Source organism: Saccoglossus kowalevskii, chromosome 20, assembly GCF_978046115.1.
Source record: "Saccoglossus kowalevskii chromosome 20, keSacKowa6.1, whole genome shotgun sequence".
Lineage (NCBI taxonomy): Eukaryota > Metazoa > Hemichordata > Enteropneusta > Harrimaniidae > Saccoglossus > Saccoglossus kowalevskii.
Genome location: NC_140660.1, coordinates 16,933,826 through 17,005,914, shown reverse-complemented (window position 1 = coordinate 17,005,914; position 72,089 = coordinate 16,933,826).

Below are 72,089 nucleotides of genomic sequence, written 5' to 3'. Positions count from 1 at the left end.
TAGTTGACAGACATAGTTATGAATGCTTGGCAACAGTCTAGCAATCAGAGTCTACTGCAGTGAAATGTTGTAACACTCAATGGAAATGCTGTGGATCCAGGGCTAGTTGACATACACAGTTATGAATGCTTGGCAACAGTCTAGCAATCAGAGTCTAGTGTAGTGAAATGTGGTAACACTCAATGGAAATGCTGTGGATCCAGGGCTAGTTGACAGACACAGTTATGAATGCTTGGCAACAGTCTAGCAATCAGAGTCTAGTGTAGTGAAATGTGGTAACACTCAATGGAAATGCTGTGGATCCAGGGCTAGTTGACAGACACAGTTATGAATGCTTGGCAACAGTCTAGCAATCAGAGTCTAGTGTAGTGAAATGTGGTAACACTCAATGGAAATGCTGTGGATCCAGGGCTAGTTGACAGACATAGTTATGAATGCTTGGCGACAGTCTAGCAATCAGAGTCTACTGCAGTAAAATGTTGTAACACTCAATGGAAATGCTGTGGATCCAGGGCTAGTTGACAGACACAGTTATGAATGCTTGGCAACAGTCTAGCAATCAGAGTCTACTGTAGTGAAATGTTGTAACACTCAATGGAAATGCTGTGGATCCAGGGCTAGTTGACAGACACAGTTATGAATGCTTGGCAACAGTCTAGCAATCAGAGTCTAGTGTAGTGAAATGTGGTAACACTCAATGGAAATGCTGTGGATCCAGGGCTTGTTGACAGACACAGTTATGAATGCTTGGCAACAGTCTAGCAATCAGAGTCTAGTGTAGTGAAATGTGGTGACACTCAATGGAAATGCTGTGGATCCAGGGCTAGTTAACAGACACAGTTATGAATGCTTGGCAACAGTCTAGCAATCAGAGTCTAGTGTAGTGAAATGTGGTAACACTCAGTGGAGATGCTGTGGATCCAGGGCTAGTTGACAGACACAGTTATGAATGCTTGGCAACAGTCTAGCAATCAGAGTCTAGTGTAGTGAAATGTGGTAACACTCAATGGAAATGCTGTGGATCCAGGGCTTGTTGACAGACACAGTTATGAATGCTTGGCAACAGTCTAGCAATCAGAGTCTAGTGTAGTGAAATGTGGTGACACTCAATGGAAATGCTGTGGATCCAGGGCTAGTTAACAGACACAGTTATGAATGCTTGGCAACAGTCTAGCAATCAGAGTCTAGTGTAGTGAAATGTGGTAACACTCAGTGGAGATGCTGTGGATCCAGGGCTAGTTGACAGACACAGTTATGAATGCTTGGCAACAGTCTAGCAATCAGAGTCTACTGTAGTGAAATGAGGTAACACTCAATGGAAATGCTGTGGATCCAGGGCTAGTTGACAGACACAGTTATGAATGCTTGGCAACAGTCTAGCAATCAGAGTCTAGTGTAATGAAATGTGGTAACACTCAATGGAGATGCTGTGGATCCAGGGCTAGTTGACAGACACAGTTATGAATGCTTGGCAACAGTCTAGCAATCAGAGTCTAGTGTAGTGAAATGTGGTAACACTCAATGGAAATGCTGTGGATCCAGGGCTTGTTGACAGACACAGTTATGAATGCTTGGCAACAGTCTAGCAATCAGAGTCTAGTGTAGTGAAATGTGGTGACACTCAATGGAAATGCTGTGGATCCAGGGCTAGTTAACAGACACAGTTATGAATGCTTGGCAACAGTCTAGCAATCAGAGTCTAGTGTAGTGAAATGTGGTAACACTCAGTGGAGATGCTGTGGATCCAGGGCTAGTTGACAGACACAGTTATGAATGCTTGGCAACAGTCTAGCAATCAGAGTCTAGTGTAGTGAAATGTGGTAACACTCAATGGAAATGCTGTGGATCCAGGGCTTGTTGACAGACACAGTTATGAATGCTTGGCAACAGTCTAGCAATCAGAGTCTAGTGTAGTGAAATGTGGTGACACTCAATGGAAATGCTGTGGATCCAGGGCTAGTTAACAGACACAGTTATGAATGCTTGGCAACAGTCTAGCAATCAGAGTCTAGTGTAGTGAAATGTGGTAACACTCAGTGGAGATGCTGTGGATCCAGGGCTAGTTGACAGACACAGTTATGAATGCTTGGCAACAGTCTAGCAATCAGAGTCTACTGTAGTGAAATGAGGTAACACTCAATGGAAATGCTGTGGATCCAGGGCTAGTTGACAGACACAGTTATGAATGCTTGGCAACAGTCTAGCAATCAGAGTCTAGTGTAGTGAAATGTGGTAACACTCAATGGAAATGCTGTGGATCCAGGGCTTGTTGACAGACACAGTTATGAATGCTTGGCAACAGTCTAGCAATCAGAGTCTAGTGTAGTGAAATGTGGTGACACTCAATGGAAATGCTGTGGATCCAGGGCTAGTTAACAGATAAAGTTATGAATGCTTGGCAACAGTCTAGCAATCAGAGTCTATTGTAGTGAAATGTGGTAACACTCAATGGAAATGCTGTGGATCCAGGGCTAGTTGACAGACACAGTTATGAATGCTAGGCAACAGTCTAGCAATCAGAGTCTAGTGTAGTGAAATGTGGTAACACTCAATGGAGATGCTGTGGATCCAGGGCTAGTTGACAGACACAGTTATGAATGCTTGGCAACAGTCTAGCAATCAGAGTCTACTGTAGTGAAATGTTGTAACACTCAATGGAAATGCTGTGGATCCAGGGCTAGTTGACAGACACAGTTATGAATGCTTGGCAACAGTCTAGCAATCAGAGTCTAGTGTAGTGAAATGTGGTAACACTCAATGGAAATGCTGTGGATCCAGGGCTAGTTGACAGACACAGTTATGAATGCTTGGCTACAGTCTAGCAATCAGAGTCTAGTGTAGTGAAATGTGGTAACACTCAATGGAAATGCTGTGGATCCAGGGCTAGTTGACAGACATAGTTATGAATGCTTGGCAACAGTCTAGCAATCAGAGTCTACTGCAGTGAAATGTTGTAACACTCAATGGAAATGCTGTGGATCCAGGGCTAGTTGACATACACAGTTATGAATGCTTGGCAACAGTCTAGCAATCAGAGTCTAGTGTAGTGAAATGTGGTAACACTCAATGGAAATGCTGTGGATCCAGGGCTAGTTGACAGACACAGTTATGAATGCTTGGCAACAGTCTAGCAATCAGAGTCTAGTGTAGTGAAATGTGGTAACACTCAATGGAAATGCTGTGGATCCAGGGCTAGTTGACAGACACAGTTATGAATGCTTGGCAACAGTCTAGCAATCAGAGTCTAGTGTAGTGAAATGTGGTAACACTCAATGGAAATGCTGTGGATCCAGGGCTAGTTGACAGACATAGTTATGAATGCTTGGCGACAGTCTAGCAATCAGAGTCTACTGCAGTAAAATGTTGTAACACTCAATGGAAATGCTGTGGATCCAGGGCTAGTTGACAGACACAGTTATGAATGCTTGGCAACAGTCTAGCAATCAGAGTCTAGTGTAGTGAAATGTGGTAACACTCAATGGAAATGCTGTGGATCCAGGGCTAGTTGACAGACACAGTTATGAATGCTTGGCAACAGTCTAGCAATCAGAGTCTAGTGTAGTGAAATGTGGTAACACTCAATGGAAATGCTGTGGATCCAGGGCTAGTTGACAGACATAGTTATGAATGCTTGGCAACAGTCTAGCAATCAGAGTCTTGTGTAGTGAAATGTGGTAACACTCAATGGAAATGCTGTGGATCCAGGGCTAGTTGACAGACACAGTTATGAATGCTTGGCTACAGTCTAGCAATCAGAGTCTAGTGTAGTGAAATGTGGTAACACTCAATGGAAATGCTGTGGATCCAGGGCTAGTTGACAGACATAGTTATGAATGCTTGGCAACAGTCTAGCAATCAGAGTCTACTGCAGTGAAATGTTGTAACACTCAATGGAAATGCTGTGGATCCAGGGCTAGTTGACATACACAGTTATGAATGCTTGGCAACAGTCTAGCAATCAGAGTCTAGTGTAGTGAAATGTGGTAACACTCAATGGAAATGCTGTGGATCCAGGGCTAGTTGACAGACACAGTTATGAATGCTTGGCAACAGTCTAGCAATCAGAGTCTAGTGTAGTGAAATGTGGTAACACTCAATGGAAATGCTGTGGATCCAGGGCTAGTTGACAGACACAGTTATGAATGCTTGGCAACAGTCTAGCAATCAGAGTCTAGTGTAGTGAAATGTGGTAACACTCAATGGAAATGCTGTGGATCCAGGGCTAGTTGACAGACATAGTTATGAATGCTTGGCGACAGTCTAGCAATCAGAGTCTACTGCAGTAAAATGTTGTAACACTCAATGGAAATGCTGTGGATCCAGGGCTAGTTGACAGACACAGTTATGAATGCTTGGCAACAGTCTAGCAATCAGAGTCTAGTGTAGTGAAATGTGGTAACACTCAATGGAAATGCTGTGGATCCAGGGCTAGTTGACAGACACAGTTATGAATGCTTGGCAACAGTCTAGCAATCAGAGTCTAGTGTAGTGAAATGTGGTAACACTCAATGGAAATGCTGTGGATCCAGGGCTAGTTGACAGACATAGTTATGAATGCTTGGCAACAGTCTAGCAATCAGAGTCTTGTGTAGTGAAATGTGGTAACACTCAATGGAAATGCTGTGGATCCAGGGCTAGTTGACAGACACAGTTATGAATGCTTGGCAACAGTCTAGCAATCAGAGTCTAGTGTAGTGAAATGTGGTAACACTCAATGGAAATGCTGTGGATCCAGGGCTAGTTGACAGACATAGTTATGAATGCTTTTCAACAGTCTAGCAATCAGAGTCTAGTGTAGTGAAATGTGGTAACACTCAATGGAAATGCTGTGGATCCAGGGCTAGTTGACAGATGCAGTTATGAATGCTTGGCAACAGTCTAGCAATCAGAGTCTACTGTAGTGAAATGAGGTAACACTCAATGGAAATGCTGTGGATCCAGGGCTAGTTGACAGACACAGTTATGAATGCTTGGCAACAGTCTAGCAATCAGAGTCTAGTGTAGTGAAATGTGGTAACACTCAGTGGAGATGCTGTGGATCCAGGGCTAGTTGACAGACACAGTTATGAATGCTTGGCAACAGTCTAGCAATCAGAGTCTACTGTAGTGAAATGAGGTAACACTCAATGGAAATGCTGTGGATCCAGGGCTAGTTGACAGACACAGTTATGAATGCTTGGCAACAGTCTAGCAATCAGAGTCTAGTGTAGTGAAATGTGGTAACACTCAGTGGAGATGCTGTGGATCCAGGGCTAGTTGACAGACACAGTTATGAATGCTTGGCAACAGTCTAGCAATCAGAGTCTAGTGTAGTGAAATGTGGTAACACTCAGTGGAGATGCTGTGGATCCAGGGCTAGTTGACAGACACAGTTATGAATGCTTGGCAACAGTCTAGCAATCAGAGTCTACTGTAGTGAAATGAGGTAACACTCAATGGAAATGCTGTGGATCCAGGGCTAGTTGACAGACACAGTTATGAATGCTTGGCAACAGTCTAGCAATCAGAGTCTAGTGTAGTGAAATGTGGTAACACTCAATGGAAATGCTGTGGATCCAGGGCTTGTTGACAGACACAGTTATGAATGCTTGGCAACAGTCTAGCAATCAGAGTCTAGTGTAGTGAAATGTGGTGACACTCAATGGAAATGCTGTGGATCCAGGGCTAGTTAACAGACACAGTTATGAATGCTTGGCAACAGTCTAGCAATCAGAGTATAGTGTAGTGAAATGTGGTAACACTCAGGGGAGATGCTGTGGATCCAGGGCTAGTTGACAGACACAGTTATGAATGCTTGGCAACAGTCTAGCAATCAGAGTCTACTGTAGTGAAATGAGGTAACACTCAATGGAAATGCTGTGGATCCAGGGCTAGTTGACAGACACAGTTATGAATGCTTGGCAACAGTCTAGCAATCAGAGTCTAGTGTAGTGAAATGTGGTAACACTCAATGGAAATGCTGTGGATCCAGGGCTTGTTGACAGACACAGTTATGAATGCTTGGCAACAGTCTAGCAATCAGAGTCTAGTGTAGTGAAATGTGGTGACACTCAATGGAAATGCTGTGGATCCAGGGCTAGTTAACAAATAAAGTTATGAATGCTTGGCAACAGTCTAGCAATCAGAGTCTAGTGTAGTGAAATGTGGTAACACTCAATGGAAATGCTGTGGATCCAGGGCTAGTTGACAGACACAGTTATGAATGCTAGGCAACAGTCTAGCAATCAGAGTCTAGTGTAGTGAAATGTGGTAACACTCAATGGAGATGCTGTGGATCCAGGGCTAGTTGACAGACACAGTTATGAATGCTTGGCAACAGTCTAGCAATCAGAGTCTACTGTAGTGAAATGTTGTAACACTCAATGGAAATGCTGTGGATCCAGGGCTAGTTGACAGACACAGTTATGAATGCTTGGCAACAGTCTAGCAATCAGAGTCTAGTGTAGTGAAATGTGGTAACACTCAATGGAAATGCTGTGGATCCAGGGCTAGTTGACAGACACAGTTATGAATGCTTGGCAACAGTCTAGCAATCAGAGTCTAGTGTAGTGAAATGTGGTAACACTCAATGGAAATGCTGTGGATCCAGGGCTAGTTGACAGACACAGTTATGAATGCTTGGCAACAGTCTAGCAATCAGAGTCTAGTGTAGTGAAATGTGGTAACACTCAATGGAAATGCTGTGGATCCAGGGCTAGTTGACAGACATAGTTATGAATGCTTGGCGACAGTCTAGCAATCAGAGTCTACTGCAGTAAAATGTTGTAACACTCAATGGAAATGCTGTGGATCCAGGGCTAGTTGACAGACACAGTTATGAATGCTTGGCAACAGTCTAGCAATCAGAGTCTAGTGTAGTGAAATGTGGTAACACTCAATGGAAATGCTGTGGATCCAGGGCTAGTTGACAGACACAGTTATGAATGCTTGGCAACAGTCTAGCAATCAGAGTCTAGTGTAGTGAAATGTGGTAACACTCAATGGAAATGCTGTGGATCCAGGGCTAGTTGACAGACATAGTTATGAATGCTTGGCAACAGTCTAGCAATCAGAGTCTTGTGTAGTGAAATGTGGTAACACTCAATGGAAATGCTGTGGATCCAGGGCTAGTTGACAGACACAGTTATGAATGCTTGGCAACAGTCTAGCAATCAGAGTCTAGTGTAGTGAAATGTGGTAACACTCAATGGAAATGCTGTGGATCCAGGGCTAGTTGACAGACATAGTTATGAATGCTTTTCAACAGTCTAGCAATCAGAGTCTAGTGTAGTGAAATGTGGTAACACTCAATGGAAATGCTGTGGATCCAGGGCTAGTTGACAGATGCAGTTATGAATGCTTGGCAACAGTCTAGCAATCAGAGTCTACTGTAGTGAAATGAGGTAACACTCAATGGAAATGCTGTGGATCCAGGGCTAGTTGACAGACACAGTTATGAATGCTTGGCAACAGTCTAGCAATCAGAGTCTAGTGTAGTGAAATGTGGTAACACTCAGTGGAGATGCTGTGGATCCAGGGCTAGTTGACAGACACAGTTATGAATGCTTGGCAACAGTCTAGCAATCAGAGTCTACTGTAGTGAAATGAGGTAACACTCAATGGAAATGCTGTGGATCCAGGGCTAGTTGACAGACACAGTTATGAATGCTTGGCAACAGTCTAGCAATCAGAGTCTAGTGTAGTGAAATGTGGTAACACTCAGTGGAGATGCTGTGGATCCAGGGCTAGTTGACAGACACAGTTATGAATGCTTGGCAACAGTCTAGCAATCAGAGTCTAGTGTAGTGAAATGTGGTAACACTCAGTGGAGATGCTGTGGATCCAGGGCTAGTTGACAGACACAGTTATGAATGCTTGGCAACAGTCTAGCAATCAGAGTCTACTGTAGTGAAATGAGGTAACACTCAATGGAAATGCTGTGGATCCAGGGCTAGTTGACAGACACAGTTATGAATGCTTGGCAACAGTCTAGCAATCAGAGTCTAGTGTAGTGAAATGTGGTAACACTCAATGGAAATGCTGTGGATCCAGGGCTTGTTGACAGACACAGTTATGAATGCTTGGCAACAGTCTAGCAATCAGAGTCTAGTGTAGTGAAATGTGGTGACACTCAATGGAAATGCTGTGGATCCAGGGCTAGTTAACAGACACAGTTATGAATGCTTGGCAACAGTCTAGCAATCAGAGTATAGTGTAGTGAAATGTGGTAACACTCAGGGGAGATGCTGTGGATCCAGGGCTAGTTGACAGACACAGTTATGAATGCTTGGCAACAGTCTAGCAATCAGAGTCTACTGTAGTGAAATGAGGTAACACTCAATGGAAATGCTGTGGATCCAGGGCTAGTTGACAGACACAGTTATGAATGCTTGGCAACAGTCTAGCAATCAGAGTCTAGTGTAGTGAAATGTGGTAACACTCAATGGAAATGCTGTGGATCCAGGGCTTGTTGACAGACACAGTTATGAATGCTTGGCAACAGTCTAGCAATCAGAGTCTAGTGTAGTGAAATGTGGTGACACTCAATGGAAATGCTGTGGATCCAGGGCTAGTTAACAAATAAAGTTATGAATGCTTGGCAACAGTCTAGCAATCAGAGTCTAGTGTAGTGAAATGTGGTAACACTCAATGGAAATGCTGTGGATCCAGGGCTAGTTGACAGACACAGTTATGAATGCTAGGCAACAGTCTAGCAATCAGAGTCTAGTGTAGTGAAATGTGGTAACACTCAATGGAGATGCTGTGGATCCAGGGCTAGTTGACAGACACAGTTATGAATGCTTGGCAACAGTCTAGCAATCAGAGTCTACTGTAGTGAAATGTTGTAACACTCAATGGAAATGCTGTGGATCCAGGGCTAGTTGACAGACACAGTTATGAATGCTTGGCAACAGTCTAGCAATCAGAGTCTAGTGTAGTGAAATGTGGTAACACTCAATGGAAATGCTGTGGATCCAGGGCTAGTTGACAGACACAGTTATGAATGCTTGGCTACAGTCTAGCAATCAGAGTCTAGTGTAGTGAAATGTGGTAACACTCAATGGAAATGCTGTGGATCCAGGGCTAGTTGACAGACATAGTTATGAATGCTTGGCAACAGTCTAGCAATCAGAGTCTACTGCAGTGAAATGTTGTAACACTCAATGGAAATGCTGTGGATCCAGGGCTAGTTGACAGACACAGTTATGAATGCTTGGCAACAGTCTAGCAATCAGAGTCTAGTGTAGTGAAATGTGGTAACACTCAATGGAAATGCTGTGGATCCAGGGCTAGTTGACAGACACAGTTATGAATGCTTGGCAACAGTCTAGCAATCAGTCTAGTGTAGTGAAATGTGGTAACACTCAATGGAAATGCTGTGGATCCAGGGCTAGTTGACAGACACAGTTATGAATGCTTGGCAACAGTCTAGCAATCAGAGTCTAGTGTAGTGAAATGTGGTAACACTCAATGGAAATGCTGTGGATCCAGGGCTAGTTGACAGACATAGTTATGAATGCTTGGCGACAGTCTAGCAATCAGAGTCTACTGCAGTAAAATGTTGTAACACTCAATGGAAATGCTGTGGATCCAGGGCTAGTTGACAGACACAGTTATGAATGCTTGGCAACAGTCTAGCAATCAGAGTCTAGTGTAGTGAAATGTGGTAACACTCAATGGAAATGCTGTGGATCCAGGGCTAGTTGACAGACACAGTTATGAATGCTTGGCAACAGTCTATCAGAGTCTAGTGTAGTGAAATGTGGTAACACTCAATGGAAATGCTGTGGATCCAGGGCTAGTTGACAGACATAGTTATGAATGCTTGGCAACAGTCTAGCAATCAGAGTCTTGTGTAGTGAAATGTGGTAACACTCAATGGAAATGCTGTGGATCCAGGGCTAGTTGACAGACACAGTTATGAATGCTTGGCAACAGTCTAGCAATCAGAGTCTAGTGTAGTGAAATGTGGTAACACTCAATGGAAATGCTGTGGATCCAGGGCTAGTTGACAGACATAGTTATGAATGCTTTTCAACAGTCTAGCAATCAGAGTCTAGTCTAGTGTAGTGAAATGTGGTAATACTCAATGGAAATGCTGTGGATCCAGGGCTAGTTGACAGATGCAGTTATGAATGCTTGGCAACAGTCTAGCAATCAGAGTCTAGTGTAGTGAAATGTGGTAACACTCAATGGAAATGCTGTGGATCCAGGGCTAGTTGACAGACACAGTTATGAATGCTTGGCAACAGTCTAGCAATCAGAGTCTACTGCAGTGAAATGTTGTAACACTCAATGGAAATGCTGTGGATCCAGGGCTAGTTGACAGACACAGTTATGAATGCTTGGCAACAGTCTAGCAATCAGAGTCTACTGCAGTGAAATGTTGTAACACTCAATGGAAATGCTGTGGATCCAGGGCTAGTTGACAGACACAGTTATGAATGCTTGGCAACAGTCTAGCAATCAGAGTCTAGTGTAGTGAAATGTGGTAACACTCAATGGAAATGCTGTGGATCCAGGGCTAGTTGACAGACATAGTTATGAATGCTTGGCAACAGTCTAGCAATCAGAGTCTGCTGCAGTGAAATGTTGTAACACTCAATGGAAATGCTGTGGATCCAGGGCTAGTTGACAGACACAGTTATGAATGCTTGGCAACAGTCTAGCAATCAGAGTCTAGTGTAGTGAAATGTGGTAACACTCAATGGAAATGCTGTGGATCCAGGGCTAGTTGACAGACACAGTTATGAATGCTTGGCAACAGTCTAGCAATCAGAGTCTAGTGTAGTGAAATGTGGTAACACTCAATGGAAATGCTGTGGATCCAGGGCTAGTTGACAGACACAGTTATGAATGCTTGGCAACAGTCTAGCAATCAGAGTCTAGTGTAGTGAAATGTGGTAACACTCAATGGAAATGCTGTGGATCCAGGGCTAGTTGACAGACATAGTTATGAATGCTTGGCAACAGTCTAGCAATCAGAGTCTACTGCAGTAAAATGTTGTAACACTCAATGGAAATGCTGTGGATCCAGGGCTAGTTGACAGACACAGTTATGAATGCTTGGCAACAGTCTAGCAATCAGAGTCTAGTGTAGTGAAATGTGGTAACACTCAGTGGAGATGCTGTGGATCCAGGGCTAGTTGACAGACACAGTTATGAATGCTTGGCAACAGTCTAGCAATCAGAGTCTAGTGTAGTGAAATGTGGTAACACTCAGTGGAGATGCTGTGGATCCAGGGCTAGTTGACAGACACAGTTATGAATGCTTGGCAACAGTCTAGCAATCAGAGTCTAGTGTAGTGAAATGTGGTAACACTCAGTGGAGATGCTGCGGATCCAGGGCTAGTTGACAGACACAGTTATGAATGCTTGGCAACAGTCTAGCAATCAGAGTCTACTGTAGTGAAATGAGGTAACACTCAATGGAAATGCTGTGGATCCAGGGCTAGTTGACAGACACAGTTATGAATGCTTGGCAACAGTCTAGCAATCAGAGTCTAGTGTAGTGAAATGTGGTAACACTCAATGGAAATGCTGTGGATCCAGGGCTTGTTGACAGACACAGTTATGAATGCTTGGCAACAGTCTAGCAATCAGAGTCTAGTGTAGTGAAATGTGGTGACACTCAATGGAAATGCTGTGGATCCAGGGCTAGTTGACAGACACAGTTATGAATGCTTGGCAACAGTCTAGCAATCAGAGTCTAGTGTAGTGAAATGTGGTAACACTCAGTGGAGATGCTGTGGATCCAGGGCTAGTTGACAGACACAGTTATGAATGCTTGGCAACAGTCTAGCAATCAGAGTCTACTGTAGTGAAATGAGGTAACACTCAATGGAAATGCTGTGGATCCAGGGCTAGTTGACAGACACAGTTATGAATGCTTGGCAACAGTCTAGCAATCAGAGTCTAGTGTAGTGAAATGTGGTAACACTCAATGGAAATGCTGTGGATCCAGGGCTTGTTGACAGACACAGTTATGAATGCTTGGCAACAGTCTAGCAATCAGAGTCTAGTGTAGTGAAATGTGGTGACACTCAATGGAAATGCTGTGGATCCAGGGCTAGTTAACAGATAAAGTTATGAATGCTTGGCAACAGTCTAGCAATCAGAGTCTAGTGTAGTGAAATGTGGTAACACTCAATGGAAATGCTGTGGATCCAGGGCTAGTTGACAGACACAGTTATGAATGCTAGGCAACAGTCTAGCAATCAGAGTCTAGTGTAGTGAAATGTGGTAACACTCAATGGAGATGCTGTGGATCCAGGGCTAGTTGACAGACACAGTTATGAATGCTTGGCAACAGTCTAGCAATCAGAGTCTACTGTAGTGAAATGTTGTAACACTCAATGGAAATGCTGTGGATCCAGGGCTAGTTGACAGACACAGTTATGAATGCTTGGCAACAGTCTAGCAATCAGAGTCTAGTGTAGTGAAATGTGGTAACACTCAATGGAAATGCTGTGGATCCAGGGCTAGTTGACAGACACAGTTATGAATGCTTGGCAACAGTCTAGCAATCAGAGTCTAGTGTAGTGAAATGTGGTAACACTCAATGGAAATGCTGTGGATCCAGGGCTAGTTGACAGACATAGTTATGAATGCTTGGCAACAGTCTAGCAATCAGAGTCTACTGCAGTGAAATGTTGTAACACTCAATGGAAATGCTGTGGATCCAGGGCTAGTTGACAGACACAGTTATGAATGCTTGGCAACAGTCTAGCAATCAGAGTCTAGTGTAGTGAAATGTGGTAACACTCAATGGAAATGCTGTGGATCCAGGGCTAGTTGACAGACACAGTTATGAATGCTTGGCAACAGTCTAGCAATCAGAGTCTAGTGTAGTGAAATGTGGTAACACTCAATGGAAATGCTGTGGATCCAGGGCTAGTTGACAGACACAGTTATGAATGCTTGGCAACAGTCTAGCAATCAGAGTCTAGTGTAGTGAAATGTGGTAACACTCAATGGAAATGCTGTGGATCCAGGGCTAGTTGACAGATGCAGTTATGAATGCTTGGCAACAGTCTAGCAATCAGAGTCTAGTGTAGTGAAATGTGGTAACACTCAATGGAAATGCTGTGGATCCAGGGCTATTTTGACAGATGCAGTTATGAATGCTTGGCAACAGTCTAGCAATCAGAGTCTAGTGTAGTGAAATGTGGTAACACTCAATGGAAATGCTGTGGATCCAGGGCTAGTTGACAGACACAGTTATGAATGCTTGGCAACAGTCTAGCAATCAGAGTCTAGTGTAGTGAAATGTGGTAACACTCAATGGAAATGCTGTGGATCCAGGGCTAGTTGACAGACACAGTTATGAATGCTTGGCAACAGTCTAGCAATCAGAGTCTACTGCAGTGAAATGTTGTAACACTCAATGGAAATGCTGTGGATCCAGGGCTAGTTGACAGACACAGTTATGAATGCTTGGCAACAGTCTAGCAATCAGAGTCTAGTGTAGTGAAATGTGGTAACACTCAATGGAAATGCTGTGGATCCAGGGCTAGTTGACAGACACAGTTATGAATGCTTGGCAACAGTCTAGCAATCAGAGTCTAGTGTAGTGAAATGTGGTAACACTCAATGGAAATGCTGTGGATCCAGGGCTAGTTGACAGACACAGTTATAAATGCTTGGCAACAGTCTAGCAATCAGAGTCTAGTGTAGTGAAATGTGGTAACACTCAATGGAAATGCTGTGGATCCAGGGCTAGTTGACAGACACAGTTATGAATGCATGGCAACAGTCTAGCAATCAGAGTCTAGTGTAGTGAAATGTGGTAACACTCAATCGAAATGCTGTGGATCCAGGGCTAGTTGACAGACACAGTTATGACTGCTTGGCAACAGTCTAGCAATCAGAGTCTAGTGTAGTGAAATGTGGTAACACTCAGTGGAGATGCTGTGGATCCAGGGCTAGTTGACAGACACAGTTATGAATGCTTGGCAACAGTCTAGCAATCAGAGTCTACTGTAGTGAAATGAGGTAACACTCAATGGAAATGCTGTGGATCCAGGGCTAGTTGACAGACACAGTTATGAATGCTTGGCAACAGTCTAGCAATCAGAGTCTAGTGTAGTGAAATGTGGTAACACTCAATGGAAATGCTGTGGATCCAGGGCTTGTTGACAGACACAGTTATGAATGCTTGGCAACAGTCTAGCAATCAGAGTCTAGTGTAGTGAAATGTGGTGACACTCAATGGAAATGCTGTGGATCCAGGGCTAGTTAACAGATAAAGTTATGAATGCTTGGCAACAGTCTAGCAATCAGAGTCTAGTGTAGTGAAATGTGGTAACACTCAATGGAAATGCTGTGGATCCAGGGCTAGTTGACAGACACAGTTATGAATGCTAGGCAACAGTCTAGCAATCAGAGTCTAGTGTAGTGAAATGTGGTAACACTCAATGGAGATGCTGTGGATCCAGGGCTAGTTGACAGACACAGTTATGAATGCTTGGCAACTGTCTAGCAATCAGAGTCTACTGTAGTGAAATGAGGTAACACTCAATGGAAATGCTGTGGATCCAGGGCTAGTTGACAGACACAGTTATGAATGCTTGGCAACAGTCTAGCAATCAGAGTCTAGTGTAGTGAAATGTGGTAACACTCAATGGAAATGCTGTGGATCCAGGGCTAGTTGACAGACATAGTTATGAATGCTTGGCAACAGTCTAGCAATCAGAGTCTACTGCAGTGAAATGTTGTAACACTCAATGGAAATGCTGTGGATCCAGGGCTAGTTGACAGACACAGTTATGAATGCTTGGCAACAGTCTAGCAATCAGAGTCTAGTGTAGTGAAATGTGGTAACACTCAATGGAAATGCTGTGGATCCAGGGCTAGTTGACAGACACAGTTATGAATGCTTGGCAACAGTCTAGCAATCAGAGTCTAGTGTAGTGAAATGTGGTAACACTCAATGGAAATGCTGTGGATCCAGGGCTAGTTGACAGACATATTTATGAATGCTTGGCAACAGTCTAGCAATCAGAGTCTACTGCAGTAAAATGTTGTAACACTCAATAGAAATGCTGTGGATCCAGGGCTAGTTGACAGACACAGTTATGAATGCTTGGCAACAGTCTAGCAATCAGAGTCTAGTGTAGTGAAATGTGGTAACACTCAATGGAAATGCTGTGGATCCAGGGCTAGTTGACAGATGCAGTTATGAATGCTTGGCAACAGTCTAGCAATCAGAGTCTAGTGTAGTGAAATGTGGTAACACTCAATGGAAATGCTGTGGATCCAGGGCTATTTTGACAGATGCAGTTATGAATGCTTGGCAACAGTCTAGCAATCAGAGTCTAGTGTAGTGAAATGTGGTAACACTCAATGGAAATGCTGTGGATCCAGGGCTAGTTGACAGACACAGTTATGAATGCTTGGCAACAGTCTAGCAATCAGAGTCTAGTGTAGTGAAATGTGGTAACACTCAATGGAAATGCTGTGGATCCAGGGCTAGTTGACAGACACAGTTATGAATGCTTGGCAACAGTCTAGCAATCAGAGTCTAGTGTAGTGAAATGTGGTAACACTCAATGGAAATGCTGTGGATCCAGGGCTAGTTGACAGACATAGTTATGAATGCTTTTCAACAGTCTAGCAATCAGAGTCTAGTGTAGTGAAATGTGGTAACACTCAATGGAAATGCTGTGGATCCAGGGCTAGTTGACAGATGCAGTTATGAATGCTTGGCAACAGTCTAGCAATCAGAGTCTAGTGTAGTGAAATGTGGTAACACTCAATGGAAATGCTGTGGATCCAGGGCTAGTTGACAGACACAGTTATGAATGCTTGGCAACAGTCTAGCAATCAGAGTCTACTGCAGTGAAATGTTGTAACACTCAATGGAAATGCTGTGGATCCAGGGCTAGTTGACAGACACAGTTATGAATGCTTGGCAACAGTCTAGCAATCAGAGTCTAGTGTAGTGAAATGTGGTAACACTCAATGGAAATGCTGTGGATCCAGGGCTAGTTGACAGACATAGTTATGAATGCTTGGCAACAGTCTAGCAATCAGAGTCTACTGCAGTGAAATGTTGTAACACTCAATGGAAATGCTGTGGATCCAGGGCTAGTTGACAGACACAGTTATGAATGCTTGGCAACAGTCTAGCAATCAGAGTCTAGTGTAGTGAAATGTGGTAACACTCAATGGAAATGCTGTGGATCCAGGGCTAGTTGACAGACACAGTTATGAATGCTTGGCAACAGTCTAGCAATCAGAGTCTAGTGTAGTGAAATGTGGTAACACTCAATGGAAATGCTGTGGATCCAGGGCTAGTTGACAGACACAGTTATGAATGCTTGGCAACAGTCTAGCAATCAGAGTCTAGTGTAGTGAAATGTGGTAACACTCAATGGAAATGCTGTGGATCCAGGGCTAGTTGACAGACATAGTTATGAATGCTTGGCAACAGTCTAGCAATCAGAGTCTACTGCAGTAAAATGTTGTAACACTCAATGGAAATGCTGTGGATCCAGGGCTAGTTGACAGACACAGTTATGAATGCTTGGCAACAGTCTAGCAATCAGAGTCTAGTGTAGTGAAATGTGGTAACACTCAATGGAAATGCTGTGGATCCAGGGCTAGTTGACAGATGCAGTTATGAATGCTTGGCAACAGTCTAGCAATCAGAGTCTAGTGTAGTGAAATGTGGTAACACTCAATGGAAATGCTGTGGATCCAGGGCTATTTTGACAGATGCAGTTATGAATGCTTGGCAACAGTCTAGCAATCAGAGTCTAGTGTAGTGAAATGTGGTAACACTCAATGGAAATGCTGTGGATCCAGGGCTAGTTGACAGACACAGTTATAAATGCTTGGCAACAGTCTAGCAATCAGAGTCTAGTGTAGTGAAATGTGGTAACACTCAATGGAAATGCTGTGGATCCAGGGCTAGTTGACAGACACAGTTATGAATGCTTGGCAACAGTCTAGCAATCAGAGTCTAGTGTAGTGAAATGTGGTAACACTCAATGGAAATGCTGTGGATCCAGGGCTAGTTGACAGACACAGTTATGAATGCTTGGCAACAGTCTAGCAATCAGAGTCTAGTGTAGTGAAATGTGGTAACACTCAGTGGAGATGCTGTGGATCCAGGGCTAGTTGACAGACACAGTTATGAATGCTTGGCAACAGTCTAGCAATCAGAGTCTAGTGTAGTGAAATGTGGTAACACTCAATGGAAATGCTGTGGATCCAGGGCTATTTTGACAGATGCAGTTATGAATGCTTGGCAACAGTCTAGCAATCAGAGTCTAGTGTAGTGAAATGTGGTAACACTCAATGGAAATGCTGTGGATCCAGGGCTAGTTGACAGACACAGTTATAAATGCTTGGCAACAGTCTAGCAATCAGAGTCTAGTGTAGTGAAATGTGGTAACACTCAATGGAAATGCTGTGGATCCAGGGCTAGTTGACAGACACAGTTATGAATGCTTGGCAACAGTCTAGCAATCAGAGTCTAGTGTAGTGAAATGTGGTAACACTCAATGGAAATGCTGTGGATCCAGGGCTAGTTGACAGACACAGTTATGAATGCTTGGCAACAGTCTAGCAATCAGAGTCTAGTGTAGTGAAATGTGGTAACACTCAGTGGAGATGCTGTGGATCCAGGGCTAGTTGACAGACACAGTTATGAATGCTTGGCAACAGTCTAGCAATCAGAGTCTACTGTAGTGAAATGAGGTAACACTCAATGGAAATGCTGTGAATCCAGGGCTAGTTGACAGACACAGTTATGAATGCTTGGCAACAGTCTAGCAATCAGAGTCTAGTGTAGTGAAATGTGGTAACACTCAATGGAAATGCTGTGGATCCAGGGCTTGTTGACAGACACAGTTATGAATGCTTGGCAACAGTCTAGCAATCAGAGTCTAGTGTAGTGAAATGTAGTGACACTCAATGGAGATGCTGTGGATCCAGGGCTAGTTGATAGACACAGTTATGAATGCTTGGCAACAGTCTAGCAATCAGAGTCTACTGTAGTGAAATGAGGTAACACTCAATGGAAATGCTGTGGATCCAGGGCTAGTTGACAGACACAGTTATGAATGCTTGGCAACAGTCTAGCAATCAGAGTCTAGTGTAGTGAAATGTGGTAACACTCAATGGAAATGCTGTGGATCCAGGGCTAGTTGACAGACATAGTTATGAATGCTTGGCAACAGTCTAGCAATCAGAGTCTACTGCAGTGAAATGTTGTAACACTCAATGGAAATGCTGTGGATCCAGGGCTAGTTGACAGACACAGTTATGAATGCTTGGCAACAGTCTAGCAATCAGAGTCTAGTGTAGTGAAATGAGGTAACACTCAATGGAAATGCTGTGGATCCAGGGCTAGTTGACAGACACAGTTATGAATGCTTGGCAACAGTCTAGCAATCAGAGTCTAGTGTAGTGAAATGTGGTAACACTCAGTGGAGATGCTGTGGATCCAGGGCTAGTTGACAGACACAGTTATGAATGCTTGGCAACAGTCTAGCAATCAGAGTCTACTGTAGTGAAATGAGGTAACACTCAATGGAAATGCTGTGGATCCAGGGCTAGTTGACAGACACAGTTATGAATGCTTGGCAACAGTCTAGCAATCAGAGTCTAGTGTAGTGAAATGTGGTAACACTCAGTGGAGATGCTGTGGATCCAGGGCTAGTTGACAGACACAGTTATGAATGCTTGGCAACAGTCTAGCAATCAGAGTCTAGTGTAGTGAAATGTGGTAACACTCAATGGAAATGCTGTGGATCCAGGGCTAGTTGACAGACACAGTTATGAATGCTTGGCAACAGTCTAGCAATCAGAGTCTAGTGTAGTGAAATGTGGTAACACTCAATGGAAATGCTGTGGATCCAGGGCTAGTTGACAGACATAGTTATGAATGCTTGGCAACAGTCTAGCAATCAGAGTCTACTGCAGTAAAATGTTGTAACACTCAATGGAAATGCTGTGGATCCAGGGCTAGTTGACAGACACAGTTATGAATGCTTGGCAACAGTCTAGCAATCAGAGTCTAGTGTAGTGAAATGTGGTAACACTCAATGGAAATGCTGTGGATCCAGGGCTAGTTGACAGATGCAGTTATGAATGCTTGGCAACAGTCTAGCAATCAGAGTCTAGTGTAGTGAAATGTGGTAACACTCAATGGAAATGCTGTGGATCCAGGGCTATTTTGACAGATGCAGTTATGAATGCTTGGCAACAGTCTAGCAATCAGAGTCTAGTGTAGTGAAATGTGGTAACACTCAATGGAAATGCTGTGGATCCAGGGCTAGTTGACAGACACAGTTATAAATGCTTGGCAACAGTCTAGCAATCAGAGTCTAGTGTAGTGAAATGTGGTAACACTCAATGGAAATGCTGTGGATCCAGGGCTAGTTGACAGACACAGTTATGAATGCTTGGCAACAGTCTAGCAATCAGAGTCTAGTGTAGTGAAATGTGGTAACACTCAATGGAAATGCTGTGGATCCAGGGCTAGTTGACAGACACAGTTATGAATGCTTGGCAACAGTCTAGCAATCAGAGTCTAGTGTAGTGAAATGTGGTAACACTCAGTGGAGATGCTGTGGATCCAGGGCTAGTTGACAGACACAGTTATGAATGCTTGGCAACAGTCTAGCAATCAGAGTCTAGTGTAGTGAAATGTGGTAACACTCAATGGAAATGCTGTGGATCCAGGGCTATTTTGACAGATGCAGTTATGAATGCTTGGCAACAGTCTAGCAATCAGAGTCTAGTGTAGTGGAATGTGGTAACACTCAATGGAAATGCTGTGGATCCAGGGCTAGTTGACAGACACAGTTATAAATGCTTGGCAACAGTCTAGCAATCAGAGTCTAGTGTAGTGAAATGTGGTAACACTCAATGGAAATGCTGTGGATCCAGGGCTAGTTGACAGACACAGTTATGAATGCTTGGCAACAGTCTAGCAATCAGAGTCTAGTGTAGTGAAATGTGGTAACACTCAATGGAAATGCTGTGGATCCAGGGCTAGTTGACAGACACAGTTATGAATGCTTGGCAACAGTCTAGCAATCAGAGTCTAGTGTAGTGAAATGTGGTAACACTCAGTGGAGATGCTGTGGATCCAGGGCTAGTTGACAGACACAGTTATGAATGCTTGGCAACAGTCTAGCAATCAGAGTCTACTGTAGTGAAATGAGGTAACACTCAATGGAAATGCTGTGAATCCAGGGCTAGTTGACAGACACAGTTATGAATGCTTGGCAACAGTCTAGCAATCAGAGTCTAGTGTAGTGAAATGTGGTAACACTCAATGGAAATGCTGTGGATCCAGGGCTTGTTGACAGACACAGTTATGAATGCTTGGCAACAGTCTAGCAATCAGAGTCTAGTGTAGTGAAATGTAGTGACACTCAATGGAGATGCTGTGGATCCAGGGCTAGTTGATAGACACAGTTATGAATGCTTGGCAACAGTCTAGCAATCAGAGTCTACTGTAGTGAAATGAGGTAACACTCAATGGAAATGCTGTGGATCCAGGGCTAGTTGACAGACACAGTTATGAATGCTTGGCAACAGTCTAGCAATCAGAGTCTAGTGTAGTGAAATGTGGTAACACTCAATGGAAATGCTGTGGATCCAGGGCTAGTTGACAGACATAGTTATGAATGCTTGGCAACAGTCTAGCAATCAGAGTCTACTGCAGTGAAATGTTGTAACACTCAATGGAAATGCTGTGGATCCAGGGCTAGTTGACAGACACAGTTATGAATGCTTGGCAACAGTCTAGCAATCAGAGTCTAGTGTAGTGAAATGTGGTAACACTCAATGGAAATGCTGTGGATCCAGGGCTAGTTGACAGACACAGTTATGAATGCTTGGCAACAGTCTAGCAATCAGAGTCTAGTGTAGTGAAATGTGGTAACACTCAATGGAAATGCTGTGGATCCAGGGCTAGTTGACAGACATAGTTATGAATGCTTGGCAACAGTCTAGCAATCAGAGTCTACTGCAGTAAAATGTTGTAACACTCAATGGAAATGCTGTGGATCCAGGGCTAGTTGACAGACACAGTTATGAATGCTTGGCAACAGTCTAGCAATCAGAGTCTAGTGTAGTGAAATGTGGTAACACTCAATGGAAATGCTGTGGATCCAGGGCTAGTTGACAGATGCAGTTATGAATGCTTGGCAACAGTCTAGCAATCAGAGTCTAGTGTAGTGAAATGTGGTAACACTCAATGGAAATGCTGTGGATCCAGGGCTATTTTGACAGATGCAGTTATGAATGCTTGGCAACAGTCTAGCAATCAGAATCTAGTGTAGTGAAATGTGGTAACACTCAATGGAAATGCTGTGGATCCAGGGCTAGTTGACAGACACAGTTATGAATGCTTGGCAACAGTCTAGCAATCAGAGTCTAGTGTAGTGAAATGTGGTAACACTCAATGGAAATGCTGTGGATCCAGGGCTAGTTGACAGACACAGTTATGAATGCTTGGCAACAGTCTAGCAATCAGAGTCTAGTGTAGTGAAATGTGGTAACACTCAATGGAAATGCTGTGGATCCAGGGCTAGTTGACAGACATAGTTATGAATGCTTTTCAACAGTCTAGCAATCAGAGTCTAGTGTAGTGAAATGTGGTAACACTCAATGGAAATGCTGTGGATCCAGGGCTAGTTGACAGATGCAGTTATGAATGCTTGGCAACAGTCTAGCAATCAGAGTAGTGTAGTGAAATGTGGTAACACTCAATGGAAATGCTGTGGATCCAGGGCTAGTTGACAGACACAGTTATGAATGCTTGGCAACAGTCTAGCAATCAAAGTCTACTGCAGTGAAATGTTGTAACACTCAATGGAAATGCTGTGGATCCAGGGCTAGTTGACAGACACAGTTATGAATGCTTGGCAACAGTCTAGCAATCAGAGTCTAGTGTAGTGAAATGTGGTAACACTCAATGGAAATGCTGTGGATCCAGGGCTAGTTGACAGACATAGTTATGAATGCTTGGCAACAGTCTAGCAATCAGAGTCTACTGCAGTGAAATGTTGTAACACTCAATGGAAATGCTGTGGATCCAGGGCTAGTTGACAGACACAGTTATGAATGCTTGGCAACAGTCTAGCAATCAGAGTCTAGTGTAGTGAAATGTGGTAACACTCAATGGAAATGCTGTGGATCCAGGGCTAGTTGACAGACACAGTTATGAATGCTTGGCAACAGTCTAGCAATCAGAGTCTACTGCAGTAAAATGTTGTAACACTCAATGGAAATGCTGTGGATCCAGGGCTAGTTGACAGACACAGTTATGAATGCTTGGCAACAGTCTAGCAATCAGAGTCTAGTGTAGTGAAATGTGGTAACACTCAATGGAAATGCTGTGGATCCAGGGCTATTTTGACAGATGCAGTTATGAATGCTTGGCAACAGTCTAGCAATCAGAGTCTAGTGTAGTGAAATGTGGTAACACTCAATGGAAATGCTGTGGATCCAGGGCTAGTTGACAGACACAGTTATGAATGCTTGGCAACAGTCTAGCAATCAGAGTCTAGTGTAGTGAAATGTGGTAACACTCAATGGAAATGCTGTGGATCCAGGGCTAGTTGACAGACACAGTTATGAATGCTTGGCAACAGTCTAGCAATCAGAGTCTACTGCAGTGAAATGTTGTAACACTCAATGGAAATGCTGTGGATCCAGGGCTAGTTGACAGACACAGTTATGAATGCTTGGCAACAGTCTAGCAATCAGAGTCTAGTGTAGTGAAATGTGGTAACACTCAATGGAAATGCTGTGGATCCAGGGCTAGTTGACAGACACAGTTATGAATGCTTGGCAACAGTCTAGCAATCAGAGTCTAGTGTAGTGAAATGTGGTAACACTCAATGGAAATGCTGTGGATCCAGGGCTAGTTGACAGACACAGTTATAAATGCTTGGCAACAGTCTAGCAATCAGAGTCTAGTGTAGTGAAATGTGGTAACACTCAATGGAAATGCTGTGGATCCAGGGCTAGTTGACAGACACAGTTATGAATGCTTGGCAACAGTCTAGCAATCAGAGTCTAGTGTAGTGAAATGTGGTAACACTCAATGGAAATGCTGTGGATCCAGGGCTAGTTGACAGACACAGTTATGAATGCTTGGCAACAGTCTAGCAATCAGAGTCTAGTGTAGTGAAATGTGGTAAAACTCAATGGAAATGCTGTGGATCCAGGGCTAGTTGACAGACACAGTTATGAATGCTTGGCAACAGTCTAGCAATCAGAGTCTAGTGTAGTGAAATGTGGTAACACTCAGTGGAGATGCTGTGGATCCAGGGCTAGTTGACAGACACAGTTATGAATGCTTGGCAACAGTCTAGCAATCAGAATCTACTGTAGTGAAATGAGGTAACACTCAATGGAAATGCTGTGGATCCAGGGCTAGTTGACAGACACAGTTATGAATGCTTGGCAACAGTCTAGCAATCAGAGTCTAGTGTGGTGAAATGTGGTAACACTCAAAGGAAATGCTGTGGATCCAGGGCTTGTTGACAGACACAGTTATGAATGCTTGGCAACAGTCTAGCAATCAGAGTCTAGTGTAGTGAAATGTGGTGACACTCAATGGAAATGCTGTGGATCCAGGGCTAGTTAACAGATAAAGTTATGAATGCTTGGCAACAGTCTAGCAATCAGAGTCTAGTGTAGTGAAATGTGGTAACACTCAATGGAAATGCTGTGGATCCAGGGCTAGTTGACAGACACAGTTATGAATGCTAGGCAACAGTCTAGCAATCAGAGTCTAGTGTAGTGAAATGTGGTAACACTCAATGGAGATGCTGTGGATCCAGGGCTAGTTGACAGACACAGTTATGAATGCTTGGCAACAGTCTAGCAATCAGAGTCTACTGTAGTGAAATGAGGTAACACTCAATGGAAATGCTGTGGATCCAGGGCTAGTTGACAGACACAGTTATGAATGCTTGGCAACAGTCTAGCAATCAGAGTCTAGTGTAGTGAAATGTGGTAACACTCAATGGAAATGCTGTGGATCCAGGGCTAGTTGACAGACACAGTTATGAATGCTTGGCAACAGTCTAGCAATCAGAGTCTAGTGTAGTGAAATGTGGTAAAACTCAATGGAAATGCTGTGGATCCAGGGCTAGTTAACAGATACAGTTATGAATGCTTGGCAACAGTCTAGCAATCAGAGTCTAGTGTAGTGAAATGTGGTTACACTCAATGGAAATGCTGTGGATCCAGGGCTAGTTGACAGACACAGTTATGAATGCTAGGCAACCGTCTAGCAATCAGAGTCTAGTGTAGTGGAATGCTGTAACACTCAATGAAAATGCTGTGGATCCAGGGCTAGTTGACAGACACATATGAATGCTTGGCAACAGTCTAGAAATCAGAGTCTAGTGTAGTGAAATGTGGTAACACTCAATGGAAATGCTGTGGATCCAGGGCTAGTTGACAGACACAGTTATGAATGCTTGGGGCAACAGTCTAGCAATCAGAGTCTAGTGTAGTGAAATGTGGTAACACTCAATGGAGATGCTGTGGATCCAGGGCTAGTTGACAGACACAGTTATGAATGCTTGGCAACAGTCTAGCAATCAGAGTCTACTGTAGTGAAATGTTGTAACACTCAATGGAAATGCTGTGGATCCAGGGCTAGTTGACAGACACAGTTATAAATGCTTGGCAACAGTCTAGCAATCAGAGTCTAGTGTAGTGAAATGTGGTAACACTCAATGGAAATGCTGTGGATCCAGGGCTAGTTGACAGATACAGTTATGAATGCTTGGCAACAGTCTAGCAATCAGAGTCTAGTGTAGTGAAATGTGGTATCACTCAATGGAAATGCTGTGGATCCAGGGCTAGTTAACAGATAAAGTTATGAATGCTTGGCAACAGTCTAGCAATCAGAGTCTAGTGTAGTGAAATGTGGTAACACTCAATGCAAATGCTGTGGATCCAGGGCTAGTTGACAGACACAGTTATGAATGCTAGGCAACAGTCTAGCAATCAGAGTCTAGTGTAGTGAAATGTGGTAACACTCAATGGAAATGCTGTGGATCCAGGGCTAGTTGACAGACACAGTTATGAATGCTTGGCAACAGTCTAGCAATCAGAGTCTAGTGTAGTGAAATGTGGTAACACTCAATGGAAATGCTGTGGATCCAGGGCTAGTTGACAGACACAGTTATGAATGCTTGGGGCAACAGTCTAGCAATCAGAGTCTAGTGTAGTGAAATGTGGTAACACTCAATGGAGATGCTGTGGATCCAGGGCTAGTTGACAGACACAGTTATGAATGCTTGGCAACAGTCTAGCAATCAGAGTCTACTGTAGTGAATTGAGGTAACACTCAATGGAAATGCTGTGGATCCAGGGCTAGTTGACAGACACAGTTATAAATGCTTGGCAACAGTCTAGCAATCAGAGTCTAGTGTAGTGAAATGTGGTAACACTCAATGGAAATGCTGTGGATCCAGGGCTAGTTGACAGATGCAGTTATGAATGCTTGGCAACAGTCTAGCAATCAGAGTCTAGTGTAGAGAAATGTGGTAACACTCAATGGAAATGCTGTGGATCCAGGGCTAGTTAACAGATAAAGTTATGAATGCTTGGCAACAGTCTAGCAATCAGAGTCTAGTGTAGTGAAATGTGGTAACACTCAATGGAAATGCTGTGGATCCAGGGCTAGTTGACAGACACAGTTATGAATGCTAGGCAACAGTCTAGCAATCAGAGTCTAGTGTAGTGAAATGTGGTAACACTCAATGGAGATGCTGTGGATCCAGGGCTAGTTGACAGACACAGTTATGAATGCTTGGCAACAGTCTAGCAATCAGAGTCTACTGTAGTGAAATGTGGTAACACTCAATGGAAATGCTGTGGATCCAGGGCTAGTTGACAGACACAGTTATGAATGCTTGGCAACAGTCTAGCAATCAGAGTCTAGTGTAGTGAAATGTGGTAACACTCAATGGAAATGCTGTGGATCCAGGGCTAGTTGACAGACACAGTTATGAATGCTTGGCAACAGTCTAGCAATCAGAGTCTAGTGTAGTGAAATGTGGTAAAACTCAATGGAAATGCTGTGGATCCAGGGCTAGTTAACAGACACAGTTATGAATGCTTGGCAACAGTCTAGCAATCAGAGTCTAGTGTAGTGAAATGTGGTAAAACTCAATGGAAATGCTGTGGATCCAGGGCTAGTTAACAGATACAGTTATGAATGCTTGGCAACAGTCTAGCAATCAGAGTCTAGTGTAGTGAAATGTGGTTACACTCAATGGAAATGCTGTGGATCCAGGGCTAGTTGACAGACACAGTTATGAATGCTAGGCAACCGTCTAGCAATCAGAGTCTAGTGTAGTGGAATGCTGTAACACTCAATGAAAATGCTGTGGATCCAGGGCTAGTTGACAGACACATATGAATGCTTGGCAACAGTCTAGAAATCAGAGTCTAGTGTAGTGAAATGTGGTAACACTCAATGGAAATGCTGTGGATCCAGGGCTAGTTGACAGACACAGTTATGAATGCTTGGGGCAACAGTCTAGCAATCAGAGTCTAGTGTAGTGAAATGTGGTAACACTCAATGGAGATGCTGTGGATCCAGGGCTAGTTGACAGACACAGTTATGAATGCTTGGCAACAGTCTAGCAATCAGAGTCTACTGTAGTGAAATGTTGTAACACTCAATGGAAATGCTGTGGATCCAGGGCTAGTTGACAGACACAGTTATAAATGCTTGGCAACAGTCTAGCAATCAGAGTCTAGTGTAGTGAAATGTGGTAACACTCAATGGAAATGCTGTGGATCCAGGGCTAGTTGACAGATACAGTTATGAATGCTTGGCAACAGTCTAGCAATCAGAGTCTAGTGTAGTGAAATGTGGTAACACTCAATGGAAATGCTGTGGATCCAGGGCTAGTTAACAGATAAAGTTATGAATGCTTGGCAACAGTCTAGCAATCAGAGTCTAGTGTAGTGAAATGTGGTAACACTCAATGCAAATGCTGTGGATCCAGGGCTAGTTGACAGACACAGTTATGAATGCTAGGCAACAGTCTAGCAATCAGAGTCTAGTGTAGTGAAATGTGGTAACACTCAATGGAAATGCTGTGGATCCAGGGCTAGTTGACAGACACAGTTATGAATGCTTGGCAACAGTCTAGCAATCAGAGTCTAGTGTAGTGAAATGTGGTAACACTCAATGGAAATGCTGTGGATCCAGGGCTAGTTGACAGACACAGTTATGAATGCTTGGGGCAACAGTCTAGCAATCAGAGTCTAGTGTAGTGAAATGTGGTAACACTCAATGGAGATGCTGTGGATCCAGAGCTAGTTGACAGACACAGTTATGAATGCTTGGCAACAGTCTAGCAATCAGAGTCTACTGTAGTGAATTGAGGTAACACTCAATGGAAATGCTGTGGATCCAGGGCTAGTTGACAGACACAGTTATAAATGCTTGGCAACAGTCTAGCAATCAGAGTCTAGTGTAGTGAAATGTGGTAACACTCAATGGAAATGCTGTGGATCCAGGGCTAGTTGACAGATGCAGTTATGAATGCTTGGCAACAGTCTAGCAATCAGAGTCTAGTGTAGAGAAATGTGGTAACACTCAATGGAAATGCTGTGGATCCAGGGCTAGTTAACAGATAAAGTTATGAATGCTTGGCAACAGTCTAGCAATCAGAGTCTAGTGTAGTGAAATGTGGTAACACTCAATGGAAATGCTGTGGATCCAGGGCTAGTTGACAGACACAGTTATGAATGCTAGGCAACAGTCTAGCAATCAGAGTCTAGTGTAGTGAAATGTGGTAACACTCAATGGAGATGCTGTGGATCCAGGGCTAGTTGACAGACACAGTTATGAATGCTTGGCAACAGTCTAGCAATCAGAGTCTACTGTAGTGAAATGTGGTAACACTCAATGGAAATGCTGTGGATCCAGGGCTAGTTGACAGACACAGTTATGAATGCTTGGCAACAGTCTAGCAATCAGAGTCTAGTGTAGTGAAATGTGGTAACACTCAATGGAAATGCTGTGGATCCAGGGCTAGTTGACAGACACAGTTATGAATGCTTGGCAACAGTCTAGCAATCAGAGTCTAGTGTAGTGAAATGTGGTAAAACTCAATGGAAATGCTGTGGATCCAGGGCTAGTTAACAGACACAGTTATGAATGCTTGGCAACAGTCTAGCAATCAGAGTCTAGTGTAGTGAAATGTGGTAAAACTCAATGGAAATGCTGTGGATCCAGGGCTAGTTAACAGATACAGTTATGAATGCTTGGCAACAGTCTAGCAATCAGAGTCTAGTGTAGTGAAATGTGGTTACACTCAATGGAAATGCTGTGGATCCAGGGCTAGTTGACAGACACAGTTATGAATGCTAGGCAACCGTCTAGCAATCAGAGTCTAGTGTAGTGGAATGCTGTAACACTCAATGAAAATGCTGTGGATCCAGGGCTAGTTGACAGACACATATGAATGCTTGGCAACAGTCTAGAAATCAGAGTCTAGTGTAGTGAAATGTGGTAACACTCAATGGAAATGCTGTGGATCCAGGGCTAGTTGACAGACACAGTTATGAATGCTTGGGGCAACAGTCTAGCAATCAGAGTCTAGTGTAGTGAAATGTGGTAACACTCAATGGAGATGCTGTGGATCCAGGGCTAGTTGACAGACACAGTTATGAATGCTTGGCAACAGTCTAGCAATCAGAGTCTACTGTAGTGAAATGTTGTAACACTCAATGGAAATGCTGTGGATCCAGGGCTAGTTGACAGACACAGTTATAAATGCTTGGCAACAGTCTAGCAATCAGAGTCTAGTGTAGTGAAATGTGGTAACACTCAATGGAAATGCTGTGGATCCAGGGCTAGTTGACAGATACAGTTATGAATGCTTGGCAACAGTCTAGCAATCAGAGTCTAGTGTAGTGAAATGTGGTAACACTCAATGGAAATGCTGTGGATCCAGGGCTAGTTAACAGATAAAGTTATGAATGCTTGGCAACAGTCTAGCAATCAGAGTCTAGTGTAGTGAAATGTGGTAACACTCAATGCAAATGCTGTGGATCCAGGGCTAGTTGACAGACACAGTTATGAATGCTAGGCAACAGTCTAGCAATCAGAGTCTAGTGTAGTGAAATGTGGTAACACTCAATGGAAATGCTGTGGATCCAGGGCTAGTTGACAGACACAGTTATGAATGCTTGGCAACAGTCTAGCAATCAGAGTCTAGTGTAGTGAAATGTGGTAACACTCAATGGAAATGCTGTGGATCCAGGGCTAGTTGACAGACACAGTTATGAATGCTTGGGGCAACAGTCTAGCAATCAGAGTCTAGTGTAGTGAAATGTGGTAACACTCAATGGAGATGCTGTGGATCCAGGGCTAGTTGACAGACACAGTTATGAATGCTTGGCAACAGTCTAGCAATCAGAGTCTACTGTAGTGAATTGAGGTAACACTCAATGGAAATGCTGTGGATCCAGGGCTAGTTGACAGACACAGTTATAAATGCTTGGCAACAGTCTAGCAATCAGAGTCTAGTGTAGTGAAATGTGGTAACACTCAATGGAAATGCTGTGGATCCAGGGCTAGTTGACAGATGCAGTTATGAATGCTTGGCAACAGTCTAGCAATCAGAGTCTAGTGTAGAGAAATGTGGTAACACTCAATGGAAATGCTGTGGATCCAGGGCTAGTTAACAGATAAAGTTATGAATGCTTGGCAACAGTCTAGCAATCAGAGTCTAGTGTAGTGAAATGTGGTAACACTCAATGGAAATGCTGTGGATCCAGGGCTAGTTGACAGACACAGTTATGAATGCTAGGCAACAGTCTAGCAATCAGAGTCTAGTGTAGTGAAATGTGGTAACACTCAATGGAGATGCTGTGGATCCAGGGCTAGTTGACAGACACAGTTATGAATGCTTGGCAACAGTCTAGCAATCAGAGTCTACTGTAGTGAAATGTGGTAACACTCAATGGAAATGCTGTGGATCCAGGGCTAGTTGACAGACACAGTTATGAATGCTTGGCAACAGTCTAGCAATCAGAGTCTAGTGTAGTGAAATGTGGTAACACTCAATGGAAATGCTGTGGATCCAGGGCTAGTTGACAGACACAGTTATGAATGCTTGGCAACAGTCTAGCAATCAGAGTCTAGTGTAGTGAAATGTGGTAAAACTCAATGGAAATGCTGTGGATCCAGGGCTAGTTAACAGATACAGTTATGAATGCTTGGCAACAGTCTAGCAATCAGAGTCTAGTGTAGTGAAATGTGGTTACACTCAATGGAAATGCTGTGGATCCAGGGCTAGTTGACAGACACAGTTATGAATGCTAGGCAACCGTCTAGCAATCAGAGTCTAGTGTAGTGGAATGCTGTAACACTCAATGAAAATGCTGTGGATCCAGGGCTAGTTGACAGACACATATGAATGCTTGGCAACAGTCTAGAAATCAGAGTCTAGTGTAGTGAAATGTGGTAACACTCAATGGAAATGCTGTGGATCCAGGGCTAGTTGACAGACACAGTTATGAATGCTTGGGGCAACAGTCTAGCAATCAGAGTCTAGTGTAGTGAAATGTGGTAACACTCAATGGAGATGCTGTGGATCCAGGGCTAGTTGACAGACACAGTTATGAATGCTTGGCAACAGTCTAGCAATCAGAGTCTACTGTAGTGAAATGAGGTAACACTCAATGGAAATGCTGTGGATCCAGGGCTAGTTGACAGACACAGTTATGAATGCTTGGCAACAGTCTAGCAATCAGAGTCTAGTGTAGTGAAATGTGGTAACACTCAATGGAAATGCTGTGGATCCAGGGCTAGTTGACAGACACAGTTATGAATGCTTGGCAACAGTCTAGCAATCAGAGTCTAGTGTAGTGAAATGTGGTAAAACTCAATGGAAATGCTGTGGATCCAGGGCTAGTTAACAGATACAGTTATGAATGCTTGGCAACAGTCTAGCAATCAGAGTCTAGTGTAGTGAAATGTGGTTACACTCAATGGAAATGCTGTGGATCCAGGGCTAGTTGACAGACACAGTTATGAATGCTAGGCAACCGTCTAGCAATCAGAGTCTAGTGTAGTGGAATGCTGTAACACTCAATGAAAATGCTGTGGATCCAGGGCTAGTTGACAGACACATATGAATGCTTGGCAACAGTCTAGAAATCAGAGTCTAGTGTAGTGAAATGTGGTAACACTCAATGGAAATGCTGTGGATCCAGGGCTAGTTGACAGACACAGTTATGAATGCTTGGGGCAACAGTCTAGCAATCAGAGTCTACTGTAGTGAAATGTTGTAACACTCAATGGAAATGCTGTGGATCCAGGGCTAGTTGACAGACACAGTTATAAATGCTTGGCAACAGTCTAGCAATCAGAGTCTAGTGTAGTGAAATGTGGTAACACTCAATGGAAATGCTGTGGATCCAGGGCTAGTTGACAGATACAGTTATGAATGCTTGGCAACAGTCTAGCAATCAGAGTCTAGTGTAGTGAAATGTGGTAACACTCAATGGAAATGCTGTGGATCCAGGGCTAGTTAACAGATAAAGTTATGAATGCTTGGCAACAGTCTAGCAATCAGAGTCTAGTGTAGTGAAATGTGGTAACACTCAATGGAAATGCTGTGGATCCAGGGCTAGTTGACAGACACAGTTATGAATGCTAGGCAACAGTCTAGCAATCAGAGTCTAGTGTAGTGAAATGTGGTAACACTCAATGGAAATGCTGTGGATCCAGGGCTAGTTGACAGACACAGTTATGAATGCTTGGCAACAGTCTAGCAATCAGAGTCTACTGTAGTGAATTGAGGTAACACTCAATGGAAATGCTGTGGATCCAGGGCTAGTTGACAGACACAGTTATAAATGCTTGGCAACAGTCTAGCAATCAGAGTCTAGTGTAGTGAAATGTGGTAACACTCAATGGAAATGCTGTGGATCCAGGGCTAGTTGACAGATGCAGTTATGAATGCTTGGCAACAGTCTAGCAATCAGAGTCTAGTGTAGAGAAATGTGGTAACACTCAATGGAAATGCTGTGGATCCAGGGCTAGTTAACAGATAAAGTTATGAATGCTTGGCAACAGTCTAGCAATCAGAGTCTAGTGTAGTGAAATGTGGTAACACTCAATGGAAATGCTGTGGATCCAGGGCTTGTTGACAGACACAGTTATGAATGCTTGGCAACAGTCTAGCAATCAGAGTCTAGTGTAGTGAAATGTGGTGACACTCAATGGAAATGCTGTGGATCCAGGGCTAGTTGACAGATACAGTTATGAATGCTTGGCAACAGTCTAGCAATCAGAGTCTAGTGTAGTGAAATGTGGTAACACTCAATGGAAATGCTGTGGATCCAGGGCTAGTTGACAGACACAGTTATGAATGCTAGGCAACAGTCTAGCAATCAGAGTCTAGTGTTGTGAAATGTGGTAACACTCAATGGAAATGCTGTGGATCCAGGGCTAGTTGACAGACACAGTTATGAATGCTTGGCAACAGTCTAGCAATCAGAGTCTACTGTAGTGAATTGAGGTAACACTCAATGGAAATGCTGTGGATCCAGGGCTAGTTGACAGACACAGTTATAAATGCTTGGCAACAGTCTAGCAATCAGAGTCTAGTGTAGTGAAATGTGGTAACACTCAATTGAAATGCTGTGGATCCAGGGCTAGTTGACAGATGCAGTTATGAATGCTTGGCAACAGTCTAGCAATCAGAGTCTAGTGTAGAGAAATGTGGTAACACTCAATGGAAATGCTGTGGATCCAGGGCTAGTTAACAGATAAAGTTATGAATGCTTGTCAACAGTCTAGCAATCAGAGTCTAGTGTAGTGAAATGTGGTAACACTCAATGGAAATGCTGTGGATCCAGGGCTTGTTGACAGACACAGTTATGAATGCTTGGCAACAGTCTAGCAATCAGAGTCTAGTGTAGAGAAATGTGGTAACACTCAATGGAAATGCTGTGGATCCAGGGCTAGTTAACAGATAAAGTTATGAATGCTTGGCAACAGTCTAGCAATCAGAGTCTAGTGTAGTGAAATGTGGTAACACTCAATGGAAATGCTGTGGATCCAGGGCTTGTTGACAGACACAGTTATGAATGCTTGGCAACAGTCTAGCAATCAGAGTCTAGTGTAGTGAAATGTGGTGACACTCAATGGAAATGCTGTGGATCCAGGGCTAGTTGACAGATACAGTTATGAATGCTTGGCAACAGTCTAGCAATCAGAGTCTAGTGTAGTGAAATGTGGTAACACTCAATGGAAATGCTGTGGATCCAGGGCTAGTTGACAGACACAGTTATGAATGCTAGGCAACAGTCTAGCAATCAGAGTCTAGTGTAGTGAAATGTGGTAACACTCAATGGAAATGCTGTGGATCCAGGGCTAGTTGACAGACACAGTTATGAATGCTTGGCAACAGTCTAGCAATCAGAGTCTACTGTAGTGAATTGAGGTAACACTCAATGGAAATGCTGTGGATCCAGGGCTAGTTGACAGACACAGTTATAAATGCTTGGCAACAGTCTAGCAATCAGAGTCTAGTGTAGTGAAATGTGGTAACACTCAATTGAAATGCTGTGGATCCAGGGCTAGTTGACAGATGCAGTTATGAATGCTTGGCAACAGTCTAGCAATCAGAGTCTAGTGTAGAGAAATGTGGTAACACTCAATGGAAATGCTGTGGATCCAGGGCTAGTTAACAGATAAAGTTATGAATGCTTGTCAACAGTCTAGCAATCAGAGTCTAGTGTAGTGAAATGTGGTAACACTCAATGGAAATGCTGTGGATCCAGGGCTTGTTGACAGACACAGTTATGAATGCTTGGCAACAGTCTAGCAATCAGAGTCTAGTGTAGTGAAATGTGGTGACACTCAATGGAAATGCTGTGGATCCAGGGCTAGTTAACAGATAAAGTTATGAATGCTTGGCAACAGTCTAGCAATCAGAGTCTAGTGTAGTGAAATGTGGTAACACTCAATGGAAATGCTGTGGATCCAGGGCTAGTTGACAGACACAGTTATGAATGCTAGGCAACAGTCTAGCAATCAGAGTCTAGTGTAGTGAAATGTGGTAACACTCAATGGAGATGCTGTGGATCCAGGGCTAGTTGACAGACACAGTTATGAATGCTTGGCAACAGTCTAGCAATCAGAGTCTACTGTAGTGAAATGAGGTAACACTCAATGGAAATGCTGTGGATCCAGGGCTAGTTGACAGACACAGTTATGAATGCTTGGCAACAGTCTAGCAATCAGAGTCTAGTGTAGTGAAATGTGGTAACACTCAATGGAAATGCTGTGGATCCAGGGCTAGTTGACAGACACAGTTATGAATGCTTGGCAACAGTCTAGCAATCAGAGTCTAGTGTAGTGAAATGTGGTAAAACTCAATGGAAATGCTGTGGATCCAGGGCTAGTTAACAGATACAGTTATGAATGCTTGGCAACAGTCTAGCAATCAAAGTCTAGTGTAGTGAAATGTGGTTACACTCAATGGAAATGCTGTGGATCCAGGGCTAGTTGACAGACACAGTTATGAATGCTAGGCAACCGTCTAGCAATCAGAGTCTAGTGTAGTGGAATGCTGTAACACTCAATGAAAATGCTGTGGATCCAGGGCTAGTTGACAGACACATATGAATGCTTGGCAACAGTCTAGAAATCAGAGTCTAGTGTAGTGAAATGTGGTAACACTCAATGGAAATGCTGTGGATCCAGGGCTAGTTGACAGACACAGTTATGAATGCTTGGGGCAACAGTCTAGCAATCAGAGTCTAGTGTAGTGAAATGTGGTAACACTCAATGGAGATGCTGTGGATCCAGGGCTAGTTGACAGACACAGTTATGAATGCTTGGCAACAGTCTAGCAATCAGAGTCTACTGTAGTGAAATGTTGTAACACTCAATGGAAATGCTGTGGATCCAGGGCTAGTTGACAGACACAGTTATAAATGCTTGGCAACAGTCTAGCAATCAGAGTCTAGTGTAGTGAAATGTGGTAACACTCAATGGAAATGCTGTGGATCCAGGGCTAGTTGACAGATACAGTTATGAATGCTTGGCAACAGTCTAGCAATCAGAGTCTAGTGTAGTGAAATGTGGTAACACTCAATGGAAATGCTGTGGATCCAGGGCTAGTTAACAGATAAAGTTATGAATGCTTGGCAACAGTCTAGCAATCAGAGTCTAGTGTAGTGAAATGTGGTAACACTCAATGGAAATGCTGTGGATCCAGGGCTAGTTGACAGACACAGTTATGAATGCTAGGCAACAGTCTAGCAATCAGAGTCTAGTGTAGTGAAATGTGGTAACACTCAATGGAAATGCTGTGGATCCAGGGCTAGTTGACAGACACAGTTATGAATGCTTGGCAACAGTCTAGCAATCAGAGTCTAGTGTAGTGAAATGTGGTAACACTCAATGGAAATGCTGTGGATCCAGTGCTAGTTGACAGACACAGTTATGAATGCTTGGCAACAGTCTAGCAATCAGAGTCTACTGTAGTGAATTGAGGTAACACTCAATGGAAATGCTGTGGATCCAGGGCTAGTTGACAGACACAGTTATAAATGCTTGGCAACAGTCTAGCAATCAGAGTCTAGTGTAGTGAAATGTGGTAACACTCAATGGAAATGCTGTGGATCCAGGGCTAGTTGACAGATACAGTTATGAATGCTTGGCAACAGTCTAGCAATCAGAGTCTAGTGTAGAGAAATGTGGTAACACTCAATGGAAATGCTGTGGATCCAGGGCTAGTTAACAGATAAAGTTATGAATGCTTGGCAACAGTCTAGCAATCAGAGTCTAGTGTAGTGAAATGTGGTAACACTCAATGGAAATGCTGTGGATCCAGGGCTAGTTGACAGACATAGTTATGAATGCTTGGCAACAGTCTAGCAATCAGAGTCTACTGCAGTGAAATGTTGTAACACTCAATGGAAATGCTGTGGATCCAGGGCTAGTTGACAGACACAGTTATGAATGCTTGGCAACAGTCTAGCAATCAGAGTCTAGTGTAGTGAAATGTGGTAACACTCAATGGAAATGCTGTGGATCCAGGGCTAGTTGACAGACACAGTTATGAATGCTTGGCAACAGTCTAGCAATCAGAGTCTAGTGTAGTGAAATGTGGTAACACTCAATGGAAATGCTGTGGATCCAGGGCTAGTTGACAGACACAGTTATGAATGCTTGGCAACAGTCTAGCAATCAGAGTCTAGTGTAGTGAAATGTGGTAACACTCAATGGAAATGCTGTGGATCCAGGGCTAGTTGACAGACATAGTTATGAATGCTTGGCAACAGTCTAGCAATCAGAGTCTACTGCAGTAAAATCTTGTAACACTCAATGGAAATGCTGTGGATCCAGGGCTAGTTGACAGACACAGTTATGAATGCTTGGCAACAGTCTAGCAATCAGAGTCTAGTGTAGTGAAATGTGGTAACACTCAATGGAAATGCTGTGGATCCAGGGCTATTTTGACAGATGCAGTTATGAATGCTTGGCAACAGTCTAGCAATCAGAGTCTAGTGTAGTGAAATGTGGTAACACTCAATGGAAATGCTGTGGATCCAGGGCTAGTTGACAGACACAGTTATGAATGCTTGGCAACAGTCTAGCAATCAGAGTCTAGTGTAGTGAAATGTGGTAACACTCAATGGAAATGCTGTGGATCCAGGGCTAGTTGACAGACACAGTTATGAATGCTTGGCAACAGTCTAGCAATCAGAGTCTACTGCAGTGAAATGTTGTAACACTCAATGGAAATGCTGTGGATCCAGGGCTAGTTGACAGACACAGTTATGAATGCTTGGCAACAGTCTAGCAATCAGAGTCTAGTGTAGTGAAATGTGGTAACACTCAATGGAAATGCTGTGGATCCAGGGCTAGTTGACAGACACAGTTATGAATGCTTGGCAACAGTCTAGCAATCAGAGTCTAGTGTAGTGAAATGTGGTAACACTCAATGGAAATGCTGTGGATCCAGGGCTAGTTGACAGACACAGTTATGAATGCTTGGCAACAGTCTAGCAATCAGAGTCTAGTGTAGTGAAATGTGGTAACACTCAATGGAAATGCTGTGGATCCAGGGCTAGTTGACAGACACAGTTATGAATGCTTGGCAACAGTCTAGCAATCAGAGTCTAGTGTAGTGAAATGTGGTAACACTCAGTGGAGATGCTGTGGATCCAGGGCTAGTTGACAGACACAGTTATGAATGCTTGGCAACAGTCTAGCAATCAGAGTCTACTGTAGTGAAATGAGGTAGCACTCAATGGAAATGCTGTGGATCCAGGGCTAGTTGACAGACACAGTTATGAATGCTTGGCAACAGTCTAGCAATCAGAGTCTAGTGTAGTGAAATGTGGTAACACTCAATGGAAATGCTGTGGATCCAGGGCTTGTTGACAGACACAGTTATGAATGCTTGGCAACAGTCTAGCAATCAGAGTCTAGTGTAGTGAAATGTGGTGACACTCAATGGAAATGCTGTGGATCCAGGGCTAGTTAACAGATAAAGTTATGAATGCTTGGCAACAGTCTAGCAATCAGAGTCTAGTGTAGTGAAATGTGGTAACACTCAATGGAAATGCTGTGGATCCAGGGCTAGTTGACAGACACAGTTATGAATGCTAGGCAACAGTCTAGCAATCAGAGTCTAGTGTAGTGAAATGTGGTAACACTCAATGGAGATGCTGTGGATCCAGGGCTAGTTGACAGACACAGTTATGAATGCTTGGCAACAGTCTAGCAATCAGAGTCTACTGTAGTGAAATGAGGTAACACTCAATGGAAATGCTGTGGATCCAGGGCTAGTTGACAGACACAGTTATGAATGCTTGGCAACAGTCTAGCAATCAGAGTCTAGTGTAGTGAAATGTGGTAACACTCAATGGAAATGCTGTGGATCCAGGGCTAGTTGACAGACACAGTTATGAATGCTTGGCAACAGTCTAGCAATCAGAGTCTAGTGTAGTGAAATGTGGTAAAACTCAATGGAAATGCTGTGGATCCAGGGCTAGTTAACAGATACAGTTATGAATGCTTGGCAACAGTCTAGCAATCAGAGTCTAGTGTAGTGAAATGTGGTTACACTCAATGGAAATGCTGTGGATCCAGGGCTAGTTGACAGACACAGTTATGAATGCTAGGCAACCGTCTAGCAATCAGAGTCTAGTGTAGTGGAATGCTGTAACACTCAATGAAAATGCTGTGGATCCAGGGCTAGTTGACAGACACATATGAATGCTTGGCAACAGTCTAGAAATCAGAGTCTAGTGTAGTGAAATGTGGTAACACTCAATGGAAATGCTGTGGATCCAGGGCTAGTTGACAGACACAGTTATGAATGCTTGGGGCAACAGTCTAGCAATCAGAGTCTAGTGTAGTGAAATGTGGTAACACTCAATGGAGATGCTGTGGATCCAGGGCTAGTTGACAGACACAGTTATGAATGCTTGGCAACAGTCTAGCAATCAGAGTCTACTGTAGTGAAATGTTGTAACACTCAATGGAAATGCTGTGGATCCAGGGCTAGTTGACAGACACAGTTATAAATGCTTGGCAACAGTCTAGCAATCAGAGTCTAGTGTAGTGAAATGTGGTAACACTCAATGGAAATGCTGTGGATCCAGGGCTAGTTGACAGATACAGTTATGAATGCTTGGCAACAGTCTAGCAATCAGAGTCTAGTGTAGTGAAATGTGGTAACACTCAATGGAAATGCTGTGGATCCAGGGCTAGTTAACAGATAAAGTTATGAATGATTGGCAACAGTCTAGCAATCAGAGTCTAGTGTAGTGAAATGTGGTAACACTCAATGGAAATGCTGTGGATCCAGGGCTAGTTGACAGACACAGTTATGAATGCTAGGCAACAGTCTAGCAATCAGAGTCTAGTGTAGTGAAATGTGGTAACACTCAATGGAGATGCTGTGGATCCAGGGCTAGTTGACAGACACAGTTATGAATGCTTGGCAACAGTCTAGCAATCAGAGTCTAGTGTAGTGAAATGTGGTAACACTCAATGGAAATGCTGTGGATCCAGGGCTAGTTGACAGATGCAGTTATCAATGCTTGGCAACAGTCTAGCAATCAGAGTCTAGTGTAGTGAAATGTGGTAACACTCAATGGAAATGCTGTGGATCCAGGGCTATTTTGACAGATGCAGTTATGAATGCTTGGCAACAGTCTAGCAATCAGAGTCTAGTGTAGTGAAATGTGGTAACACTCAATGGAAATGCTGTGGATCCAGGGCTAGTTGACAGACACAGTTATGAATGCTTGGCAACAGTCTAGCAATCAGAGTCTAGTGTAGTGAAATGTGGTAACACTCAATGGAAATGCTGTGGATCCAGGGCTAGTTGACAGACACAGTTATGAATGCTTGGCAACAGTCTAGCAATCAGAGTCTACTGCAGTGAAATGTTGTAACACTCAATGGAAATGCTGTGGATCCAGGGCTAGTTGACAGACACAGTTATGAATGCTTGGCAACAGTCTAGCAATCAGAGTCTAGTGTAGTGAAATGTGGTAACACTCAATGGAAATGCTGTGGATCCAGGGCTAGTTGACAGACACAGTTATGAATGCTTGGCAACAGTCTAGCAATCAGAGTATAGTGTAGTGAAATGTGGTAACACTCAATGGAAATGCTGTGGATCCAGGGCTAGTTGACAGACACAGTTATGAATGCTTGGCAACAGTCTAGCAATCAGAGTCTAGTGTAGTGAAATGTGGTAACACTCAATGGAAATGCTGTGGATCCAGGGCTAGTTGACAGACACAGTTATAAATGCTTGGCAACAGTCTAGCAATCAGAGTCTAGTGTAGTGAAATGTGGTAACACTCAATGGAAATGCTGTGGATCCAGGGCTAGTTGACAGACACAGTTATGAATGCTTGGCAACAGTCTAGCAATCAGAGTCTAGTGTAGTGAAATGTGGTAACACTCAAAGGAAATGCTGTGGATCCAGGGCTAGTTGACAGACACAGTTATGAATGCTTGGCAACAGTCTAGCAATCAGAGTCTAGTGTAGTGAAATGTGGTAACACTCAGTGGAGATGCTGTGGATCCAGGGCTAGTTGACAGACACAGTTATGAATGCTTGGCAACAGTCTAGCAATCAGAGTCTACTGTAGTGAAATGAGGTAACACTCAATGGAAATGCTGTGGATCCAGGGCTAGTTGACAGACACAGTTATGAATGCTTGGCAACAGTCTAGCAATCAGAGTCTAGTGTAGTGAAATGTGGTAACACTCAATGGAAATGCTGTGGATCCAGGGCTTGTTGACAGACACAGTTATGAATGCTTGGCAACAGTCTAGCAATCAGAGTCTAGTGTAGTGAAATGTGGTGACACTCAATGGAAATGCTGTGGATCCAGGGCTAGTTAACAGATAAAGTTATGAATGCTTGGCAACAGTCTAGCAATCAGAGTCTAGTGTAGTGAAATGTGGTAACACTCAATGGAAATGCTGTGGATCCAGGGCTAGTTGACAGACACAGTTATGAATGCTAGGCAACAGTCTAGCAATCAGAGTCTAGTGTAGTGAAATGTGGTAACACTCAATGGAGATGCTGTGGATCCAGGGCTAGTTGACAGACACAGTTATGAATGCTTGGCAACAGTCTAGCAATCAGAGTCTACTGTAGTGAAATGAGGTAACACTCAATGGAAATGCTGTGGATCCAGGGCTAGTTGACAGACACAGTTATGAATGCTTGGCAACAGTCTAGCAATCAGAGTCTAGTGTAGTGAAATGTGGTAACACTCAATGGAAATGCTGTGGATCCAGGGCTAGTTGACAGACACAGTTATGAATGCTTGGCAACAGTCTAGCAATCAGAGTCTAGTGTAGTGAAATGTGGTAAAACTCAATGGAAATGCTGTGGATCCAGGGCTAGTTAACAGATACAGTTATGAATGCTTGGCAACAGTCTAGCAATCAGAGTCTAGTGTAGTGAAATGTGGTTACACTCAATGGAAATGCTGTGGATCCAGGGCTAGTTGACAGACACAGTTATGAATGCTAGGCAACCGTCTAGCAATCAGAGTCTAGTGTAGTGGAATGCTGTAACACTCAATGAAAATGCTGTGGATCCAGGGCTAGTTGACAGACACATATGAATGCTTGGCAACAGTCTAGAAATCAGAGTCTAGTGTAGTGAAATGTGGTAACACTCAATGGAAATGCTGTGGATCCAGGGCTAGTTGACAGACACAGTTATGAATGCTTGGGGCAACAGTCTAGCAATCAGAGTCTAGTGTAGTGAAATGTGGTAACACTCAATGGAGATGCTGTGGATCCAGGGCTAGTTGACAGACACAGTTATGAATGCTTGGCAACAGTCTAGCAATCAGAGTCTACTGTAGTGAAATGTTGTAACACTCAATGGAAATGCTGTGGATCCAGGGCTAGTTGACAGACACAGTTATAAATGCTTGGCAACAGTCTAGCAATCAGAGTCTAGTGTAGTGAAATGTGGTAACACTCAATGGAAATGCTGTGGATCCAGGGCTAGTTGACAGATACAGTTATGAATGCTTGGCAACAGTCTAGCAATCAGAGTCTAGTGTAGTGAAATGTGGTAACACTCAATGGAAATGCTGTGGATCTAGGGCTAGTTAACAGATAAAGTTATGAATGCTTGGCAACAGTCTAGCAATCAGAGTCTAGTGTAGTGAAATGTGGTAACACTCAATGGAAATGCTGTGGATCCAGGGCTAGTTGACAGACACAGTTATGAATGCTAGGCAACAGTCTAGCAATCAGAGTCTAGTGTAGTGAAATGTGGTAACACTCAATGGAAATGCTGTGGATCCAGGGCTAGTTGACAGACACAGTTATGAATGCTTGGCAACAGTCTAGCAATCAGAGTCTAGTGTAGTGAAATGTGGTAACACTCAATGGAAATGCTGTGGATCCAGGGCTAGTTGACAGACACAGTTATGAATGCTTGGGGCAACAGTCTAGCAATCAGAGTCTAGTGTAGTGAAATGTGGTAACACTCAATGGAGATGCTGTGGATCCAGGGCTAGTTGACAGACACAGTTATGAATGCTTGGCAACAGTCTAGCAATCAGAGTCTACTGTAGTGAATTGAGGTAACACTCAATGGAAATGCTGTGGATCCAGGGCTAGTTGACAGACACAGTTATAAATGCTTGGCAACAGTCTAGCAATCAGAGTCTAGTGTAGTGAAATGCGGTAACACTCAATGGAAATGCTGTGGATCCAGGGCTAGTTGACAGATACAGTTATGAATGCTTGGCAACAGTCTAGCAATCAGAGTCTAGTGTAGTGAAATGTGGTAACACTCAATGGAAATGCTGTGGATCCAGGGCTAGTTAACAGATAAAGTTATGAATGCTTGGCAACAGTCTAGCAATCAGAGTCTAGTGTAGTGAAATGTGGTAACACTCAATGGAAATGCTGTGGATCCAGGGCTAGTTGACAGACACAGTTATGAATGCTAGGCAACAGTCTAGCAATCAGAGTCTAGTGTAGTGAAATGTTGTAACACTCAATGAAAATGCTGTGGATCCAGGGCTAGTTGACAGACACATATGAATGCTTGGCAACAGTCTAGCAATCAGAGTCTAGTGTAGTGAAATGTGGTAACACTCAATGGAAATGCTGTGGATCCAGGGCTAGTTGACAGACACAGTTATGAATGCTTGGCAACAGTCTAGCAATCAGAGTCTAGTGTAGTGAAATGTGGTAACACTCAATGGAAATGCTGTGGATCCAGGGCTAGTTGACAGACACAGTTATGAATACTTGGCAACAGTCTAGCAATCAGACTCTAGTGTAGTGAAATGTGGTAACACTCAATGGAAATGCTGTGGATCCAGGGCTAGTTGACCGACACAGTTATGAATGCTTGGCAACAGTCTAGCAATCAGAGTCTCGTGTAGTGAAATGTGGTAACACTCAATGGAAATGCTTGGGACTGTTTTGTGAATGACTCTTTTATTTTTTATTCCAGGAATTCGGAGATGATTGTGCATGAAGATGTCTTTAAATTGCCATTTGGCACTGAGAAATGACCAGGATATCAACAAAGCCAATCACCATGCTGTGTATTTATTTGTTGGCAACATGGTTGTTTAGACACTGATGATACCCAGTTGCCATGTATGCTGTGTATCAGTTTTGTGATATAATGGAGCCAATACAAAGGAGTTTTTTGTTCTGTATTATCCAAGTGTATTTACAACACTTTGACTGCACCCTTGGAAACTTCCGCACATATGTTTTGAAGGGTACATGTACAACCAACCACCAGTCGTTTTCCTTATTGATGATTCTTTGTACCTGGATACAGTAAAAATATATTATACATCTGACAGCAAAATCACAGCACACTATGAGGCTATTACGAGGATACTGCAAAATATGCACAAAGGTAGTACAGCAGGAGTATCAACCAACAAGCAGCAGATGTTGATGCGACCACTTAGTGTATGAGTGTATACTTTGCAGCATCCTCATAATAATCTTATTATTATTATATTTTCCTCCCAGGAATACATCATGGGAATGCCAAAATTCAAAATGTTTAAAACAATATGATCACCTTATAATCTCACAGTATTTAAATTTAGGTTCAAATCATATTTATTTTTCTGTACAAGTTGTGTGCATCAAGAAAAAACATCTTTAGGAAATAAAGCCAATTTTGTACTCAAATGATCTGGCCAATCTGTTTTTTTCCTGACTTCTCTATTGTAATGTGGTCCACTGCTGCAAGACTGTTCTTTGCTCTATATACTGGTGGAGTATACATGCAAACGGTTTACTGGCATATTGCAATATCTGTTGTTTGTATATTTCTAGTTCACCTGTCTCCCTGTAAATGTAGTAAATAAACAAAGTGATTTTTTAGCTCCATACTTTTATCTGATCAATGTTCTTTTCATAATAATGAGACACAACCTGTTAAAAAACAGGAAACAACAGTCTTGATTGTCAGCTCACCTAGCATTCATGTAGTAATGTAACTTCTTAAAGTGTTATCTTATGCAACCACTCACAATCATCACTAGCTCTTTATGTTATGGAGCTATGGTGCCATTGACCAGTTCCAGTCTGATCCAAATGTTTTCAAAAAGCCAACATGGTAATTTCAAATTGACTAACCATTATGAGCTGAGAAAATAAAAAAACTGATGTCAAATTGAATGTAACCGCTGGTTTATTCTTTAAATTGATCATAGCAAGTTATGAAATTCATGGGTAATGCAGAGGCATGTGGATATTTTACACTTGTACCATTGCTAAAAAATTGCACTGAGAACATTTCGTTGGGGATTATTTTGTATTAAAAGAAATTGTTGAAATGATTTCATCTATTCGTAAAGGAGATGTTTGTTCAATGATGACCTATCAATGATGTTGTTATTACTGACTCTTCAACCAGCATTCCACAGCAGCTCCGCTGTCGACTTTATGATTGCCAGAGGATCTGCTCCCCAGGGTAAGGGGCCGCATGGCCATGGAATGTGGGTGCTGCGCCCCTGCTCCCTAGTTTATTAAAATCCCTGCATTGTACATCTCGGATAAATTTTAACGTACTATGCTTCACATCGAATAAAGACTCACAAACAAATCCACAGAACTGCTCTGTGATGTTCAGCTATTGGTAAAGCAGATATCTTGGTAATAACGTAGTTGTAGCATGTATTACAGTACACTTATTACTTGACGTGTCGGAGGCTACAAACAAATCCACAGAACTGCTCTGTGATGTTCAGCTATTGGTAAAGTGGATATCTTGGTAATAACGTAGTTGAAGCATGTATTACAGTACACTTATTACTTGACGTGTCTGAGCTGACAAACAAAGTTTTGTTGACAATATAAAGCTAAAATGCAAGATATATGAAAGGGTGCCCTCAATGGCCAAAGTATTTCACTGCACTGTTTACCGGTACTAAAACGAAACAATAAATTTTAGTTAATAAATTATAAAAAATCACTAATTTAAATATAGTGTAATAGTATAGTTTTAAATGAAACCCGGCCTACTTTTTGGCACATAAAATCTGCAGGGTGTAGTGTTGCTGCTTTTTGGAATTTTTTAATCCTCTGGGGCGTAGGTACGTCACAAGACTTACCACGTTGCCAAGACACACACCCCTGTACAACGTATTTCTACTGGCTCTGCATGCGCTGCTGAGAAACGCCGAGCGAAGAGCCGGTGAAAATTCAAAAAAACAACAGGAACTCAACTTTGAAGTAATCCTGAACAATCAAATTTATATGCAATTACACTGTTCAGGGGAGTCTCAACAACCATCCCACAGTACCGTTTTCTGAGAGTTTTTGGCCTTTGTTTTCACCTCGATGGTTGCCAGGCGGTAAAAATGCCCTGATGTCCGGCCCTGAGAATAGATTCTAAAACATTGCTTATTGCTACACATAATTGTATGTGAAATAAAATTGGGGCCATGGACCAAATTTGAGATAAACCTGACATTACAGTATACCGACTACGAAGTTGTATGATAAACTGAAAGAATTGTGTGTTCACAGCATCTAAAACACCTTGTACAATGTTAGTATAAAATCATAAATTAATTAAATAATTAATGAATAATATTTTATTTCCTATTTTGGCTATTCTGAATGATTTTTATTTTATTTTTTTTATTTAAAAAAATATTACATGCTCTACAAGTCAGTACAGATACTGGTTTATTTATTTTCAAAAGGAAAACAAAAAAACAATACTTGTAAGCAAGTCTATACTGTGATCTATGTTTCAATACAGATAACCTTTGACCTGATTTGTCCTTCTCACATGCACAATGACAATGCTTATCTTGATACATTGTACCTACATCTGTACAAGTTGTCACATGACCACATGATGGACATTTGACCAGGCTTGTCATTCCACCAATCGTTGATATAATGACAATCGATAAATTAAATTACTTTACAATTTAATATCACGCCATTCATATCTCTGACTACAAATTAGTTTTTGCACTTAATTTACATTGACATGTGACTACGAATGCTGGATTCAGTTGTAACAATAAATGTAGAATCAACAATTTAAATGGAGTGTATGAAATGATGGGTATTTTAGATTTGACACTAGAGGGCGGCACTTTAAGTAGTTCTAGTCCAAAGTCTGAATTGTATGTTATCACGACATTTATTCTGATTCTTGACACTGAGAGTCAGGTTGTCCAGATTTAAGATTGTATATTTACTTATTTTAGTTATATTCAAAGTAATTCATTTAGAATTACTTGGCTAACACCGTCATGAGTTCTAGGGTAAGTGTGAAATTATCTATCTATATATGTTCATGTTAGTTTAACATATTTCTACAAAGTCAGTCAGTCAAGTGCACACCATTGTAACAGTGAACTTTGTACACAGATATGTACAGTGTATTTTACTTCAGTGTGTCTATGTAACTACAACATCACTTAGTATTGTAAAATGCCAAATATGTTACTAGGATCATTTATTTTTTAATCCCCGTCAGATGTACACAATGTAGTTTGACTTATGTTTTGGGTTCCGTCCGTCTATCCGTGCATCCGTCATCATTTCTCAGAGATGCCTGGACAGATTTTCTTCAAAGTTGGTACAAAGACAAGTCATAATGGAAGATGTTCCTATCGATTTATTTTTGATTTGGTTGACCTTTAACTGACTGGCGGCCATTTTTGTCCCAAACATTTGGTCAAGTCATCAACCGTTTCGTGGACATGCCTTACCCAATTTCATTCAAACTTGGCATTGACATCAGTCATGGTTGGTTACTGACTTATTTTCATGATTCAATTCAAAATGGCGGACTGGTGGCCATTTTGTTTTTTACGAGATGATTGTACAGATTTGGATTAAATTTTGTACGAAGGCAAGTTATGATGGGTTGAATGTTCTTTTCAGTTAATTTTAGTTTTCATTGAAATTTAGCCGAGTGGCCGCCTTTTTTGTCAAAACGAATAAAATCAAAAAATTCAAACATGTCATCAACCGTTTCTTGGACATGCCATGACCGATTTTATTCAAACTTGGCATTGACATCAGTCATGGTGGGTTACTGATGCACATGATTTTTTCGCGATTCAATTTAAATTGGCGAACTGGTGGCCATTTTGTTTTTTTACAAGTGTTCTGCTCATTAAACAGAGATGATTGTACAGATTTTGGTTACATTTTTTACAAGGGCAAGTAATAATGAGTTGAATGTTGGTTGAATGTTGTTTTCAGTTATTTTTTATTATTTTTCGAAATTTAGCTGTATGGCGGCCATTTTCGTCAAAGTTGAATACAATCACAAAATTCAAACATGTCATCAACCGTTTCTTAGACATACCATGACTGATTTCATTCAAACTTGGCATTGACATCAGTCGTGGTGGGTTACAGATGCAGGTCATTTTTTTTTCGTGATTCGATTCAAACTAGTGGCCATTTTGTTTTTTTATGAGTGTTGTGCTCATTTTACAGACACGATTGTATGGATTTGGGTTAAATTTAGTACAAAGGCAAGATATTGCTTTGTTTTATTTTGTTGACCTTCAACTGACAACGTTTGGACATGTCATTAACAGTTTATGGGGCATGCTTTGACCAATTTCATTCAAACTTAGTCTTTATACCCGTTTCATGCATATTTGTAGTTAATATGCTAAATACTATCCCAATATTTAAACGTAGTCTGGCGATGCTATTCATTGTTTGACAAAATCACTAAAAACATGACAGGGACTATGTCATTGACAATGACTTGTTTTATTTATTTATTTATTTATTGCGCAATCTTGGGGTTGGTCACAAAGTACAAGCAAAAAGTAGAAAACAATATGCTAAATAACAAAATAAAATCACTAAATTACTAAATAATACAAAATTGCTAAAATACTGAATAATATATTACTATAATATATTACTATAATAATGAAACAAGGTATTTGTCATGAAAAAAAGTAAAAGTTGATTACTGACAGTAGACATTAAAATGTCAAGTATTAAGATCCTGCTTCTTGACTTTAAAGCTTTTAAAACATAATGAATAATTCAGTGTTGTAGACACTTGTAAATTATCTGTGAGCAATGTCCAGTAAATGTACATAGCCTCCCAATTACTACTAGGTTAAACTTGCTTTTGAACTTCATGGAGACTAACAAAATAGTTTGTGTCCTGCTTTAGGTTTACAGTTGAGAATTATTGTCAATATCACCATGACTTGTCTCTGATTGCTGCTGGGAATAGCCCGCTGTAACACAATCACTGATTAATCTCTACTTGCACTTTCAATTACTTGGCCAATGTATAGGGGTTAACGACAAAAGAATTATGACATAGTAAATAATTCACAAACAAACAAACAACAAAAGAATTATGACATACTGTTACTTCTGTAGAATATGTTATTTTTGCTTGGAATTAATTTTTGCTGAAGGAATGATTCAGTGAAAATAAAATCCAGTGAATATACCGTTTTTCCTATATTTTACATTCAACTCGTCAAAAATCAGTGAAAATAAATTCCATACAAAACACCCAAAAAGTCTTTTCAGTGAAAATTTATTCCAGCTAAAACTATTTTACAGTAGTAAATAATTCACAAACAAACAAACAATATAAAACTACAATTTTTGTTATATATCGCTGAGTTAATAATTAATAACTAACTTGAATTGAATGGTTGTTGTATTCAATACATGCTCACCAATCATTGGTCAAAATGCGGTCACATGGGAGTCATTAAAATTGACCACAGCTAAGATTATACAGAATTAAGGACTTGTGCAGTTCAAGTGTATTGGTGTGTTTAAATAATTGCTAAAAAGTGTAAAAAATAACTAAAATATTTATTTCAGGTCAAAAACAAGTTCCAGTCTAATTATACATTACTAGCATTGACATATCAATATTTTGACAATAAATAAAACAAGTGCTATGTTGTCATAATTGAATAGTGTGGATGTAATTTTATTTGGTATAATAAAACAAATTAGTGACCTCAGTGTTCGGCCAATATTAAGTCCTTTGACCCACAGATGAAATTATTGACCTTTGCTTTGCTATGGTAAATAATTTCATCTTTCTATTGACCTCTACTTCAATAATTATTTGCATAAATTATACCCAATACATTAACACACATCAACATTGCATTTTTGTAAACACTGTAGTTGAAATAGTAATATATGTCACTGGATTCTCATTGTTTCTGAATTAGTTTTATTCACCACCACATTCAGAGTTCTGACCAATCAAAGTGATGATATTAAACATATGAGGTATTATAAAATATGTGATTCCAGGAATGCTATAAAGTAACGCCTAAGTATGTAAAGCAGATTACTGTTGACGTGAATAACAAAGTTTTTAGGACATTGACATTTAAACTCAAGTCTTTGAAAACAGTAAATAATAATATATGAAGTACAATGTATGTCACAATTTATACCCAGCATTCCCTCTACATTTTACTACCATGTGATACTTGTATTATGTTCAAATCCTTGATATCTGAATCTGTTATTATCATTATAATTAGACGGTGTATCAAGCTGCTAGGAATAAAGATATTGATGGTGTGAAACGTTTACTGGCAGAAGGAAGACCAGTAGATGAACCAGATCCAAATTTGGTATGTCATTGTTTTGTTAAACTTTTATATTAAACATGTTGTTGCATTTTACTGTTACAGACGGGAATACAATCATAAAATAAAATACAGTCAAACAAATTTTCAATATGTGATTTTTGTATTTCTGTTTGACCACTTTTTCATAAGCAATATTTAAAATTTGATCCATTATTGCACCTGAACTGATTTAATGATTCCAAGTGTATTTTAAACCATATATTTCCCATCTACTGTTAATAACCCCAATTATAGTGTTTAATTTCATTTTTGCATATTCAATAGTAGATACAAATTTGTCTTTACTTGTGTACTTACATCATGACAATAAATGACGGCCAAACATGTTTTGAATGGTTTACTTGAGATTTCATTTGTTACGAGATTTATTTGTTTTGCATTCAATGGCGTTTCTAGAAAGATGACGTACATGTGTGACCCATGCTTGTTTACACTGAAAATCTATAGCTAAAAACTCACTTCCCATCATGGTGTTTGTGTACATGCAAACTGCTCAACAACTCTTCCTTTCTTCATTAAAATCAAAATGCTCATTTGTATACATGTACACATGGATTTACTACTACCAGTACTGCATGTGCTTATTCTAGGGGGAGGGGGCTATTCTAAGTAAAGCTCAACCAAATAATATCCACATTGCTGATTTTTGAACACTTTGGTCATGATGAGATTACATATTTAAAATAAATATTTCTAGAATATGCACTATTTATGACCATAAACTTATGAAAGCTGCCATTTTGTTTATTAGTGACATCACACTCATCTGATTATTTAAACTATGGTAAATCTAAATACTATAGAAGTTAGCCATTCTTTCAAATGTTGGTTTCACTGAGTGGATGCGAGAAAGCAAGTGATCTGTGATCTATACATACAGAGGTCAATTATAGAATGGAATATGCTACATTCATTATCAAATTACAAGTAACCTGGTCTGTGTAGTAGCTGTATCTTTATTGACTTGTATTTAGTAATTCAGTACAATGTATTTTTATTTAATTTTGTTTACACAGCTTTTGGCTTCTGACTTCTGAACTTCTGAAAAGTCAACTCTACTAATGAATGTAAATGCTTTTCCAATCATAAATATGGTTTAAGCTATTGGGTGTGATTGAAGTTCCTTGCATCTGCCCATTTTTGGATAAGTGAATGAGATACGTGTTGGTCCTATGTATAATGTATTAGAATAGATGTCGTCTATGATCGTGAGACTTTGCAAAAACTGTGGATATAGACTAGTGAATTGGTATGAAGTTTAGTGTCTGGTAGGTTGGGGGGGGGGGCTACCTTTCAGGTCAGTCTGTGCATGCATATTATCACAAAATTATGAAGACTGCCAATTCTGTATCGACTATACAGTTACATTTGTAGTGATTCACCAGGCCATTTCTGGGTGTACTAATAATGTATACTGAAATCCAATTGTGTAACAAACAACTTGGCCATGCAACATTTACATGTACTGCAGTTTACTGGTAGTAGAAAAATAAAAAATGCCTACAAAATGGAGAATTAATCTTCCATTGAATATAAATTTGACTAAATTTTACTTATGCACTATTTGAAATTTGATGCATTATTGCATTTCAAATAAGTGATGCAAAATGCCAACAATTATTTAATTCAGATTTACCACTCTGAACTGACTTTAATATGACATCAAAGTGTATTTTAAACCACATACGTCCAATGTAATAACCTAAATTATAGTGTTTAGTTCCTTTTTTAATTATTCAATAGCAAATAAAAACTTGTCATTCTTATTAATAGTGTACATGTATATATTTATCATACTTCATTAAAAATAAATGACAGCCAAACATGTTCAGAATGGCCATGTATTGGTTCCTTGATTTTGAGATATTTGGTTGTGAGTCTGACCTTCTTTTTAGCTCCGCTGTCGACTTTGTCGAGCGGAGCTTATCATATGAGTGATTGTCCGTCGTCGTCCATGTCAATGTTTTACATTTTCGACTTCTTCTTGAAAACTACAAGTCTGAATGCTTTGATACTTGGTGTATATGTACCTTGGGTAGACCTCTCTCAGATTTGTTCATTTTGTAATGATATCTTTAATTTTCTAATTTTGGTGAATATTTTTGTCATTTTTGGTAAAAAGTGATATTTTTGACTTCTTGTTGAAAGCGACAAGTCCAATTGCTTTGATATTACATATATAGGTACTACATGTGGACCTCTCTCAGATTTGTTCATTTTGTAATGATATCTTTAATTTTCTAAATTTGGTGAATATTTTTGTCATTTTTGGTAAAAAGTGATACTTTCGACTTCTTGTTAAAAACCACAAGTCCAATTGCCTTGATATTACATATATAGGTACTACATGTGGACCACTCTCAAATTTGTTCATTTCATAATGATATCTTTAATTTTCTAATTTTGGTGAATATTTTTGTCATTTTGGTAAAAAGTGATATTTTCGACTTCTTGTTAAAAACCACAAGACCAATTGCTTTGATATTACATATATAGATACTACATATGGACCACTCTCAAATTTGTTCATTTCATGATGATATCTTCAATTCTCTAATTTTGATGAATATTTTTGTCATTTTTGGTAAAAAGTGATATTTTCTTCTTGTTAAAAACCACAATCATTTATGGTCAAAAAGTTCCATTGCATTGATACTATGCATATTGTTCATTTTCTAATGATATCTTCTGTTCTTTAATCGAAATGTGCATTGCTAACAGCGGAGCTATCTCAGCCGAGAGGCTGCTTGTCTTATATGAGTTTATTAAATGGCACCCATCACAAAACTTTCTAAACAAAAACATTTCTTTTCCTTTCCTTTTCTGTTAAAATCAGATTGCTCATTATTAATTTTGTTAACATGCACCAGATCTCATGTTCAGCTGTAAACTTACCAGCAATTTTGGAAGAGTTACTTGTCCTTTTTATAACTCATTGTTTCAAACATTTGAAACAATCTACAATTAGACTTTATCCCGCTGGAATTCGCGTTCGATACATTGAAATGGAACTGCCACATCCTTGGCAACGCAGCAAAAAACTGTTACGGTAAATCTATTGCTTAGGTTCATTTAACATTTACAAGGACAGTGTCAGAGAATTCGTCTTCCTTTTACAGCTAATCTTATCTTATCTTTTTAATGATGTACTCATGCAGTCTGTTATTTTGCTTGCTTTCTTTGGCTTCCTCCGTTGTGGGGAGTTCACCATTAATTCCAATTATTTTGTCAGGTCTGCTCATTTATGCATTGAGGATATCAGTTTTGAGGGAGACACTCAGGCTTTTCTGAGACTCAAATCATCCAAGACTGATTCTTTTCGTAAAGGGGTTTTAATAAAATATTTCCAAAACCAAAGTACGTGCTCTGTGGCAACCATCCTTCAATACTTGTCCTTAAGGCAGGTGATAGTGCCAAAACCCTCTGATCGTTACTAAAGATAATCACCCACTGATTCGGTCAATTTTCTTAACTTTAATATCTGCATAGAATTTTGAGTGTTTTAGGGATTGATTCAAGCAGGTACTCTGGTCACTCTTTCTGCATTGGGACGGCTACCTCAATTTCTGATCACATGATCAAAACACTTGGCCGCTGGAATTCAGATAGCTATTACAGGTATATACATACCTCTGAGGTTACCTTGAGTTCTGCACATTCCTCTTTAATTCAGAGTTTTTAATTTAATATATATTTGCTAATCGTTCAGTTCTGTATGATTTGGGAGATGGGTGTCAGCTTTTCTTAAATTGTTCTTATATTTATCTTGGGGTCATTGCTGCAATGTATATTTCATTGCATTGCAGCATTTGGGGGTTCGTTTCACATTCATTTACTCAATTCCCCCAAGATTGGGAGATGTTATTTTACTGGGTATTATTTACAGTTATAACCTGCATTAATCTACCATGCTCGTACATGTAGTTACCGCTCCGGCTGTCCCTACCATTACCGCTGCCTCCATCACTAACTTGTCACGTAGTCTCTACATTAACAACTCCTACCTTCATTTCATCCACTAATGACTTATACCAGTACATTTTATCAACCAATTGACACTTTGCAGTTTTTATGCTTTGTATTTTCTTAGGTCATATATTTTAGTGCAATTTTTGTTTGCTTTAGGTACATGTAGCTAGTAATCTTTTACTACGATTCTGATTTAGGGGCCTGCTGTGAGACTAAGTTATGGCTTTCCGCTTGTGCAGGCTGAGTACAGAGGTGTAACACAGTGCCCTCTTTTTGCCAAAATAAATTATGTTTTATCATTTACATTGTTGTGTGGTGTCATAAATGTATGTAAATATGAAATAGTGTGTGAAAAAAAGGATATTTACAAAGTATGAAAATGGCACATCATAGTATGGCAAACAACTTGGCCAACATTTACAGCAGTTTAGTAGCAAAAGTATACAACTACAAAATGGAGGAATTTACTTTTCATTGAATAATCTAAGTATTTACAAAATACCATATCATATTATATAATAATTTGTGATAAAAATTGTGTGTGAACTTATTTTGCCGCTATTTTTTAATAACAAACGAATAAAATCATGAGACCTGCTTTTTAATAATAATTGTACATTGAAATAATGGATAAATTGTAATTACTGTGTGATCAGTAGTGATCAAATACAGTTAAATAAATTTTAAATTACAGATACATGTAGCAACTATCGTTGTTTGATATGTTGGGTCTGGTAAACATTGTTTTTAATATTTTAATTATTTCTCTACATGGTTATCTAATGTATGCATCACATGTTCATATTACAGCTTAACAAGACTGCATTACATTATGCTGCACAGAATGGATATACAGCTATAGCAGAAGTGTTGATTTCAGCAAATGCCAATGTGAATGCTACCAATGATGTGAGTATAATTACTATATTGTCATAGCTTTGTTAGAGCATAACTTACAATGTGGTATATTGTAAGTATCACACACATATCACAGACATGCTTTCCATCCCAGTAGTTGAAGGCGAATGTCTGTCATATGTGTGTAAATACTACCATGTTACTTTTATTGACAGCAATGATATACACTATAGAAACTGCCATTGTAGCTGATTAGTGAAATAAGTCATTCAGATGAGCACTCAAGGTGTCTGTTTGTAAAATGGAATTGTTGACTTACAAATGTAATTTACACCAAAAAAGTAAATGTATGTTATACCAGGCACATTTGAGTACTGTTCCCATGGTTACTACCAAATAGTGTATGTACATATATGTACACTATATTCAATTGCCGCTTCAATTTAAAAAAAAAATCACACAGAAACACTAAATAGTGAGAATAATTGCCATCAATTAACTGTCTCCATAATTTGGTCAAATGAAGAGACATTTTTTTTAAATTTATGTACTCTCATAATATTTAAACAATAATGAATGACTCTCCAACTCATGATGGGCGAAAGCTCACTTTGTGCGAAATATATGTGCGAGGCATAGGCCTTGAAGTTTATAAGATTCCATGAGATTTCTAGAGATGTTTTAATTCAATAAACTTTTATAGAAATAATATGGGTATTTTATTAAAGATTTCTACAAGATATTTTATAAAAATCTGTAAATATATATATAATATATATTTGTAATAATATTTATATAAATCATAAAGTCATTTATAGAGCTAGAACATTATTTATAACGACACATGGCGATAACCATATAGTTAAACACATTTCTTACTATAAAAAAGGAAGCATTACATGTACATGTATATAGTGAAAGTCAACGACAAAAGTAGATAAGCTAGAATTCTAAGATTTTAGGCATTAGTTCTATGCAATGCAGAATTCATAGATGACTACAACAGAAACAGTCACTGAGTCATCAACTGTTGCACACCAAATCAAAATTTGTTTTGTGCTACTCAGAAAAGAAAACAGTTGTCAATTTAGGTTTCCGTTGTGGTCATTTAGCAGCATGGCAAGATTCCCATACTACCGGATTCGGCTGATACCCCGCCCTGGGCGATCTTATGGAGGATTCGATTTTTTTTTAGAAAAATGTGGACCAAAAGATCGCCCGGGCGATCTTTTGGCAGATATTACGAGGCCCATCTTGTCTGGAAAAATAACCCTACGTTGATAAAAATGGTCTAGAAAAAAAATGGTCTAGAAAAAATAATGTTTCGCGTTGACCAAATATAATCATGCAAAGTATAAATTCAAAGTATACATTGATGAGAGGTCGCATTTTACGTGAACAAGAACATGCACTAAGAAGGAAAAGCAAGTCAAAGTCGAAACGGGGTGCATCATGGACACAACACACACTGCGACAACTGGGTGATCAGCGACATCATTTTGGGACGCAATTGAACTTCAAGTACTTTGCGAAACTTGCTGCGCGGCGATGCTGACATCAAGTGTGTGTTGACCGAAATTTGACCCCAAGTCACGCACTGAACTGGCGCGTTACCTTAGCAACCTTTTTCTTTTGTGGTCCGCGCGTCGATCTAGTAAAATTGTTATTATATCCGACGGTACTGTAATTACGCAACTTGTATGCAACTCTGTACTGGCTTTGAATATATCAACGTCGTTTACTTAGTGCACTGCTTTTCTAATTACGCAAATTTGTTTACAATATTGTACCAGCTATTGAATATTTCAACTTTGTAATGTATTGCTTTCATGATAATTACGCAAACTCAAGTTAATTTTTACTATTGTTAGGATGCTGACCCGGGGTATTGTGTCTGTGAATATTTCAATATTACTGACTTGATAATGCGTTGCATTCGCAATAATTACGCAAACATAAACATGGGCGCATTTAAATCATTAAAAATTATATTAGTGGGGTCGAGAAAATATTTTAAATACTTGTGATTCATCGATGTTCCAATGGTGATTTTTTATTCGAAATGAAGTGAACATGTAATATAAACCATACCATATGTCAAGTTAAATTTTACTATAATATAATAAACTCTGGAAAGCGCACTTCGATCGCAATATTCACCTACATTTCGACTGAACTCTAATAACAACGCGTTTGAATTACGTGCGGTATTGGGCAATGACCTCGTAAGCTCACGCACTGATATTTAAATTCGGGCCATCCAGCTTGACGCAAATCAATATAGTTACTTGTCATGTGTTAAAATAATCTTTAAACTCTCACAAATATTATGAACGCGAAGAGTTAACTGGGGGTTAACTAAAAGGAAACGTTTTGGACAAAAACACGTCAGTACAAGATTATGCGTACAAGGTTAAATTTATAGAACGTACATGACGTTTTAATAATCATGTCGCATGTGAAACGCAGGAGGCATTTTAGTTCACCCATTTCTTGTTTACCGACTTTTTGTCCGGAATGCGATACAGACAAAGATTAAACATTGCTGATAACAATCAAGAGGCTCGAATCAGGAAAGCTTGGATATTTTAAACTTCGTAAATAACATTCTTTTCAAGCGTAGACTTTATTCGAGTGTAATAAACGTAAGTGAAATGTATTTTAACGAGTCATAATACGCAACAACAATTCGTATACAGCATTGGTTTTATTGAAGTTTTAATGCTTTTCGACTTCACAGTGAATTATTTTAGCGTCATATTTGAAATAGCGCGCTCGATACAAGATGTCGGCCGGGAAAATTGGGGTCTATAACAATGTTTGTTGGTTCAGTCAGGCAATGTGTGGACCAAAACATCGCCCACTATTTGAAACATCGCCCATGGGCGGGGTTTAGGATGGGTGGGGTATCAGCCGAATCCGGTAGTATTCCTTTCACTGAACTTGTAATACCAAAAATATTTTTTTTTTTAAAAAAAAGGTGCAATTGGCATGCATACAAGATACCAACAATTTTGATTATGTTGCCCAGTAATCAACCCATCCATCAATCAGTAAGACCACAAATTAGTTAAATAACATTGAAAGAATAACTTTAATTAATCGAGATGAAAAAAGGATTAAATAAATGCAATCTGTTTACAAATTTAGGATTTTCTACCTATTAGTGAAACATTAGACTGCCAGCGCAAAACATACGAGAAAATTGTGGAACGAGCGATTACACAAATGATTTAGCCTCGGAATAGAAAGTTACTGGGATGTACAAAATTGTTGCCTTAAATTACACATTTATGTATGACCCTCAAAGTTCTATACAACTTAAACACTATAGGTTCACATTTGAGCAACTGCTTTCAATGCGTTCAGTCAGATGTCTCGTATTGTTTCACTGGGTTCGACATCGATCAGGTTTAGGGCCCATTTTACCGTAATATATGTTAATGATATCCCAAATTCTTCATATTTTCTTGATTTTTGATTTTGTTCACGCATAATATTAATTTAAACTAGGTTCTTTCTTGGTGTGATACTAACAAATTAATGATAAATTTGTTGGAATAACTTTTGACAAGTATCTGGTAATTTTTTAGGGTAAAAATAAGCCTATTAATGTTGCAGGATGAGGGGACAATATTGACGAGGTTGACACTGTTCAATTTGTTGGAATAACTTTTGACAAGAATCCCACCTGGTCCAAGTATATTGAAAACAAAAAATAGTAAAACTGTCAGGAGTGCAAAATTCTATTCTTACTTTTAAATATTTTACTTTTTGTCTACAACTATATCTTGATGTGTTGGCCTAGTTTACTCAAATAATTTAGCTGTCGCAGCATTGTATCATAACCTGATGCCTATAATGTCTTGTTCCTGAATAATTAATCCCCGTCCCCGTCACACTAATAACAGAAACTTATGTTTCGGGGTTCCTTCCCAAGTCTGTACATACATCTAACTGCTATCATTTCCTTGGCCTGCCTAAACTTATTTTGATTATTAAAATTTGGTACAATTGAAAGATATACAAGTTTGCATATTTCACTCAGTAGTAATATACATTGTTTTGTATTTGACGTCACTGATTTCTGGCAATGAAATGTTCCTCATGAATTTAATTACTTAAAGCTATTCTCCCGAAAACCTCCATCGATGTAGATATATGGAGTTCATTTCATTAGAAATTTAGCTTGAGAACTCAGAGGAGATTGGTCACATTGTGATTCCCAACCATTCTATATGTATGTAGAATATAACCCATAATACAGTGCAGTAGTGTAAAGGTGCACCCCTGACTGATCATCCTGCTTTTGCCCCTGACGGTTATTTGAAAACTTTTAAACATATTAGCAGTATTACGTCAACCCACATTTTTTAATTGATTTCATTTATCAGCTATATTGTTTTGTATGACACAATGGTATATTAATTGTTGTACATTTGATGACTGAACCTCACCAACCATGGTCTTCTATGATTATACTCTACTACATGTAAATCACACCATTTTTGGAATAAACTCAAAATATAGTAAATTAAATAATAGCAAGTTATGACAATAATTTTGGCCATTGTAGGACAATGAACATCTTATAATATTATTTTATTAGCCATACAAGGCAAACAATCAAAAAAACTATTATAAACATTTTTTAAAACTATCATACATGTAAATCATTCAATTTCTAATTTCAGAATTTCCATTGTCAGGTTGGAAAATTTCGAATTTCTTTTAATGTATTATTTCTCAAATCTTTATGATTGCTCATAAAACATCACTGATGAGAAAATTTATCTACAATAATTAGTTACACTTTCCACTATAATTGTATTGTTCAGTGCTAAATAGAATTTCCTTCTCTAGTGGTTAGTTTATTTACAAAGAAATTGATAAAAGAAAGTGATAAATATCTACCCTTCCATCATTATAATAACTTGTCACTCTTATTTACCCATACCGTTTTATTTCATTCCAGATCTATCACATTTGACCTCATCTTAAAGAGGAGAGAGATGTCATGATGTTCATACAGTTCCTTTTATATAATCTTCTATTTTATTGAGTTTAATCCAGACAGTGTTCTAAGGGGTTCATATCTTGGATAGTTTTTATTTTATTTTCTTCACTAATTTTATAAAATCTTTTAACCCAACTAACATTGTGGCCTTTTTAGGCCATAAACGTGATCTCCTAAATCTCCCAATACTGTTGGGCATGCTACATTCATATTTACTTTTAACAAGAAACTTGCCAAATTGATTTGTTTGTTTTATTCACAGTCTTACATTCGATTCATAGTTAATTGATAGTATGACTATTATGCCACAGAACATTATGGAATTTAAATTGGTTGAATTAATTTACATTGCTCTGCAAATTTTCATGCAATGTCTAACATATTTTGCAAATCAACTGCATGGTGAGGACTGTCATCTAACCTCACCTGAGATTTGTATAGCATTTTGGCAAATTCATTTATATGTAAATTAAGAAATAAAAAGGTAGATGACAGCGTGGGGCTGTTCACATAGGTGATTGATCGTCTGTTGTTTGTCAACGATTGCCTTTTCAATTACTTTTATTAAAAATGCTATTTTCAACAACTTTATTTAAAAAATACCAGCTTCGATACTTGGTATCAAATTGACCTGGCTATTTTCAAGAAGTCTTATGGGTACAATGCTCGACTTGACTACCAAAATGTTCTTTGTAGGACAGCAGAGCTATTTCAACCATCAGATCTATTGTTTATGTGTTGGTTTACAACTCCATTTTTTACATTCATCTGGGATTTTACTTTCCCTCAGACATGACTGAAATAGAACAGTTAAGAATTGATTCTCCACCATTTTTAATAAATTTATTGACTAAATTTTCAGGTTCACATGTTAGACCCATTTTGTAAAATGTTATTGCATTGTGAACATTATAATTGGTTATATCAGTACTTTTACTTTTACCATTTTTATGTATTATTTCATCGTTTCTAATTAGGCTCAGGTTCTCTTTAATTTGATTATAGAAATTTTTTCTCTAATCCTTTCTTAAAGCAGAGTAAAAAAAGAATACAGTTGAGTAACTGCCAAGAATCACACATACAAACTACCCAACTATTGTTTCCTAATATTGGCCAGGTTCACAGAGTGTTTCTTACAAATAGGCACATCTCATATCTAACCTTCGGTTTGACAGGGCCATATCCGACATGTCATCACCAGTAGTGGCCAGTTTTCTTATTGTTGTCAAAAATTAAAGCTTTGATTCAGACATACATCTGGCATTTTACAGTTAAATCGTATTTCAAAAATCCTCCAATCTCTTTCTTTTGTCCCTGGCATCCCAGCGCTACTAACTCAATTCGATACACTCTCTAGATGGACTTGTTATTTCAATATCTTTCTCTATTCAATTAATTTCATCTGGGGTCCATACATTTAAAGTGACAGCGCCATCTATAGTATGGTATTGGAATGACTTAGTTTATGAATAAGTGTGTGTCCCAGTGGCAGTCAGCATGGTGTTTTGGTGTGTAATAATAATAGTTTATTGCATCTTTATCTGTATGTAGCAATAACATATTTTGAAAAAAAAACAAGTACATTAATATGAAATGAAAAATAAAAGAAGCTAAGTTTACTCATTCCATTTGTTGAGAGCAGTGTGAATATAGTGTATAAAATTGGTTAATGTACTCATGTCATTAGTCTGCATCAGGTATTTGTCAGTATTTTCAATAATTTGTGATGGAAAGTTAATTTGGAAAAATTATGTCTTGGTGTTTAATTTAAAACAATCTATCAGAAAATGTATTTCATTTTCCACAAGGTTGTTATCACACTGTTTTCAAATTTCGTTCATGATTTGTGTTTTGGGATGTGTATATGCCTCTTTCAATATACAAATCATGGTTGTTGGTCCTAAATTTGGCCATACTAATTCTGTATTTTATATTAATAATAGATTGTATTGTATTGTTCATAGCAGTATTTTTTTTTAAATTTTGTCAATTGTCCTAAGTTTGCTATCCCTTAAAATTCATGAGTTCCAAAGATTGGCATAGTTTTGTTCAGTTTTAGTTTTTATAGTACTTGAAATTTTGCGAAATTTTTGATTGAATTTATTTCTGGTTCAAGTGAAAAACAGCCACATTTGATCATTTGGTGATTTTCATTGTATGCTATTTTAAGTTCATTTAGGCATGGCCAATATTTGAGCAGAATGATCTGAATATCTATTGGTAATGGAAAATCTCACTTCCACAAGCATTATTTGTATATCTATTCAGTCTAAGTGTTATTTTGCTGAATGACAGATGTAATCTCTCAATGGGGCTGTTATCCCATCATATACAATTTCAGATCTCCATATATCTGTGCCATATAATAGAATTGGGTTGATGTTTGACACAAACAACTTGAAATCAGTGTCAGCTATTTAGTTCCGCTGTTGACTTTGTTGAGCAAAGCTTATCATATGAGTGATTGTCCGTCGGCATCCGACGTGGTCTGCGTCAACTTTTTACTCTTTCGACTTCTTCTTGGAAATTATAAGTCTGAATGCTTTGATACCTTGGGTAGACCTCTTTTAGATTTGTTCAATTCTCTAATTTTGGTGAATATTTTAGTCATTTTTGGTAAAAAGTGATATTTTCGACTTCAAGATACCTAAATAAGTGTAGTTAGATACAAAATTGATTGTTTTTTTTATATATCCTTTTTACTGTTGATTTGAAGTAATCTTTTACAGAAAATTATGACTTCAGTTTCCACTTTTCACAATAATTTTATAGGATGTTTATTTCTATCTATGGAAAAAGTTCATTTTGCATCCGCCCAAAATTCTAACTCTAACCCACATCCTAACTCTCCCCAATTCAATTGGAAATGTCCCCTCTAGATAACTATATGTGTCCTTCAGAGGGGTATATACAGTCAAATTGGGAGGCACTGGAAGGTAGGGGTAGAGTTGGGGTTCAAGTTCGGGTTGGATGCAAACTAGTTTATGTTTGTGACATTAATAATTAAATCATCTGCATATAGCAGTGATGTGATTGTGATCATTCTCAAGCTTTGCAACCCCTTGTTGCAATTCTTTGACTTGGTTTCTTCTCAATTTTGACTTAGTTTTAGAATATGACATAGTGAACTTTTTAGTTTCATATTTTAATAGATTTATTTTTTCTTTGTCTACATTTTCATATTCATTCTCCCATAGCTCAAGGTTTAACGAAAACATCCCTCGTTTTTGGTTGATAAACAAAAATTGAAGATACCAGTAATTAATAAATTAAATACAGCTATTATGCTATGTCATAGCACTAGTCATGGGTTAGAATACTCATAGCTTGAGTGTGTGGGTACCACAAATTGTAAATTGTCCCGTGACATATTGCATACTGAATGGGCAATATTGTGACAGGGAATTTATCTCTTGGTTTGAAATTGTCTTGACACAAAACAAAGACTATAACAGTATTCTCACTGGCGAACTCAAACCGGAATGAGATAGAGGTCATTTTTGTTTATGTGTATATAGGGATAAATACCACGATATTAATATCATGGAGGATATCCAGTCGGCATATGCCGATATCATGTTCTCATCATGGAAGGTACCCAGTCCGCATATGTCGATATCATGTTCTCATCTTGAAAGGTATCAAGTCGGCATATGGCGAAATCATGTTCTCATCATGAAGGGTATCCAGTTGGCATATGCCGAAATCATGTTCTCATCATGAAGGGTATCCAGTCGGCATATGCCGAAATCATGTTCTCATTATGGAGGGTATCCAGTCGGCATATGCCGAAATCATGTTCTCATCATGGAAGGGTATGCAGTCCGCATATATCGATATAATGTTCTCATCTTGAAAGGTATCCAGTCGGCATATGCCGATATCATGTTCTCATCATGAAGGGTATCCAGTCAGCATATGCCGAAATCATGTTCTCATCATGAAGGGTATCCAGTTGGCATATGCCGAAATCATGTGCTCATCATGGAGGGTATCCAGTCAGTATATGCCAAAATTATGTTCTCATCATGAAGGGTATCAGGTTGGCATATGTCAAAATCATGTTCTCATCATGAAGGGTATCCAGTCAGTATATGCCAAAATTATGTTCTCATCATGAAGTGTATCCAGTTGGCATATGCCAAAATCATGTTCTCGTTATGAATGGTATCCAGTTCGCATATGCTAAAATCATGTTCTCATCATGAAGTGTATCCAGTTGGCATATGCCAAAATCATGTTCTCGTCATGAAAGGTATCCAGTTGACATGTGCCAAAATTATGTTCTCGTCATGAAGTGTATCCAGTTGGCATCTGCCAAAATCATGTTCTCGTTATGAAGGGTATCCAGTTGGCATATGCCAAAATCATGTTCTCGTCATGAAGTGTATCCAGTTGGCATATGCCAAAATCATGTACTCATCATGAAGGGTATCCAGTTGACATGTGCCAAAATCATGTGCTCATCATGGAGGGTATCCAGTCAGTATATGCCAAATTTATGTTCTCATAACGAAGGGTATCCAGTTGGCATATGCCAAAATCATGTTCTCATCATGAAGGGTATCCAGTTGGCATATGCCAAAATCATGTTCTCATCATGAAGGGTATCCAGTTGGCATATGTCGAAACCATGTTCTCATCATGAAGGGTATCCAGTTGGCATATGCCGAAACCATCTTCTCATCATGAAGGGTATCCAGTCGGCATATGCCGAAATCATGTTCTCATCATGAAGAGTATCCAGTTGGCATGTGCCGAAATCATGTTCTCGTCATGAAGGGTATCCAGTTGGCATATGCCAAAATCATGTTCTCGTCATGAAGGTATCCAGTTGGCATATGCCAAAATCATGTACTCATCATGAAGGGTATCCAGTTGACATGTGCCAAAATCATGTGCTCATCATGAATGGTATCCAGTTGGCATATGCCAAAATTATGTTCTCGTCATGAAGGGTATCCAGTTGGCATATGCCAAAATCATGTACTCATCATCAAGGGTATCCAGTCCGCATATGTCGATATCATGTTCTCATCATGAAGGGTATCCAGTCGGCATATGCCGAAAACATGTGCTCATCATGGATGGTATCCAGTCGGCGTATGCCGAAATCATGTTCTCATTATGGAGGGTATCCAGTCGGTATATGCCGAAATCATGTTCTCATCATGGAAGGGTATCCAGTCCGCATATGTCGATATCATGTTCTCATCTTGAAAGGTATCCAGTCGGCATATGCCGATATCATGTTCTCATCATGGATGGTATCAAGTCGGCATATGGCGAAATCATGTTCTCATCATGAAGGGTATCCAGTCGGCATATGCCGTAATCATGTTCTCATCATGAAGGGTATCCAGTCGGCATATGCCAAAATCATGTACTCATCATGAAGGGTATCCAGTTGGCATATGCCAAAATGATGTTCTCATCATGAAGGGTATCCAGTTGGCATATGCCAAAATCATGTGCTCATCATGGAGGGTATCCAGTCAGTATATGCCAAAATCATGTTCTCGTCATGAAGTGTATCCAGTTGGCATATGCCAAAATCATGTTCTCGTCATGCAGGGTATCCAGTTGGCATATGCCAAAATCATGTTCTCATCATGGAGGGTATCCAGTCAGTATATGCCAAAATTATGTTCTCGTCATGAAGGGTATCCAGTTGGCATATGCCAAAATCATGTACTCATCATGAAGGATATCCAGTCAGCATATGCCAAAATCATGTTCTCATCATGGAGGGTATCCAGTTGGCATATGCCAAAATCATGTTCACGTCATGAAGGGTATCCAGTTGGCATATGCCAAAATCATGTACTCATCATGAAGGGTATCCAGTCAGCATATGCCGAAACCATGTTCTCATCATAAAGGGTATCCAGTTGGCATATGCCGAAACCATCTTCTCATCATGAAGGGTATCCAGTCGGCATATGCCAAAATCATGTTCTCGTCATGAAGGTATCCAGTTGGCATAGGCCAAAATCATGTACTCATCATGAAGGGTATCCAGTTGACATGTGCCAAAATCATGTGCTCATCATGGAGGGTATGCAGTCAGTATATGCCAAAATTATGTTCTTATCATGAAGGGTATCCAGTTGGCATATGCCAAAATCATGTGCTCATCATGGAGGGTATCCAGTCAGTATATGCCAAAATCATGTTCTCGTCATGAAGTGTATCCAGTTGGCATATGCCAAAATCATGTGCTCATCATGAAGGGTATCCAGTCAGTATATGCTAAAATCATGTTCTCGTCATGAAGGGTATCCAGTTGGCATATGCCAAAATCATGTTCTCATCATGAAGGGTATCCAGTTCGCATATGGCAAAATCATGTTCTCATTATGAAGGGTATCCAGTTGGCATATGCCAAAATCATGTTCTCATCATGAAAGGTATTTAAGTCAGCATATTAAATTTTTTCCTTTCTCCAAAAATCACTCCTTTACGAGAGCCAATTTTGTGCAATGTTTTTAAAATATCCAAAGTTCTAGTCATTAGATGAAAGTGCTGTTCAGCAACTAAATCATTATTGATACAAGGGTGGTTTGTTTTGATATTGGCTAAAATCGTTCAAAGCAGGCAAATTTTTTTCACCCAAATGCCTTAATGTTAATTTGTAATGACTAATGCAAATAGCCCTCATTTTTAGCCCTCAAATAGCCCTCAAAAATCAGATTAAACTAGCTTTAAGCTATTTTCTGATTTCCTTTTCACCCAATCAACATACTTTCATGCTTTACTATCATCATTATTCTTTATCATGTAAATTATTGAGTGAATAAAGATTTTATTATTAAAGTATCGATGATGACCCACTTATAGCTGAAATGGTCAGCTAAGAATTGACTTATGCAAATGCAACAATCCAGTGGACATTTTAATTCTAGCAAGACTGTTATTTATGTCAGATCACTGTTCAATAGAACACTGCCAGCAAGGGCACATTGTTTCAAAACAGATTTATCATGTTGGTTTAATAATAAATACATCATGGCTAATGAGAAAATCAAACCACTTATCAGTGAATAATTTATTCTAATATTAATTTGTGTTGTACTCACGCTGGTGTTATTACTACCGATATTTCAGATCCAACAAATAGAATATTTGAAAGTATTTACTTCCTGGCTGCTTATTCATATTTACCATTTTTACAGAGAAAGAAGGATGTGTTTCCAAGAAAACATGTGCAAAATAATCTAAAAACTGGCCATTTTTGAACATTTTGCATAGGATTCCACCACCAGTTCCCTCTTATCATCACAAGTTTATTAATGACATAGTCCTGTTTATAGTCTGCTCTTTTCTTTAGAAGATGGCGACAAAGGTAGCCAAATTTTTTGAGTGAAAAACTGAAAATTAACTCATATTTGTGTCTGTTGCCCACAAAATTAGGATTCATTTCTAGAAATATTGAAGAATGTGATAACAATGGGCAAACAAATTTTGGTGAGAAAGTCAAGTGGTGAAAAATTTACGCATATTATTCCATGGACCAATTGTAGAAATATTCAAAATTCTCCCATTTTTGTGATGTCCATATCGAGCCCTCATAGCACTATATAAATTTTTTTTAGCATAGGTGACTGAATAAAATTTCTGCCATAGTGACCAATTGTATACTATTCAAAAAATGCACTTTTGATCAATTTTCAAGGTCGTTTTTTTGAGAAATTAGTGACCTTATAGTTTTAATTTCAGAATTCTGAATATTACAATATTAAATCCAACCCCTTTTGCTGGATTTTGAGGATTTCTAAGTATTTTTTTAATGGTAGCAAACTACCATAAATGAGTTTCTTAACCTGGGTTTACGTCAGCAATCAAAAATGTATTATTTAAAAGCAAAACATAAATTATATAAAAAGGTTGCAAATATAGTAATGTACTGACAACCGTTAATTCCTGAAAAGGCAGAAAAATGCTACTACTCAGAACAGTTTCCCAAATACCATAGGTGAAACATGGGAATCATCAATGACTTGATTGGTAATAAGCAGGGAAATAAGTCACTCCCAGACAGGCTGAAACGTCACGCTGGTGGTGCCAAACTTATTTGCTCAAATCCTAGAAAAATCACTGAAGTCTTCTACAATTTGGTAAATATTGGTTCTAACCTAGCTTCTAAAATTGACAAAACAACCTCTTAACATATTGATTTGTTATGTGACCACCATACTTTTTTTTTATTGCCTACAACACAAAAAGTGACTATTTAAATAATAACACATGTTTGTGAGGGCATTATCACAACTTGTTGCCTACCCAAGGGATGGTGGTCATGACCAAAATATTGATGATGCCAGATCCAAAATTAAAATTTCGCTTGATCTAATTAATGCTTTGCAAGGAGCCTGTGACCACTTTAAAGCATAAATGAAGAAATATGCAAATAAATACATCCCCAGAATTCATCTGCAGTGAGAACAATCTTTGGCTAAATTAGAAAATCAATACAATTTGTAAATAATTACCAATAAAGTAATAATGTGTTTCTTCAATTACTATTCGAGTGGATTACTGGATGTTTATGGCACTGTGATGGGACAAATAGAGAATCATGCTGTGAAAAAGATTTGCTCTGTCAGGTTGCTTATCTAATGATATGCCATTGTTTTTGTTGTCAATATTGCCAAGGGTAACACTGTTGATGCTGTCTGGGGTTGTATATGTTTTGTGTCTCTGCCAATATATTGTTCATTTGTCGTTGCTGGTCAATACTTATCATTTTAGACAATGTGGATTCTTTTGCCAATTTAGTTGTGCATTAACAAGTTAATATTACTTTTATATTTTATGTTGATTATGATTTCAAACAATGAATACTATACATTTCAATATTTATAGTTTATTCAAATCATAATACAACAAATCATGTGAAACAACAGCATTTAAAATGTACATATTCCCATCAATATTGGTATCTCTAAAATGATAATTGTGCAGAAGTTCACTCCCATAGACTGCATGGATGCAAAAACGATATATCAGCTGTCACGTGACATGCATAGAGAGAAAAAAGGTTGTCCCCTGATTCATGTCATTTTGTTTTGTCAGGCATTTGTAGTACATCGAATACTCACTACCTTCCTTGTCAGTGCCTAAAATGAATACATCAATCTCATTTCATTTGTAAGTGTTCGTTAACTCTCAGACCGTGCAATTTGGCGCTGTGTAGCAAAGTGGCTAAATTTGAGAATTGAGTTGACCAGCTTTGAACATTGCATTCTCATGTTCTTTGGTCATACCTAGTGCTTTCCTCAGTCAGTTGCATTTCCACATATTCATTCATATTATACTATACTATTCTAAATAGAGATACTTCCTGTTTCGTCTTCATTTCTCTAATTTTTTTATTTTTTGTGTACCAGCCAGATTGTTGACTTCCATCATCCAGATGAAAGCAATTATACCATCTTCCTCATCGTCATCGTCATCTATTACCTCTTTTATTTCAGTGTATGTTGATTGACACAATGACACAACAGACACAATATCTTACTACTGCTTTACAAAGACTATTCAATATCATTTTTAAATGTGGAAATTAAGATGCCTGAATCATGGAATACAAGTATAATAATGCCAATAAATTAATCCAGTTTAAAACATAATCCAGTATTCACGTACTACAGAGGTAATGCTGTCTTAAGCTGCCGTGGAAAACTATTCACAAACATTTTAAACACTAGGCTAATATCATACTTAGATATGAATAACCTATTATCAAAGCAGCTGTTTAATTATAGAAAGAATTGTCAAACTACAGACAACTTATTTATATTAAAGACATATGTGAACAAATATCTGTATCATGCAGAACATTCTAAAAGCACTAAATCTAAGGCCAAGAAATCTAATAAAATTTATGCATGTTTCATTGACTTCAAGACAACTTTTGACACCCATTTCAAATTTGGCTAGAAACATTTTTTTTTGCAAGGCTTTAGACAATTTTTACTGGCTCAAGTTTCTGGGCCCTGATAAAACTGTTGTGTAAAACAAGGTAATTTGTATAGTACAGCTAATGACGTGGTGTCTAATCACTAAATAAAACCAATTTTTTGTTTATTTTAAGAGGCACCTCTGAATTTGATTTTAGAGTTCTGTTTAATAAGATATCTAATAAACCATATGAAATGCAAAATGTTTTAATACGATACTTACAGTGAAGGTCAAAGATTTCATACAGAATATGGTATATGTGAATGCAACTTTAAATCAAAGAATATATACAGGGTATTTTATCTAGCTTGTGTTTCTTACCCAATCCAAAATTGTGGATAACTAGTTCTCAGTTGGCATCATAACAAAAAAGGCTTGAGTTGCCACACAGAGCCGAGTCGGAGTTTCTGAGTTTCAATCATGATTTATCAGAGCTGAACATCTTGTAATTCAGAATGTTATCATATTTTCTGGAATGATCGATAAATGTCCTTTATGACAAGATTCACCTCCAATACAATTAATGTGGCCTGTACTAATTGAAAGCACACACAAAACTTGAATATTGCATATTCAGATGGCCCAAGTTGTCCATGTCACATGTATGGTATTGAGTGCCATGTTCGCCCAATCTGTCAGCTGTCAATTAATCTCATTATTGGTTACCCAACCTAATTGTCAGACCAATCAGAGAGCAGCTTGCTTTTTTAATATGTTTTTCATTTTTCTGGTCATTGAACATTCCCTTGCGTTCAATCTTGTTGAAAGATGTACATACTAATAATAGATCCATAGTTCTTCTTTAGTTGCCAAAAAATTAATTATAATTACTCATTTATTACAAATGTATCATCGGCCAAGTTGATGCCAATATTAATGAATTAAGATAATAGTCATTATTACTCCTATGAATAGAATGATCATGAAAACTTGTAGTGCATTTTCTCATGTGTGCAAGTGAATGGGGCAATACAAAATGTTGGAATTATGTACTGTTTCTGTTCTGAGTGCAAGTACAGGTCAATGAACTAGGCATTACGTAACTTATTCAGACATTGCATGACATGACCTAGATTTCTACAATGATAAATGAATAAATCATGTTTTACTGACCAAATCATCTACAGCATGCATTAGATATTCATGTTGTACTCTTCATTATGTTTTGTTTTCCAGGATCAGAGTACTCCATTACATTGGGCTGCACTGAAGGGACATACACCTGTTGCAGATTTGTTATTAAAACATGGTGCTAATATCACTGCTGTCAACATTGTGAGTATACTGGTGATGTTGAATGAATGTATGTTTGTTGTGAAAGCAATGTCAAAGGTCACAAGTAAATTGTGATAACATAAAAAATTTAGTGGTTTAATGTTGAGAAATACATGTAATGTACAGGCATGTGAACCCAATCACCTCAGCCACCCAAGCCTGGAACTTTGCATGTGACACTGTCATACCCCCCCATGCAATGATTGCTCTCACATCCATGTATATGTACATACATATGGATGTAAAAATGCCCCAAAAACCTGGAATTTTCTTTTTATGTCATAAAATTTACAAACTGCTGTTATATAGCATAAACTGAATTCTAATTTCCCTGTCAAGGAATCATTTTGTACACATTAACTTTCCAGCATGTTGAATGTAAATTCATAGGCTTTGGATGCAAATGACTTGTTGTATTTTGTTTATTGATAATGAAGTGATAAGGTATAGTTGGGGGGGGGGTTCTGAATAAAATATGGTACGCAAGCTGAAGTAAAAAAATGCTTAAAAGGGGTGTCACTTAGTTATTTGATGCATATACAGTGTTAGGATAGTCAAGTGTGAAAAAATAAATTTCATGAATTCATGTTACCTTGACTTGGAAACAGTATAATTTTAGTATGTATATACATGTAGGGTATCTATTTTACGTTTCTGCACTTGAAGAAGGGTATAATTTTACAAAAGTAAGTTTGTGTTTAGCGTTTTTTTGAAAGGCAATACCTCAGCAGTTGTACCCGGTCTGACTTTGAGTACCCCCCCCCCATCGATTTCGATTTCATAAAAACAATGCAGTTACATATGACCACATTGTAAAATACCATTTAATTGGAATCCAAAAATGGGGATAGATTTACCTCTGTGAATCTGTACCTATATATCCAGATATATGCCTGGCTTGATGATGTTACAATTTCACACATGTCACATGTATGTACACTCATTTGATGACCCAATTCGAAATGGTTGAATGCTGGCAATTTTATTTCAAACCAAATTATAGTCTTTGCCCAGAGTTTTATATATATAACATTTTCAACTAACATTTTCCTCTAAATCTAAGCCCCACAATGCATCGTGTTTCAAGATAAATTACTTACAGTAACCTATACTAAATCATGACTTAACAATGGTTAGAACGTTAAACCTTTTGCCCACATATTTCTACTAAACTAAAAGTCTAGTGAATTCTTCACAAACACCCCACTCCTAGACCACAGAATCATACCCAATGTTTTTTGATAAATTGAAAGTGAGTCTGTGATAATAACATAAATTTCATCATAAATCACAGTATAGTTCATGGTCAAGGTGATCAATAGTCTCAGTGTTTATATTTCGTAGTTGATTT